The sequence below is a fragment of the Sarcophilus harrisii genome, chromosome 2 (assembly GCF_902635505.1).
Source record: "Sarcophilus harrisii chromosome 2, mSarHar1.11, whole genome shotgun sequence".
Lineage (NCBI taxonomy): Eukaryota > Metazoa > Chordata > Mammalia > Dasyuromorphia > Dasyuridae > Sarcophilus > Sarcophilus harrisii.
The window spans coordinates 549408261-549480349 of record NC_045427.1 but is presented as its reverse complement, the minus strand read 5'-3'; the positions used below and the strand labels follow the sequence as shown (position 1 = coordinate 549480349).

The 72089-nt window shown below is 34.8% G+C and overlaps 1 protein-coding gene across 3 annotated transcripts; it reads right to left on the bottom strand.

The window, feature by feature from the left end:
* Positions 1-13548: 13548 nt before the first annotated feature.
* Positions 13549-55023, bottom strand: MINAR1 (membrane integral NOTCH2 associated receptor 1). 3 transcript variants are annotated; one of them, XM_031955637.1, is made up of 7 exons: positions 54431-55023; positions 48545-48740; positions 48076-48156; positions 37151-37311; positions 26698-29046; positions 22924-23178; positions 13549-17816 (listed from the first exon to the last, which is right to left on the bottom strand). In XM_031955637.1, the coding sequence occupies exons 5-7, from the start codon at positions 28993-28995 to the stop codon at positions 17619-17621; spliced, it is 2751 nt and encodes a 916-aa protein (XP_031811497.1). In that variant the 5' UTR covers positions 28996-29046; positions 37151-37311; positions 48076-48156; positions 48545-48740; positions 54431-55023; the 3' UTR covers positions 13549-17618. The 3 variants fall into 3 exon arrangements, with proteins under 3 accessions (XP_031811497.1, XP_003755552.1, XP_031811498.1); XM_031955638.1 differs by lacking the exon at positions 13549-17816 and adding an exon at positions 22134-22306; XM_003755504.2 differs by lacking the exon at positions 37151-37311.
* Positions 55024-72089: the final 17066 nt, after the last annotated feature.

Here is a 72089-nt window from a genome sequence, read left to right as displayed (position 1 = left end):
ATTTTATGGGAGAACTTACATTAATTGGCTGCATTGGACTTGGACTCACATCTCAAAGAATCTAGCATTGAATGTGAACTTCCAGAGATTTTTATAGGGCTCCAGTGAGAAGGGAAACAAAGGCAAAAAAATATAGAGCACTGGTGAGTGGGAATTTTTAGAAACAGACCATAAATTTGGTTCTGACAGATTGGGGGTAAGGACCATAAATTCTGATAAGTTGAGAGTGAAGAAGGTAGTCAAGCTAGAGAAAGGAAGTGCCAGCTAGGTATCTGAGATAAGCCATCTGATCTATGGAATGCTAATGGTCAGGACTCCCAGCCCTAATTTATATCAGTCCTAATGGTCAGGACAAGGTAAGGGGAGCATAGCATACTAACTCAGGGAAATTGAAATATTAAAATTCAGAGAAACTAATTCAGGGAAGCTGAGGTATTATAAATAAGGGAAACTGAGGTACAGAAACTGAGGTATTATAATATAGAGAAATTGAGGCAGAACAATTCAGTGAAACTGAAGTAGAACAATTTAAGGAAACCATGGCATAATATTGTAAGAGGAAGCTACAGCTGCATCATTTTATATTATGTCTACATTCTATTTCATAGAGTCTTATTGAAGTAGGCAGGCTTCAGTTCTGCCACTATTTAATATTTGGCAAATTATGATGGTTGAACCAGATGATCTTTATAAAGTCCTTCCAACTCTGAAATTCTGTGGATAAAATTTGTTTTTGTTTCTTTTAAAGAGCTTCTAGAGAAGAAATTATTCAAAGATTTTTAAAAGCACTGCCTTTGGGGCTTATGAACCTTAAATGAATGCTCTCCAAAGTTATTAAAAAATGGAGAGTGATATGGGTTTTGCAACTGATGTTGCAACTATACAGTAGGGAGGTCTTGATATATGGTGAATGCAAGCTCAATTTAAGGAAATGAATATCCTAGAAATTAAAGAGGAATTATAATAATGATACAAGGACTGGGTTAGAAATTAGAAGATCTAGATTTTATTCCTAGTTTACTTCTTAGTAGCTATGCAAACTTAGCAATATTATTTAGCTACCCTTAGCCTGTTTGCTCATTTAAATTTTTTTTCCTGTTTCCTCATTTTTAAAAAGATGGTCTAACTTTTCTTTTTTTACTTGATAAGGTTTTCTGATGATCACTTGCCAAGTCCCTTTAAATATATATTTATACAATCATGCAAATATAAAATATTTCTTCTGAGACATAGAGTTAAAATGTAAGCTCCCTCCCTAACCCAAACTGGAAGTGCATGTGTCAAAAGGAGCTCCTAGGATCTTAGATTTAGAGCTGGGAGGTATGTCAGAGGTCATCTTGTCCATCACATTCACTTAATAATTGAGGAAACAAAGGTTAAGTGACTTGTTCAAGGTCACAAAGTTAGGAAGTGGCAGGACCAGTATTTGCTTCTCTGGGACTCAGTTTCTTTTCCATATAATTAGAAAGTTAAGGTATGTGATCTCCTAGATCCCTTCTACTCCTAAAAGAGATAATTCTGACTTTACTGAAATCTGCTGTAAAATAGATATATGCCCTTGAACTCAAACCCATAAATAGTTTGGTAGAACAGACTTTTTTTTTGAACTAGGATTTCACTGAAAAAATTTCCTAATATTAACTTGGCTATAACAAAACAAAGGCTGAATTAATTTGTGCACATGTGCATGCACCCACACATACACATACAAACCCACATACACATACACATTTCAATGTAACAGAAAATTCTATTATAACAATAAATTCAAGTAATGAAATTTTAGAAGCTTTTAAAAAGGGGACCATGTAAAAAGAATAGTTATAGAAGCAACTGATTAACTCCAACAGAAATAATTCACAAGAACAAGTAGGGAAAAATATGACTTGAATTGCCTGGTTTTCTTTTTTGTTCTTTTGTTAACTAAGAAATCATTAAAATAAAGATTTGTTTTACTTTAACAAATTTTTCAGTATAATACAAAGAAATGAAAAATAAATTAAAAAGTGTTTGATAAAAAAGGCTTATATTGCTTTTGTTCTATGTAATTATTTAAAATGGAAAAATGGGGTCTGTTTTTGAAGACAAAGGAAGAACAAGGTAGTGCCTTGAGCAGATGGGAACAACAGTTTCAATGGCCTTGTAAAATTTCTTTCTGACCCAGTATACTTCACCATTTCTTAAATAATAGAAAACTCTCTCCCCCGGAAATGTTTGCACTCCTCCTGTGATATAAAAAGAACTAGGTTCATCATCTAATTCACAAGAAAATTAGTTAAAATAGGCAACTACTTCTCTGGACATAGTCATACCTCAAGTGAGTTCATTTTAAAAATCTTTTCTCTTCTGTGATCCATGTTCCTTCCCCACCTTGAATTCTACTCCAGCAGTGTTTTCAAAATACCTCAAGGTTTCCCAGTGGTATCTTTATTTTTCCTCAGTAATACTGAGTCTGAGTCTTCTCACAAAATTTCTTGTAAATACTCTGTAAAATATGTTCAAACCTTAAAGTATTTTATAATCAGTTATTATTATTTACATCACACTATACAGAAAACATTTCAAAGATTTACTAACATGTCCACAACATTCAACATATTTAAAGTCATTTAATATCTTCTAATATCTGCTATGTTAAAAACAAAGAATTAGGTCTTGAAGAAATCCAAAGAGAAATGACAGAATGATAATTTATACTATTAAGTAATGTAGAGTTTAAAATTTGCTTTAAATACATTATTTCACTTGGGCCTCACAACAGCCATTTCTAGAAGTTACTACAGGGATTATTATCTACATTTATGTTAAGAAAACAGGTTCAAAAAATTTAAGTGACTTGCTTAGAGTCACACAGCTTAATAAGCATCAGATATAGAAATGCAATACAGGTTTTCACTCAACTTAAAGCTTAGTACTTTTTCTATTGCCTTACATTACCTCTAAGAGTTGAATCTGGCCCTCAAAAAGTTTCAAATCTATTTTATCAATATATAACTAAAATAGGATCAATGAGGATTACAAAAATGTGAGCAATATGCAAAAATTGCTTCCTAAAGGAGATGACTTTTGAACTACATAAGATTTCAACAAAGATTGGAGAGGATAATTCAGTTACATGAAATAGAGCAAGCAGAGATTTGGAAGAAAGCAAACAAGAACCATGTTTATAGAACATGAATAGCTCAGTCTGATACAAGGATTAACTTAGACAAAGGACCGTAGTGTTAGAAGAGGTAGCAAATGTAGGTCAGAATACATTCATATTTTAATCAAGTCTACAAAAGCACATCTAATTTATAAAGGTTTGTGCCTTTACTAACATAAAGAAAGGGAAAACATCTAGAAAATATGTTTAGGGTAGGAGAAATACCAATTAATGTAATGAAAAGTGAGGATGCCTTTTTAATTGAATTATAGAATTAGTCATTCAATCAAAGGCATTAAACTAGGTGAAAACATCTGTAACGTGTATGAAGGAATAGAGTACTTTGTTAGTTAAATGAAAAAAGAGCCTCATTGGAAATGTCTTGGGATTGGTTCAGGAGAATCAGTCATACCCTACATCAGGCCAGTTCCTAATTCCCTAGTCTAATAACAAAGGAACCCAATGTTGGAAAATTCCAAGGTGATGATTATTGAATAGGAAGAGATAGTCTCTATCTCAACCCTTCCCCCTTGACTAGCGAAAAACCTTGTGAACTTTAAAAGTTGGAAATATTTGGTTTTCACATTAGCCTCAGTAGCATTGTCCCCCAAACAACAGCAGCTGATGGTGGCATCTGTAGGGGGAACTGAGGATGAATGGATACACTGAGGACAAAAGGAAGTTTTAAGACTCTACAAGAGAACTGACCTCATATTCCAGCAGAGAAGTAAACAAAACCAATAGGAAATCCATGAGGACTCCACAGAAAGAGAAAAGGTCTTCCAGAAAGGCAGCTTTCTGTTGTTAGTAAGGTTGGATATTCTTGGTTCAAAACTGACCTATTGCATCCTTCCCAATAACTCACATATGGCCTATTACTAAGAATTCAAAATGTTTAACTGTAGCTCCAACCAAAAGGAGAAGCTGAAGAACCAGATATAGATACTCTAAAGAAGTGGAATAATCTCTTATAATCTGGATATTATAATAAAATGGAAAAAGCTCTGATGTAAAAGTCAGAAGATCTGTGTTCAAATTCTCACTATTTAACTGTGGTGAGGTTCAGTTTCCTTATTAGCAAGATAAGAAGCTTTTACTACATGGTTTTGGAAGCTCCTTTCAACACTAGATCTATGAATTAGAAATCCTGGGAAGGACGTCTGCACACAAGATTCCTGATGAATCCTTCATTTTTTCTCTCTTTGTGATGGTGGTCAAAGAAGCAAATAACAAGTAACTGTTTTTTTCTTTCCCTTTTGGAGAACAGTTCAAAAACATTGCGCCTGGGTCCATGCCAGGAGGTCAAAGCTTTCTCTTTTGGTTAGTACTGGCTTTCTTTGGCCCATATTATTGAAAAGTGCTCTTTTCTTCTACAGTAATCAGGGGAATACTCACGTGGTTTACTTTTTCTTTGTCTTTGTTTCTACTACTTCTTTTGAGATGATGACCTTATGTAATATTAACAATATGATGACTACTGTTATTACAACTGGCTGCTGCTGCTACTATTAGTACTCACTCCTCCTGTTACTATTAACTGGCATTTATTTTGCTCATATTTATCTCATTTGAGTCTTACAACAACCCTGGTTGGTCCTATGTTATTGCCATTTTACAGAGAAGAAACTAGGGCAGATTAAGGCTAAATGACGGCTCCAAGGTTATATAGTTGACAAAAGTAGGATTTATATATAAGTCTTCCTAACTTCAAGTCTAGTTCTCAGTCATTGCACTAAGTAGCTGAAGTTATTGATTTGAAAGCCAATGTCATTTTTGCAAAAAATATTTATCTTCATGGGGTAGGTGGGGAATCTATTGTTATGCTCTTAATCTGTGAAAGTCATTTTTGAAGTATTTGAATATTTTAGTGAACTAGAAAAATTTCCCAAAATTCATTAAGAACAAACTCTAACTCTCTCTCTCTCTCATTCTCTCTCTGTATGTTTGTGTGTGTGCATCTTTCTGTCTCCCTCTATTCCTATAAAAGTAGAATGACTTTTTCCATATGTAGATAAATACAGCTATACATGTGCATAAATGAGATATATTTACCTAGATGAATTTTGCCAGAGATATTACAGACCAATCTACAGTTATCTATGTATCTATAGATGGATCTCTTTATATCTATAGCAATATATCTGCATCTGTATCTATATCTAAAAACTCTGTCTCTTTATCTTTTTCTTTATCTTATTAATGGCAACAAAAGAGTATTTATTAAACAGTTATAGCTGGTACAGAAACTTTCTCCTAAACAGAAGCACAGAAGGTTCCTGGGAACAACAAACTCAAACATAGCTAGAACACTAGCCAAAGAATAAAGTCACAGCTCTTATGAGTACTAGACGTCCTTTTCTTTTTTTCCTGGAGTCGTCATGAAATTCCACTTAGCTTCATTTCTCTACCAAGAAAAAATACCTTTGTGAAGTCTTCAGACTTCTTTTCCTTAGTGCATTTAATTTGTCCTAATTATGGCTCTCAGCTGCTGATGCAGACACTCCCATAAACCTCTTTTCTTTTAGAACCACTATTATTGACTCTTAAGGGGACTCTAGAACATCTGACATTTGGAAGTTCACAAGACCTTTTCAGTCTTGAGGTGAGGAGGAAGGGTAGAAAAAAAGAGAAAAAAAAGTCTCACCTGCTCTAGTGTTCTCTGTCAGCATCTTTCACTGCTATATTTGACTATCACTCAATTGACCGACTTTGAACTAGTTTGATGTTTTTCATATAGCCCCAATGGGATATGATTGATTTTCTTCAATAGTTCACAAGATATTTCCTATGTGGTATCAGACCCTTTTATCTACTGATCCAAAATTCCAGTTATTCTTTCAAATTGTTTAAGGTTTTATTCAGTCCAGCTTATGTTTAATTGACTGATTTGAGACATTTGGGTTTTCTATGATTAATTGGGGTGGGAATGGATCCCTATCCTGTATTCTTACCCCAGTTAAATATATGTTGTACCCAGAAAATTAACATGTATACTTTGGGCAAAGTCCACAATCCCATATTCTTGTTAATTTTCAAGTGACTTAGGAAGGGTTGATATCATTCTTTTAGAATGTCTTTCTCTGTCTCATGCTAAAGAATTTCAAGGACAGCCTATGTATCACTACCTATAAGGAAATCCATGTTTGACCTTGGTGTGTCTGGCTGAATGCATTACCTACTATTGGTCCTGTCTCTTCAATATCATGGTTAACTTCAGAAATTAGAGAGGTGGAAGTATAATACTCCTTTCCCCCTCCCAATTCCTCACTATCCTCCGGCACAGGCACAGGTGTCTTTACATCCTCAAGGTGCTCCTGAGCCTGGAATCTTTTATTACTTGACTGCTTCACTGCTGGACTGACTTCTGCAGCAATTCTTCCAGCTATTTAAAATCTCCCAGAGACCTTGATACCTTATTTGTTTAGCAATCTACTACTTCCTTCTTGACCCCAATCAAGGAAGCTCAGACCTTGTAAAGAGATCACAAAACATTAGCCATAATTTTAATCATCATTTAAAATTTCATCATGGCATTACAATGATTATATTACATTAACTGAGGTGGGTAGAACACCTCTGTCATATGTGCTGCAATTGTCTGGATAATAGTGGATTAGTTTTAAAATATTTTCTTTAATATTTCCAGGATTTTTCATATTTTGGGAGTACAAACATACTCTGATGAAAATCATGATTACTCCATGCCTTAATACTATTTAATGAATTAAAGTTGCTCAAAACTTTGTCACTGAATGTCAGCCAAGTTAGTCCATTCTGACTACACATATGTAAGGCAGGGCATAACCAGACAGTACTTGAAGCCTTAACAATTTAATAGCACTTAACAAAGCACAATGATATCATAGTCTTTAAAAATCCAGAGGATTTCATACTATATTGAAGCACTGGAGGAGAATATTAGCAGCAGAGATAATAAAATATCCATTAATAATATGAATCAAGACTAGGAGGGGCAGCTAAGTGGCACAGTGAATAGTGTGCTGGAGTTGGAGTCAGGAAAACTCATCTTTGTGAGTTCAAATCTGGCTTCAGGTATTTACTAGCTATGTGACTGGGCAAGTCACTTAACCCTGTTCACCTCAGTTTTATTATCTGTAAACTGAGCTGGGGAAGAAATTGGTAGAGCCTGGCAGTATGTTTGTCAAGAAAACTTCAAATGGGATCATGACTAAACAACAGCAAAAAACATCAAAACTTCCCTGATGGGAAAACTATGAGCAGGTTAGTTAGATCCTTAACTACAAAATTCTTTTATCCCATGAAGACTTATGAATGTACATTGCTAATTAAGGAATTTAAAGAGAACCAATAAAAAATAAGGCAGTGCTGAATCATCCAAAGAACATGAGAGGAACAGTCCTAATTCTTTTTTTGAGTTGGAGTTTTAAAACTAGAATTAAATCTCAAAAGTAATTTTGTTTAATCTAATTTTACAGATAAGGAAATTGAGACCCTCAGAGTTGATGTAATTTGCCATCTGAATAGACTTGTGGCTCTGGGCAAGTCACTTCACAACTGTATATCTCCATTTCTGCTCAAAGAGGCAACTAGGAGATCAGTGTTTAGAGTGCTGGCCCTGGAGGCAATAAAACTTGAGCTGAAATTCAGCTTCAGATACTTACCAGGTGTGAAACTTTGGACAAGTCATTTAATCTCTGCCTCAGTTTTCTCATCTATAAAATGGGGACAATAATAACATCTACTTCCCAATTTTGCTGTGAATATCGAATGTTTGTAAAGTGCTTTGTAAACCTTAAAGCACTTTATGAATGCTAGTTATTATTATTTATAAAAGGAGAGAATTGAACTAGTTGATTCCTCAAATCCCTTATAGGTAAAGTGTTCTAGGATATGTGATAAAATGTGGAAAATTTGACCTACTAGAATCACAGTTAGAAGGGAGTGATCGGAAAGGTCAAGAGTAGAAGTCTCTGCAGAGAGGCTATTTAATACAAATCCTTGGAGAGAAAATGAAACTTTATGCAATTATTAGCTTTTACTGACCTATTAACAAAAGCTAGTCAAAATTAACAGTAGCCCTTTCACATTTCCTCATCTAAAAGCTTTAAACATTTAACCCTGCATCCTCTTATTTATAAGAGAACAGACAATCAGAGAATACTATTCTTTGCTCCTGAATCATATTATTCTCTTAATTTTCTAAGAAGATGCTCATTTTTAGATTCACGAGAAAAAAAACACAAAGTAAAAGCTAGATTCTATTTATTGCGTTCAAATTTGATGCTGAGAAATATGTGTGACATTCAACATGTGAATCTAGGATTAAAATTCAGTGTTATATGCAATTTGAGTAAACAATTTCAGCAAGTAAAATAAATTAAGGAAAGAAATGGTAAACTACTCCAGTATCTTTGCCAAGAAGACCCCCAAATATGGTCACAAAGAATCAGCCACTCTTAAGGACCATGCCTAAGTGAAGGGGCAGGTCAATTCTCTGAGAGCCTCCACAGCTGTAGATTATAACATCTGAAGGAGTTGAAAAGCAGCCTTTACTGACACAGGTGTTACTTGTGAACTGGGAATGAAATAAATTGGAGGCAGAGGGAAGAGAAGAGAGGTCAGCCAATGCAACTGCTTCTCATAGTGGAGAGGTCAGAGTACAGCAACTGCCTCTTATTCTTCTTGTATCATTGTCATCGTCGTCATTGTCATCCGCTCACATGAAGAGATACATTCTACAGGTCTGAGTTAGACCTCCAGCAGCCACTAGCAGGTGGCTCTGGTATCGCAATAAACCACTACTAAAAAAACAACTCAATAACAATAGTAACTCTTAAAATGAAAGCTTCCAAACATGTGTATTATTTCTATTCTTTGTTGTTACTTCATTTGGTGCCTGTAGCCAAGCTCTTTGAGGAATGGCTCCTAAAATTCTATTTGTTTCAATAAGTCCTCCCAAATCTTAAACTTCGTGCCTTCTCTCTGAGATTTCCAGAGCTTATCTCTTGTTTTCATGTTTTTCATCATATTTGTTTTCATGTTTTTCTCCCATTAGATGGTAAAAATTTTTGACAATATATCACTGATATAATCCATTCCTTCCTTTTCTCCTATTAACATTTGCATAAGAACACTATCCTTGGAAACAGGAAATCTTATTTTGAATTCACTAGATTTAGTTTCTTGAGAGCCAGATCTGTGTTTTGCCTTTCTTTGTAGGCAATTTAGGTGGCACAGTGGATCGAGTCCTGGATCTGCAATTAGGAAGATCTAAATTTAAATCCAGTCTCAAGCATTTGTGAGCTGTGTAACTCTGTGCAAGCCCTTTAACCTCTGATTATTAGAGTTTTCTCAGTTGTGAAAAGGGAATAATAACACCCACCTTCCAAAATTGTTGTGATAAAAAAAGATATTAATAAAGCACTTTGCAGACCTTCAAATAAATTATGGCTATTACTATTGTTATCCACAGGACTTGGTGCCATTTCTGGTATATGATAGGCACTTAATAAATGGTTGTTGTCATTATGGTTGATGGTGTCATTGTCATATACTCCTACTCTATCTCTCCCAATTAAACATTTTATTCTTGGAAAAGAAAGGACCTTTCTCATCAGTACTTTCTAAGATACCTAGAAAAGTGTTAGGCACTTTGTAAGAGTATTATATATTTGATTGATTGATTCTTCACAATGGCATTTTAAATGAGAAAGACAACCTTAATACAAAGAAAATTATGTTCTATTTGGAGTCAGAAGATGTGTTCCAACTCTGGCTCTGCCACTTATGGCCTTTGGGAGGGTATTTAACTTCTCTGGACTTCAGTTTCTTTATTTGCAAATTAAGAGAGTTGAACAAGATGACCCTTTCTAAAAACTCTAAAATGCCAGACATTATATGTGAACTCAAGGTTAGTGCTACTTTATCATATCTCAGTCTCATAAATGCTTAGAGAATTGATGGCTTGGGGAGGAGAGAAATAGAATAGGGATGACTCATCAGTACAATCAGTAGCTACTGGTTTGATGGAGACAAGGAGAGTCAGATGTATTCTGCTGCCAAGAGGGCAGAATGACTGAACTAGTAAGGAAGAGGCATTGTGGGAAATAAAAAATGTAGACTGAAGGAAAATGAATCAATTTTGGTTATGGGAAGTCAATAATGGGAGAGGCAAGCAGGCAGCAGCACAAGCTTGTACATCAGAATTCATGGGAGAAGGGAGATCAGAAAATCAGGAGGACATTATACTAGGAAAGAATATGTCAACAGGGCAATATAACATTAAAGGAAGAAAATTTAGAAGTAGGAAATAAATTCAAAAGGACCATATAATTTTCATTATAAAGGAACTTAATTCACTAATTGAATCCCCTAATTTTATAAATAGGGAAAGGGAAAACCAATTAATTTGGAATTTAAACCCAAGTCATCTGACTCCCAAATCCTTTGCTGATTTTCCTACATCATTTTGTTTTGTCCTTCATTTTTGAAGAGGACCAGTGACATCATAGAGTGAAGTCTTGACTTATGTGTGTATTGAATTTAAGTGAGGAAGAGTTGCACAAAGTTGTCAGCCTTACTCTGTCTTCCTAAATCATGGAAATCTAATGGCAAGACAAAGATGACCTTGACATCTTCAATTTATGAGCAAGTTCTTCACAGTGCCTGCTTCAGGCCATTGGAACAAATTCTTCTCACCTACCTCTTCCCATGCTTGGGTTACTCATCCCTACCTCACTCTTGTGTTTGAAGGCATTAGTTACCCTTAAAATGCTTTAGCCTGTTTGCCAACATAGTTTATCAGGATGTGGCTGCTGCACACACTACAACTTCTTGGAGTCACAGGTGAGAGTTGGGTGAAAAGTAGACACTAAAGATAGACGAGCAGCCATGAACAGCATCTTTACATCAGATCCCATACACCCTGTTACATGACTAGAAATAAAGCTACAAACAAGTAGGTAAGCAAGAACATAAACCCAGCATCAAGTTTTCTACTTTAACTTCTAGGCTTTTAAATGTTTTCAGTATGGTAGGAATCAATCCTAGCTTGTGAAATAAGGTCCTAACTGAATTAGGAATACAGTAAATTCTGTGGAGCAAATCCTGAAATCCTTTTCCTCTAGAAAAATACCATGCTCTGAAGTGCAAAACATCCCTTACTACCTGAGTAGTCTTGAGCAAGTCTTGAGCACATAAGCCTTCCTATCTCAAGCCCTTAGTTTCATCATATATCAAATGAAGGATTTGGTTTGGGTGACTTTTGATGTCTCTTCCAGCTTTATACCAAAAATGCTGACTCCCAGCTATTTTTAATGCCTCCATATAATGTATTGTAAGCCTGTTAATAAAAGTAGTATTGCATCAGTTTTAATCCCTTAGTGTGAGTGAATTTGTACAATGGGTGCAAAATAACCATTGGCAGTCAGTGCAATACCATTTATATTTTTGCTATTAATGGGTGACCCACTAAGCAATTTGTTAAATGCATTGCTTTGCAAACAGAAGGAAACTCTGATTTGCAATTAACTCTGACTGTACAGTTGATTCCTAACAATAAATTTATGCTACCCCTTTAATGAATCTTTTAGGAATTTTCTAAAGATGTGGTTGCTCTCAGTTGAAGCTAATTTGAAGACTTCAAAAGGCCCTACTTTAAAGAAATGGAATTCCAAAGATCTGAAATAGGGTCTTTTTATGGGATATCTTTGATGTTTTTCCCACCTTGCTGCTGATTGTATTTTATCACTGTCTTGTAGTATTGCTATCTTTTGGGCAAAATCATGAAATCACATTATTCAGACTACTGTTTTGTTCTTTGTTTTTAACTTATTTAAAAAATTAAATCAAAAGGTGGAATTATCTAAATGCAAATTAAATCACAAGCATGGTCAAATTTTAGATATTTTGAATTACTGTGAAAAAACTTCCCTGAATTTTGGGCTTGTTCAAATTATAGCACACTTTGAAAAGAAATGCAACTTTTTCCTTTTGAGTTCATTTAGTAATTTGAAATGGATTATCAAAATATTGTCAAGTGATGAGCCTCAGAGGGCATACATTAGATTAGGTAAAAAAATGTGTAGTGGTTATATTGCCTTTCTGAATCTCATTTTTTTGATCCATAAAATGAGGGGATTAGATTCAGTTATTTGTAAAAAGCTTTTCCACTCCTAGAACCTAAAAGATTAATGTTTAGTATATTTCAAAAATTTTTATTTTCTTAAATAAGAAGAGGCAGTATGGCAAAATTTATAGGAACTAGCCCTGGCATCAGAAGCCCATTCAATAAACATTTATTAAGCACCTTTTTGTGACAGGTACTGCCCTTGGCTCTAGGACTATATAGACAGAAACAAAGCACTTCATTTCTTCAATAACTTGACATTATCTCAGGAAACCACATGTAAATAAAGTGCAAAAATACAGACAAGATGATTTTTTTTGAGGGAGGAGGAATAAAACTTGCCAGGGAGTGGAGTGATAATAAAATTTCTGTACAGGTGGCACTTGATTTGAGCTTTGAATAAAATTAGAAATTCTATGAGGTAGAAATGAGGAAGGAGTGCATTCCAGGTATGAAGACAGGGGTGTGAACATGAATATGGAGAGTAACCTCTCATGCACAGGGAATAGACAGCAACACAGGTGAGTTGGAAAATAGACCATGTGAAGAGTAAAAGGCAATTGAACCTTAAGCTAGTCACATGTCTTCTCAATGCTGCCACGAAACTCTACTTAAAATTAAATTATAGATGAGCTTCTGCTTTTCATCTATAGTAGTGAAAACAGTTTTCACACCAGATATTACCTATATCAATGAAAACATTGATTGGAAAATTGTATGGCAATCACCTGACCTAAAAATCTTGTTTTGTGTATTTACTTCTTTTTTTTTCTACATATTTTCTTAGTAAAATTTTGCAAAAATTGCAAAGGCAAAATTCAGTAAGGCCAAAATTGTAATTCTGTATCAATGAGGTTTAAATTAATGAAAATTTCCTACAAAATCAAGATATACCTTTGTTTTGGGTCTCTGTAAACTATAGTGAGAACCTTTATGATTATTGCTCTCATTGTCCTGATGACAAAATGTTACCCATCTTTTATGCTGTGCAAAGGTTAATTTGCAAAGCAATAACTTCTCTTTAATGGTTAGAGCTGAGATTTTAATTCTGTTGAGTTGTTACTTGGGAAGTCAAGGCAAAGTTAATTCTATTTTTATCATATTCTGCCTTATTATTTCAAAAGCAAAGATTTTGGTCATATTCTTGACAAAACCATATGTGTTATTTATTTTTAACATAGAGAATATCTTTTTGTTTCTGGGAAAAATAAAGTTATAAAAGAATATAATTTATGTGTATTAATTTCTCACTAGAAAATGTTGGCAATTTTCAAGTTTATTTGCTATTTTATTTGGAGAGGCAAAATTTAGGCAATAACTTGAAACCAACCATTATATATTAGCAAATTTTTATGCTCACCATTTGGAAAGAAAAACAATCTAAAAACATACTCAGTTATTGGTATCATATAACATTTATTAAGCACTGAGAGTGTGCCTAGTGCTGTTTAGGACATATAAAAGACAGTCCTTGCTTCCCAAAGGATGTACAATTCCTTAATAGTCCTCATTCTTAAAAGTTCATTTTATTCTTTATATATCAGGTTGTTTATAAGGCATAAGAAAAAAAACAGTTCATTGCATTTTCATTATTACTTAAATATTAAATATTGTCTAATAACATCCCCCCCCCAAATCACATCAAAGATCACCAATATCTTTTCCATTTTATACAAGTTTCCATAGTACAATATACAGTATATATTGGTTTGGTAATTAGTTCACAAGATTGACCACAATATTCTTGTAGGTTGCTTTTGTTCACAATGAACCTACTGTGTGTCAAACATATTCATGAATTATTGCACCACTTAACAGAATTCATTGCTTGTTGGAGTCTGCTACAGGTAAGCCATGAGACATGTAGATTAAGAAGTGAAGCATGTCTATTAAACTAGCCTTGGAGAAAGTCATATAGCAGCATGCCTTGGAATTACTAATAATTTATGACCACCTAGTAGGGAAAGATGCCAATTTCATTTATTACACCCTATTATACAGACTGTATAGTCTTAATAAAGGAGAGTGTAGGTAAAAGTTTTGACAAAAAGAAATTTTTTAAAGTTGTGAGTTGGTAATATTTTTTACTTATCTGCAAGACTGTGTTCAAAATAAGCTGAAACCAAACAGATCTACAAAGAAAAATGAAATGATTATGAATTTAATCATTGGCTAAGAATAACTTATTTTAGCATATATTTCTCATAATTGTATCTGAATATTTATTTAAAACACAACACATACATCCAAAAAAGGTGATCCAATATTGAGAGAGGTTGGAATTACATGAATTTTTCTATGAGGATATCAATCTTCAGGCACAGTGTACTAACTGTATCACTTAGAAAAATGTCAGAGAGTACAGTGCCTGCTATACAAGGATAGCAAAGAAGACATGAAACACCACAGCAACTTGCTGAATAGCCACTTAGGGAAATACCCCAGTTCAGAGATGCTTGATGGGCTTCAGCAATGTTGTACAGGACTAAAAAGTCCTGGCCTCACTCCCCTGCCAATGAAGGAATGTAGGAGAACCTGGGAGAGCTCACAAGCCAAGAAATGTGGTGCTAGGAGAAAACTTTGTGTCTGAGGAAAGACCAGAGCATCTCCCCAGAACCCACTGCTTACATATACAGGGTTATCTTCATAATCACTAAGATTAGCATAGACTTCTGACCATAATGACTTCCTAACAAAAAAAACTTGCTATGGTGATTATTTGTCAGGTTGATCTAATATGATCCCAAAAGGCTCTGTGCTCTATGGAAGCCCTCCTTATCATTATGATTCTTCTATACTACTGACCCTTATGTGGTGAATCAGTGAAAAATGCGCTGAGTTTGGAGTCATAGAATCTGGATTCAAATCCCAGCTTTGAGATTTATTAAGTGGCCTTGAACAACTCAGGTCTTCTCCAAGCCTCATTTTTGTCACTGACAAAATGATGCTTTCTATGGTCCCCTTTTGCCCTAAATCTATTATAGAGGTACAAATATCTATGGAATCACCGATTATTTATCATCGAGGCTGGATTTTGTTTTGAGAAGTTGTATTGGAAGTAAAGAATCAGTCTAGTTTTCTCTGCTTCTCTCATGGCAAACACACATGAGAAGGCACATGTTCTTACAGGCTTTTATGCCTTTAAATATGAGACATAGAGCCACACTGCTGTGTGTGCATATGTTTCAGGCATCCCCAAAGAGGGGGGCAAAAAAGAGCTGAATTTCTAGAAAGAAGTAATAGCATCTTTCCTGTTGATCTTACTAAAGAGAGGATAAGGAGATTTTAAAATGGTCCTGGCATATAGAAATAATCTGTCCAACTCTTTTGGAAGCCATAGAACAAGAATATAAGTTGTTGTTATTCTTGACTCCATGTTGGCTTCACTTTGGAAGGAGAGACTTGTGGGACTGAGGCTAGAAGCTGAGTGAAGAGGGGTCTGGGAAATCACACCTGATTGTTTACTTCCATTTTTGCATCTCAATAGGAGCTAATACAATGATCTCCTTGGTTGGAAGACAAAAAGGTTCATTGTGTTCAGTTCAGACTAAAATACTCTCAGAAACTGATGAGATGCATTTTTTTTAAATAGTCAATTTTTATCTATAAGCAGAACTTTTAACCTTTTTAGTATCTATCCATAAATCCATATCTTCACATATGAAGATTTCAGTATCCTAAATGAAAGTCCATGAATATGACTTTGCAAACAGAGTTAACAAGGCTATTTCTTAAACTGAAGTTCAATCATGTATTAAATTAGCCAGCACTAATATGCTAATAGATTGATTTAATATTTACTGAGCACCTTCCTACCATATCTAAGGCATATCCAAGATATGCAATTAAGCACATGAAATTATATATAACTATTTTGGAGTTTTTATGAGTGTTTAGATTCCTATTCATACAAAAATAGGCAATCCTTGTCCAACATCAACAATAAAAAATTGTAATTATCCATTGTGATTGGAAAGGGTCACTTTAAAAAACTTGTCAGCCTTTGTTTCCTTTTAATCAATAACTTGAAATCAGATTTTTCAGTAAGATTGCTAAATTATTCACCAAATTATAAGAGAGAAAATACTGTTGGGAACTTTCTGTATACCAGAGTTATGATATTTTTCAAGTAAATTATCAGAAAATACAAAACATTTTAAGTATATCTCCAGAAATTAGAAGAAGAAGAAGAGGGGAAAGAAAATATCTCAGTAACCAGTTAGTTAGCAATTGAAAAAAAGTGATAGCAATTAGAAATTGCTGATTTTTATAATGTGGTCTATCAAAATATTATGCAATGAAAATATAAGAAGTAAACTGTTATCTCTATCCTGTGAGGCAGAAAGGCATATTTCAGTGTCTCTAGAAAAACAGGATGAGGAATCCAAGTAGGAGAAATATTACTGTGATTGATGCTCATTGCCCCTGCAAAGAAAGGAATTTCACCCTTTGGTATCCATGATTTTCAAATGTAACTTTTTAAATGAAAGTATTTGAGATATTATTAAACAGAACTTTTGAGTGTGTGTGTGTGTGTGTGTGTGTGTGTGTGTGTGTGGTGGGGGCTGTGTGTGTGTGTTGGGGGCTCATGTCAGTCTACAATACTCAATGCTTTACTCAAGTAAGTTTCCAGAGCAAATTTTCCTGCCAGATCCTAATAGAATTGACCTATTCTTCCTTTTCACAAATCAATAATGAGCAAGAGGGGTACACAGCGTAATAAAATGGAGAACTGCCAAGTGGGAAAGAACTTGCACATGGATACTAATGAAGGGAGAAGGGCAAGAATGAATAATCAAGAGCCCTTTAGGAATTTCAATAAGGAAATAAAGTCCTTTTATGGATATACAACCTGCTTCTATTGGACAATAAAGGTATATATGATAAGTAAAAATATAATACATTCATATTTCTTTACAATTTAATATCTCTTGGCTTGGCTGCTCCAAGGAGACAAGTATCAAATATCTTCATTATAACACAATTGCCACTGCCTAATTTCATAAAAAATGTCACAAGAGGCAAATGCATGCTTTCTTTTCTTTTTTCTTTCTTTCATTCCTTTTTTTTTTTTTTGCTTGGAATTCTATTAATTTCACTGCTAAAATGTATTGTTTTGGTAGGAAAAATATTACAATTCTAAAAATGCATAAAAATTTTGATTGAGTTGATTTGAATAGTGCATTTCTTTCTAAAAGTAGACTTTCTTGAAAATTATCTTCATCATTTACAGAATAACCACCATGATATTACATTCATTCCAATAAATTGTTATTATATTGCCACAAGATGTGAAAATACAAGAGAAGATATCTGGAATTATGTACAGTTAACAGTCCAGTGTTCTTGGTCCTCTTTATGGAGTCATGACTTCATTGTACAAATGGGCACAACAATGACCAAGATGACAGTGCAAGCAGCTGCTGTAATCAAGGCAGCAATCTTGCACACCTTTGCTCTTCGGAACTCAGCCTCTTTACGTTTTAACAATGAATCATAGCCTGGAGTATAAATATCTTCCATCCAGTATTCTAAATTATTTGGATTTAAAGATTCTTGAGTCTAAAAATGAAAGGGACAAAAAAACAAACAAAAAATATATAAATACTTAGAATTGCTTAAAAAACAAATTAAACAACACATGTTGGCATCTGTCAGTCCTAGTACTTTTAATGTTAGTTTTGTAACTAGCCACTACTAACATTAAGCAAGTCAACATTGCCCCCTCCCTCAGCCACTCAGTTACAAAATAACTGTTAGATCTCTTCACTACAACCTTGCAAAGTGTATATACCCCTCATCCCTCTACCACAAATGTCTTGAGTTTTCTGAAACAAGAAAACACATTGGCCATATATCTGTGAGCAAGTGAAATATTGTGAAGTATAAATCTACTACATATAATTGTAGATGGAGAAATCCATCTACAGCTGCTATTCCCACTGATATAATACATTGGGAAGATTTTTACACCAGGGACATGCCCATTGAAAGTACTGAGGAGAAACAAGAAAATAATCTTTAGACCAACAACCCTGTAATTATAATCACCACAAGGACAGTCCCATTCTAAACTATTAGGAAACCTTTCTCTTGAAGACTCAAAGGCCCCTCTTTTTAAAATGCTAAAAAAACCAACCAAAGGAAAAAAAATGCTAAAAAAAAAAAAACAACCAAACCAAAAAAAAAAAAAATCTACCTGAGCAATTCAAGTGAATCTTAGTATTTTAGTGCTGGAAGGTACCTCAGAGATCGTCATATAGCCTCAAATTCTCATTTTAGTAATGAGCCAACAGGCTCATAAAGTCAAAGTCCTACAGTAAGTTACTGGCAGAGCCAGCACTAGAGAACCTAGATCTCATGAAACCTAGATCTCCAGAACTCTTGACTACATTATACTTCTATATAGGCAGACCTATATACAACTACAAAGTCATGGTAATATCATTTGTTTGAATGATTATTTAGAAAACTCTGCACTCTCAGATTAACCTAGGAATTTTCCCTTCTACTTTACTTCCCTTCTAACTAATCTTAGTTATGATAAAAAAATTCCTTTTATTTTCCCCCAATAGGAAATATCAATTGCATCAGGCCTCTTGGTTTCATCGAGATTAATGAAACATCTTAAAGAGGTATCTCATTTTTTTATATTGCCTATGCATTCCACTTCACATGGACAATCTGAACCATGAAGAACTTTGACACACAGCAGGGCAGTTTCCTAATTGCGTGAAAACAGTTCTAAGATATATGAAAGTCAAATATAAGCAGCTCCTTTATACATTTTTAACTGATGTTCAACTAAAGCCCAGAAGCCAAAATTTCCATTTGTTGGAACTGGTAGGGGTTATTCATTACTGTATTTGAAAGAAAACACCATTATAGCTATTGCTTTATTTTTATTTAATTTTTTTAATGCTTAATAACAGAGGAACATTAGAGTTTCATGCATTCCTGAATGATCAAAGAATAATATTACTCTGTAACAGGATGCTTCTCAATGATCATCTTTCAATAGTCCTTGGAAGTCAGTTGTGTTATCCATAAAAAATGTTTTGCCCAAATGACTCCCCCTATTTCCCCATCCTCACCCATTGCTATATCTAATTGCTAGTAGCTTGACTAACACACAATTCAAAAGGTTTCATTTAGAGCTATGGAGCTGCTACTGTCCCATTACATACCCTCTTTCTTTCCATTTAAGACAAGTGAAGTTGATGTCTAACTTCATTACCTTAAAGCTATAAGAAACTGGCCCATCAATAGATCATATGTCAAGAAGATAGCAGATCTTCACTACTCAGAAAATCTGTAACTAGGACTGTGGTAAAGGAAGAAATCAACATTGTCCCATACCCACCTTTAATAACATCTCTGGTTTTAATGGAAGTCTTGGATAACTGAAATTTAGTGTCAATGCTGGCCAGGGGGTGACTCAAACATTAGAATCAAGTGCTTGAATAATGGAAAATGTGAAAGACCAAGTTGAGATTTTTGGGACTTTGGCTTTTTCCACTTTCCAAAGAAACCAACAGATGAAAAAATATCAGTAGTAGGTGTTAGTCCTGCTGGTAAGCATGCATCATTTATCTTTTATATGGACATAGGATTGTCCATGCTGAAACACACAGGACACCCTGAGGTTTTGTCTTAGTGAGAAATGGAAATTATGGGGAAAAATGAAAATGGAATGATTTATTATAAATGACATCATGGTCATCTTTAATGCTGGAAAAGATCATGATGCAGGAGAAAGAGTACATTGAATTTAGAGTCAGAGGAACTGAGGAACTGGGCTTGAATCCCAATTTAGTCCCTTAAGAGTTTGGTTAGATTTTTGAGAAAGTCATTTGCCTGCTCTGCATTTTTATTTTCTCATCCCTGAACCAGGGTTGCAGCTTATACTTGAGGGCTTCTAAGGTCTCTTCCATCTTTAAATCCTGCTGTCTTGTATCTTTAATCCTGGAAGTATTTTGTCATTGGTTAACCAGAGTTGAATTTCAAAGACACCTGACTATATTCTCATAGAATATATAAGAAGGGCTGCATTTGATTACTTAATTGTTGATTTTCCCTTCTAGATTTTAAAGCATAAATAGAAACTACCTCTCTGATATTCACTTTCTAGTACAACTGAAATTCCTTTCTAAGGAATAATTTCTTAGTGTTAAGACATAATCCTAGAAGACCCATGTCAAAACTTGCATATGATACCTCGGAAATGTAACATCTATGAAAGAATATTACTAAAATAACTACAGAATAGAATTATACACAATGTACATATCTAATGAAAAGTTTTTCAAGGGATGTAAGCAAAAATAACTCGACTGATGTCTATATATGCCAAATGAAAGGAGGGTCTACACCTTGGCACACACAAAGAAATAGGCACAATTTCATGGTAAGCTGACATGCTTCATTAGTATCACTACCAGCATCATCATCGCAGCATATTATTTATGTTAATGAAATAGACACAACTATATTTAGACTTTCTGCTGTTTCTTCATCTCTAAAATCAGAATAAATACTTGCTCTCTTTATCTCAGTGCTTATTTGAAGACCAAATAAAATAATGCATGTAAAGCATCTTGGAAACTGGTGGTTCACCCCCTTCTGTGCTATAGTTGGATATACTATTAATACTCATCCAATTTTTCATTCTTCTCTCTTCTTCCTAATGCTTAGGAGATGTAGGAAAATAGGATTCTAAAACTAGAAAGGACTTCAAAGGTCATCAGGTGCCCTTTTTCACATTATAGATAAGAAGCCCAAGGCCCACACACACCAAATGTTTTGCCCAAGGTCTCAGGTTTAGTGAGAGACATATCCAGGAATAGAATCCAGCTTTCTTGACTTAGGGGTAAAGTTCAGTGACTTGACTACAATTGTTCCAAAAGTCCTTCTAAAATAGTAAAGTATAATAAAGGTAGTATAGTATAGTATGGTAAGGTATGGTATGGTATGGTATGGTATGGTATGATATAGTAAAGATAGTATAAGAAACCTTCCAAAAAATGCAATTCTTACCTAGTCCAAAACCTTGGCATGCTCACATGAAGGGTCAACTAGAAAGATGATGGAATATGACATATACACATGGGACATGATATACAGAAAACTGACAAGAAATACAAAACTGCACAGTATTTAGACAGTAAAAAGAGGTTTTGAAATATATCTGATTTAATAGGGAAAGATCAATTTTAATATGTCATCTGAGCCTTACTTATTATCTAACTCAACTAATCAACAAACATTTATTAAGCACCATCTGCATACAAAACACTGAATGAGTCGTTGAGTGGGGAGGGAGGAGAAGAGAGGCAATATTAAAAATAAATGAGACATGATCCCTTACCTTACTTTTCTACTTCTGAATTTAATAAATACTTTTATCAGTTGTTTAAATAATTTAATATTTATAGTTAGCATTACTACACCCTCTACATTATGGGGAAAGTTTGGCTGAGCCATAAACTTGCAGTTGGCAGAAATTGTGGCCAATTGCTTTTTGTAAATTCCATATTACCTAAAATAATACCCAACATTTCATTTTTTTTGACAATGGACCTAAAATTTCATGAATCTTGAGATGTCCTGGTGTGGAAATGCTCATCACTGATGCAGACTGACAGCTCATCTGTAAAACCTAGCCTCAGAGAGTTGTCTGAGCTCAGAGGAGCTAAGTGATTTCACAGAGTCAGTGGATGGGAATTATATCTACAATTTTTACTCTAAAGCCAATCTTTCACTATAGGTGTTGCCTTCCACCTTACACAAAGGAGATGCTTAACAAATGTTTACAGAGTGAATGGATAAACCCTTTAAGTTTTACTTCACAACACATTTAAAGCTTTAAATTTTACGTGGGCCTTGTGAAACCAACCTTAAAGGCTGGGTCTCTAAAACCCAGTGCGAGCCTTTGTTGCTTCCATTCCAGTGTCTGCAACTAAACAGGGGCATTCATTCACTTCCCTGTGGATGAAGCCCCGTTGGCTCCACGGCCTATCGCGTACTTTGAGGGCATAGCTGCGCCTTTGCTCCTGCAGTGATGTGTTAGAGAAGACAATTGGGGAGTGAGTGAAACTAACTGGAGGTGCCAGAAATGGTGCCCACCAAAATGAAAACTGGCCCTGTAAGTACATGGAAAACATGCCTCTAAAGTTATGACTGAACACATAGAGTTCTGGTGGTGACTCTTACCTCAGAACTGCTCCATATGGAGACACAATCCATATGTTGGGTCCCAAAAATATGTTTATCCCACGTTCTACATATGGAAGGAGAAATCAGCTTGTATTTCATTAAACAGTTTTGTCTTGAGATTTGAGACCAAATAGTATAGACACTGTATTTGACATGGCTTATGCTGAAATTTTAAACAAATCTTTACCTAAGCAAATGTCAAACAATCACTTTCATGGTTGAATACACTCCACTTTTATATATAATTTTCCCCCTCTCTCTTTCTATGTCTTGGGCAAGTTTAGAAACATATGGTTGTGGGTCAAGGTATATCAAAGTTCTTAGGAGGAGATGAAAGGGTAGTGACTTACTACTCACTGCAGGAGCTCTTGATGGTATTCTGAACTACATAATCTGGCTAAGTATCTGTGGGTGTATGGAAGGGATGGTTCCTGAAAATAGGCCCAAAACTCACCTGGAGATCCAGAGCTGTCAGCTTCCCCTTTTCCCCAGAGTTCCTTGTGTATTCTTCTATGGTCCAAGAAGGCTGGACTCGCTTGACTTCAGCCATTTCAGTCAGTCTCATGTCAGTGTAGATTGGATTGCTTTTCATGTGTGATTTGAGTGATGAAGGGTAGGGGTGAGGACTGAAGACTTGTTCCACCAAGAAACCATCTTTCGGCTGCTTAGCTATTCGGTGGGGCTGAGGAATTTCATATTGTCTGTCTGCCTGGAATATGGCACAAAGGAATTCCCAGGGAAGGGGGAAACAGATGATTTAAAGAGATTTAAATGTATTACTTTTAGGGGATACAGTTTTGCTTTTCAAGATTGAAGCTGTGTTATCCAGGATGCCCTCCCCCACATCCCCAGAGGAAAAACAGTAATAGTAATCACCACCACAATAACAACAATGCTATTCTGGGGGGAAGAGGGACAGAAAATGTATGGATTTATTTCATGAAAGTGCCCAAGAAGTATTACTGAAGTCATACGTAAGACTGAGCTCCAAAGTTTGGAAACATATCATGCTTCTCCTACTTAATAGTTGTTCTCTTTTTGATGAAATTTATAATATACAGTGTTGTGGACAATCACCTATAAAGAATGGGGCTTTACTGCAATACCATCTTTGGGGTTCATGCCTACAAATAATGTCATTTCTGGGTGAGATCATTTTATAACAAAATTTTTCTAAGGTTTTCAATTTCTACCTCTTATGGGATGCTGATTTTTATGTTATACATAAAAGTTCTACATTAGAATAAGTGGTAATGTAACAAGGTTTCAGCAAAAAAAAATTTTAAACTAGATTTATATGTATATGTTTTACACATATAAATGATACTGTCTGTCTATATATACACATAGAGAAAGGGAAGAAAGAAAGGAAATAAGGGGGGGAAAAGTCAGAGACAGTAAAGTAGAAAGAATGAGAAAGGAGTATGGTTATGCTATTGTCATAGAAAGAATAGCATTGGCCTTGGATCACAACATTTGGTTCTGCCACTTAATAGCATTGTGTTAATTCTGAAACTCATAATCCTCAGATTCCAGAAATTCTGTGTTGTTCTGTCTTCCTATTTAGCTGCTGGAGTCCACACTCTTCTTCCTTTTCCTCTTCCTCTTTAGAAGTACCCTAATTCCCATCTGGACTATTAAGTCCTTGCTTGGTAAAGAGTTCACTATTTGTAGCCAGGTAGCTAGATACTTACCCCTTTCTATCCTGCCCGTACCCCTTACTTCCTATCTCTTGATCTGGAAACAGAAGTCAAATCCATATTATTACTCTTGACAAGGATATGCTCTTATACTATGGCTCTTCTCCTGTGACTTTCCTAACTAAAACATCTCTCTCGCCACCTCTTCTGGTATGTATTGTCTATCTCCATTAGAATGTAAACTACTCCTTTGCAGAGGTCAAGGACTACTGGTGTACAAGACTGCCAGATTTTTTTCAATGTGTTAATGGTTTTGCTGAATATTTTTCTTTCTATTTTTTTTAATCATCATTGAAAGTTTACAAGGTTAAAAGATGGTTCTTTGGGAGGAGGAAGAGAGGCTCAAGGAGGGGAGGGAAAAACCTACATGTTGTAAAAACAAAAGGTTCCAATAAAAACCTATTAAAATACAAAAAAATAATATAAGCTCCTTTAATACAGAGACTGTCTGGCTTTGTATATTTGCATCTCCAATATCGAACACAATGATCAATACCTAATAAGCCCTCAATAAATGCTTGTTGGTGACTACCTAAGATCACACATATAGTTAGGTGCAAGATCAAGATTTGATCTAATTCTAACTCCAGCACCCCTACAGTATTATGCTGTTTCAATCTTTTTAAAAAATTTTCCTTGTGATCTTGAAACTGATATGATCTCATATACACTCATCTACTTCACTGAAGTTTTCAGAAGTTCCACTGGAATTATATTATACTCTGATAACATGAATATTGTTTATGGTTTCCCTCTCCCTTCACAACACTGCCTAATCCAAATGTTCCTCTTCTTTTTTTTGGAAACATTTTACAAATCCCTAGCCTTCCTTATTCTGCCTTGCAAAATTCTATAGATCTTACTTCCAGTAAGTATCTTTCCCTCTTTTTTCAATTTAGTCATTTATCAGTGAGCAATAACTTGTAAATAGCATGTGAAGGTATGACTGTCTGGCCTTTCGAAAGAAAAGTACAACAGACTTGAATCTTCAACCAAAGGAATTCCTTCTGTTATATCTAAAATTAATGTTATTCGGGTCTCTATAAGAATTAATTTTGACTAAAAGGTTAGCATGGCTTTGTGAATAAATGTTTGCTGTCAAGAAAAATAGGAGAAAGAAGAGGAATTTGAATCCAGGTAAGGTGCTCACATATGGAGGCTTTAGAAGAGAAAATTTAAAAAGCTTTCTATACAGTACATGAATGGAACCTAATAATCAATCATTGATTGCATTCCCAAAGTGTTTACCCATTAATAGCTTTTCCCTTTATTTAATTTTCTTTTGGGAGTGGGGTGGGGTGGCAATAAAATGGGGCATTTGAAAGAAATCTTGCTTTTGCCAAAATGATTTTGTCTTTAGTGGCTCTGATGTCTTTTGATATACTGTCTTTTCTGTGACCACCTGCCATGACTTAGCCTATTTCCAATAATTATCAGAAAAATGCTCTGACTCCTTATCTGCATCTTCTGATACCCCTCAAGCCTCAATTGAAATCTCATTTTCTATAGAAGGCTTTCCCATCTCCCTTAGCCTCCTTCCACAGTTCTAGTGTTTTGGTTCTTCTTCTTTTTTTTTTTTTTAAGGTTATCAGCCAATTACACTGTATCTGGCATGTGCAATTTTTTTGGGGGGGTGGCATGTAATCTCCACCATTTGAATATAAGCTTGAGGGCAGCAACTATATGTGGGGTTTTTTTTATATCCTTAATAAGTTAATGACTATTTCCTGACTGACTAATTTCATAAGGGATTAAGTTATTAATTGGGACTTTGAGTATGCATAAGGACCCTGATTGCACCCCTTAGAAAAGTCATATAAATCAAGGGATCATAGACATAGAACTATAGATGACCTCAGAAGCTTTAGAAAATGAAGCAGAATAAGGCAAAATGTTTTGCCCAAGGTCACACAGCACCAGAGGCAATATCTGCACCCAGATTTTCTTCCTCTAGAGTTAGAGCTCTTCCCAATACCCTGCACCCAACCCCCACCCTGTTATTATGTCTCAGTGTGGGGATGATTCAGTTGGCTAAGACTATTGTGATCAGAGCCAACTCTTTGCACTGGGCATATAAAAGGGTTCAGGGAGATTTGCCAGAATCTGTTGGGGAGAGATCCAGAAAGGGAGCTGAAATTCCCAGGGGATACTCTAGATATGCACAAAATGAGCCAAAGAGATATGATTTGGATGGGAAACATCCCCATATTGAACCTGCTATTTATAAGCTCAGAGTTTGGGGTACCGGGCCATGTGTGACATTTGGATCAAATTACTTTCTGCCTGCAATAACCCAACATGTACAAGTTATGACTGACTGACCCTTCAAGAACAGCTCAATTCTGTTGAACTGTATAAGGAGCTTTCTTCAGCAAATAGAGATTGGCTAAATCCAGATAGAAAAGCAAAAAGGGAGGGGATGCTTTGTAATGTGTAATGGCTGGACTTTCAGACAAGCTGAGAATATTTTATAGCTTGTGTGCAAGCTCTTTTACAATATTGATTATATGAGCTTAAATTGAAATTACCTCTTTTGATTTTCTGTGCCAGTCCTTATTTTCTGCAGCCCCTCTGTCTTTTATCTCTTCTTCATTAAGTCCAACCTCATTGGTATAAGTAATTGCCCTCCAGTCTCTGGGAGAATTGGAAATGCTTGCTATTTTGGACTCAGTAGCACTATTCTCTTCAGTCAGTGACCTTGAGGACCTTCTGGTAAACAGACTCTTTTTTAAGGCCTTGACTCGAAGGCTTTCACTGTTACTTCCACTAGCATCAGAACAACACCAATCTGGACTGTTTTCCAACTTGCTTCCATGTGAGCCATTATGGGGATGGAATATTTGAGGGGAGGTACTGTCATCAGATGGAACCTCACTCGTTAAGGAATTCAGATCAATTTGTACACTGACTTTCTCAGGCTGTTGTATCTTTTGATCCAATCTGTTTAATTTGCCTAAAACTTGAGAGATTTCATCTCGGACCCCTGACAGAGATTCCAGTTTTCTTTCTATCTCACCAATCCTAAGCACTAGTTTGCAAACACTTGTCTTCAACTCATCTTCAGGAGTATCCTTTTCAGATCGGACTCCCTTGTCTATCTTATTGCCAGTATTTCCATTGGCAATTTTGGCCAGGTTGTGCTCAGGTGAGCTGTCACAGTCTGATTTATTCAGCTGAGATAAGGATCCAGTGCTGTTGTAACAAGAGGATTGTATAACTCCTGTAGAACCACAGATGCTCATGTCATCCAGAAACCTAAAAATGTCGCTGATATCATCACTAACAATTTCTGAATCCTCATCTGACTGCTTGATTGAATGCCTTTCACCATACTTGCTCTGATTGGAGGAACACAGGTCTTTACATTTCTTGAGCTCCAGAATGTGCTGGTCAGTTTGAGTCCCCACACTGCTCGTTTTGTCAATGCTCATCTGAACTGTGGTACAATTAATGCTTTTGTCTTTAAACTTTTTGATCGGCTCATGTTTCTCCATGTCAATGGGAGAAGGAATCTCTTTAGGCTTGTGAACATTTTGTTTCACTGCATAGCTTGTGGGGATAATTGCTTGTTGATCTTTTGGATTTAGGTATGTCTGGTGCCTGTCTGGGACTGAAAAATTAGAAGGTGGGTTGCTTGAACTCTGATATCGAGGTTTTTCATCAGTTGGGTTCCTATTGAAAAAAGACCTTTCAAAGTCAGGAACCTCCTCAGTGTTTAAACTCCAGCTCTTTGCTGGCCAGGCAGTCTGCTTACTTGGCCTCCCTGACCACCTCTTCCCTTCTTGGGCCCCTAGTACAGTAGTGGGTCCAAAATATGTAGAAGCTTGGAGATCATCCAAACTCTCATGCTTTGCCCTTCTTTTGTCAGGTATAGGAGAGTAAACAGGATTTAAATATTGGCTATTGTATGGCATTTCAAAGCTGTGATTAAAGAAAGCTGGCTTATGAGTTTCTTTTCTAGTCTGTGGCTCCCCCAGCACATCATCTGTTTTCTTGCCAGGGGGCACTAAGCTTGGTGACACTGTGATCAGATTATGAAAATCTTCTTTAAAAATGTTTCTCTTTTGCACACAGGACTGGACCACAAAGGGCTCCTCATTGGAAATGAAGGTTTCTTTGATCCCGGGGTTCATGGGCAAAGAGTCTTGATCTGATATAGACTCATTCTCAATGTTCATGGGAAAATAAGTGCTCTGCATTTCACATGGTTGAGAATTTGCAATAGAGTAGGATGCCAGGGCCTGCAGCCTGTCAAGTGAAGCTGCCCGGCTTTTTGTCTCCTTATTGACTCCCAGCAAAAAGTTGGGCTCTGAAGCAGGTACAAACTGTTGGCAGTCTTTGCAATCCATCTTCCTACACTTTGAGGATCGTCTTACTGAATAGCCTCGGCTAAATTCTCTCTCTCTTGGTTCACAATTAGGAGGCACACAGTCTATCACATTGCATATCTCAGTGTCAGACCTGCATGATTCAAATGATTCATTCTTTCTAACTTTCTGTCGTGCTGCAGGCAATTTTTCCTTTGCTGCACCCCCATTCATTTGGATCAGGTTGAATATTGTTACTATATCTGCAGCCACCATGATTTTCTTTGATTGCTGATTGTTCACAGTGCATCTCATTTTGTCTTTGAATAAAGTTGCTGGAAAATTTGGATCGAGACAAGCTGTATAAAACAGCACACTTCTCAACTTGGCTAGCTGAGATAAATCAAATCGAGCACACAAGGATTTGCAAAGATCCTGGTAAGAAACTGTGTTCTGTTTGGTGTCTAGCTCCTCCAAAATCTTCACCAAGAAGAGGGATGATTCCTGGTTAGTCTCCATGATTTGGATTGCCTAAGTTTCACTGTCTACACTGAAAATTGCAGGTCAGTTCTATATAGACAAACATCAAAGGGAAAAAAAAAGTCAAATAGTCACAAACAAACTATAGAGATATCAGTAAGAATTTATGAAGTACATAGCATTACAGAAATATATGTTTAAATGATTACTCTAACTCATCTGAGTTGGGAACACCATAGAAATCAAAGCACAAAATTGATGACATATAACCCTCATTGTCTGCTAAACATCTAGGTAGTCATAAAAAAGTATAGACTCCCATAGTTTGACAACACTTGATTTTCACTAGTTACACCTCATTTGGAACAGGCATTTTTCATGCTTGACTTGCCATTGATTTTAAAGATGACTTAGTTAATGAATATCTGCCACAGTGCAGCAGAGAGCCGAATATTTTAAAATAAACATTGATATTCAGTAGGTTTCTCTTTTTGGAATACTCTCTTCATTTATATCAGAATGCCTAGTTCCTTCCAAGGCTCAGCTCATTCTATTTTATCTTATTCATTTTCATTCTGCTCCATTCTATTTCAATTTCATTAGTTGTCAACCTATTCTCCTGACCTTTCCATATATTTTCAATTTACTTATGTAGGTAGTTATATATCCTGCCCATCACCCACTCTCCATAGGTTTCAAGCTCCCTGAGGGCAGGGATTGTTTCACTTTTATCACTGTATCCTCACTGCATAGCACAGTGCCCTACATCATGATATAGTAAGTGATTAATAAATGCTTTTTGATTTAAATGGAAATGAATATAGCTTCTCCTAAAGAATTTTATAGAATATGAACACATTTACTCTAATAAGATTCCTGAGGGACACAAATGGGCAAATGATTTGGACTCTATTTTGTGGAATAAGAAATAGAGTCCTATAGAAAAATAAGGGATATTTCATTCATTTGTTTATTTTGTATCACTAGAATCCAACTACCTTGCCTATAGTAAATACTTAATAACATTTTATTAAAATTGATTTGAATTGATAGCTCTAATAGGGGACAACAGATCATGTGAAAAAGAGTGGGTGGTAGGAGAGGTGATTGATCAGGGAAATACTGCAAATCTCAGAAAGGAGACGAATTCTAATTCAGCAGGTTCATCTCAACATCCACTTTCAGTGTTCTAAGTGCCATTTTAAATTGGTATTAAGTTTTATTTCATGTAAAAACCTGTCAGGAAATGTTTTTCATTGGAATGGACATACTCTGAAGATGAAGGCCGAAATAAATATGGAATTAAAATTTATCCAAATAAGAAATAACTGCAGAAGGTGGTCTTCTGATTCCCGAGTGGTTCTTCTTCTGCCTGCCACAGTCTTTCACTACAGGATTACTTGGCATTTATTTACCTATTTGTTTATGTTAAATTCTTTTCTACCCCTCCACCAAAAATAGAATGTAAGCCCTCAAAAGATAAGGACCATTTCATTTTTGTCAATGTATCCCCAGGAAGGGTGCTTAAGGGATGCTTGTCTTGTGCCACAGTTCCTTTCTATTGTCCTGCCTTAGTTTCCCTAATTTGTTCTGTCAGTTCCTTGAATCGTTCTGCCTCAATCTCCTGGTTGCAACCCCCACTTTTCTGCTCATTAGTACTGAGATAATTAGGGCTCTAGAGATCTGGCCACTCTGGCATTCCAAAAGATAAGATTCCAGATGTCCTATCTCAGATACCTAATTAATATCCTTTACCTCTATCTCTCCAGACTTCCTGGCTCTAGTTTGACTACAGCTGAAATATTTTTTTCCATTTAGATGACTGTGTAACTAAAATACTACAATTTGGATTGATTGGACTAGATTTTCTGATTCTAGACCTAATGCTCTGAAATCAGAAAGATCTGACTTCAAATGTAGCATCAGATATTTACTAGCTGTGTGAGATCCTATACAAATTCCTAAACCTCTGTTTGTCTAAACTTTCTATCTGTAAGATAAGGATAATAAAGGATCTACTTCCCAAGGTTATTAAGGAGATAGTATGAGAGAATGAAATGTAAATGTACTATATAAATATAAAAAATTAAATATTACTAATGCTATTTTAAAAGGGAACATAGACAAACTACAGTTTCCAGAGCAGATAACCAGAAGTATTAAAAGTCTGGAAACAATGTTACAAGAGGGATAGTCCCGGTTTGCTTAGACTGGAAAAAAAGAGAAGCCTTGGGTGAATTAAACAATACTCAGTTGTCTTAAACTATGGGACACTGATCTTATGAAAGAAGAGGCAGATTTGCTTAATATTGATCCAGGAAACAGAATTAAAAATAATGGGGCCAAGTTACAGAGAGACAAATCTCAGTTGTATGTAAGGAAGAACTTTGAGTGATTGTGATTAAGTCATTTAACCTTTCTGAACTTCCTTAGCCTCATTTGAAAAATGTAAAATTGGTAAAGAACAAAAACCAAACCAAAATAAACCAAAATATCTCAAAAGCTTGATGTGAACAGAGTCTTTTGTAAACTCTGAAGTTCTATAAAAATGTTAGTTATAATTAGTAATGGTAGTAATACTAATGAGTGTTATTCCAGGAGAATGCCCTTTGAAGAAGTGACTCTATTATCATTGGAATATGTGTAGACAAAGGCTCCATGAACAACTATCTAGAATGTTGTAGAGTGGTGTTCTTGATTAAGAAATAAAACTTTGAGGCCATTTAGTTTACCCCTAAAGAAAGGAATCCTTGCTATAATATACTATATGAATGACCATCTAGTCTTAGAATGAATAATTCCAAGGAGGGAGAAATCACCACTTATCAAAGTAAACCATTCCACTTTTTGAAAGCTCTAATTTCTGCAAAGTTTTCTCTGACATCAAGCCTATACCTCTTTCTTTGAAACTCCCAACTTTTGCCCTAGTTCTGCTCTTTTTGGATCAAACAGAATAGCCTCCTCCAAGCAACAGCTGTTTAAATAATTGAACACAGTTTTCATGCGCAACTGGAGCCTTTCCTCTAGGATAAACATTCCCATGTCCTTCAGCTGATCTTCAAATGTCATGAGCTTAAAGGCATTTACTACTCTGAGTTTCTTCCTTTGGACTTCTCCAGCTTATGAATGTCCTTTTTCAATTGTGGTGTGCAAGACTAAACACCATACACAAGCATTAAATACAGTAGGATTATCACTTCCCTATATCTGGAAGCTCCTCCAAATGCAGCTCAAAATAGTATTAGTCTTGTTGACTGCCATATCACTTTGCTAATTTATAAGCTTATAGTTTACTAAAACCCCATATCGGAATCAGAATAATAGCTGATTATTGCTTTAGAGCAGGTAAATTGTAAAGCGGATAAAGCGCTAGGTCTGAAATCAGAAAAATTCATCTTCCTAAATTCAAAATGAAACCTTAGATGTGTGACCGTGGACAAGTCACTTCACCTTATTTGCCTTATCTGTAAATCTCAGTGTCATCATCCGTAAAATGAACTGGAAAAAGAAATGACAAATCGCTCTAGTATCTTTGCCAAGAAAACCCCAAATGAGATCACAAAGAGTCAAATGCTACTAAAAAATGGCTGGAGAAGAATATAAGCTTGTTGTTTTGGTGGAATTGATTTTTTCTACCCACAAGCAAGATTTTATTTTTATCCCTATTGAATTTCATTTTCTTAGATTTAGACCCAATGCTTTAGCATATTTTGGAATACTGATTATTATCCAGTGTGTTCCCTATCCTTACTAGCTTTGTGTCATTTGCAAATTTGATGAGAATTTCATCTATGACTTTATCCAAATAATCGATAAAAATGTTAAATTGCACATGGCCAAACACAAACAACTAGACTACTCTATATGAAAATCTGCCATGCTGCATGAATCATTAATAATACTTTTTAAATTCAGCAAAAGTTATGAATCCACCTAGTTTATTTATTATATCTTTCCATCTTCTTGACAAGAAGAGTATGAGACACTTTGTCAAAAGCTTTGCTAAAACCTAGATCAATTTTATTCAAACAATCCTTGAATTACTATCTACTTGGTAAGTAATACTATTAAAAAATGAAAGGGAAATGAAGTTAATCTTATGTGACCTTGATCAAATAATGCTGGCTCTTTTAAGTCAATGATTCTCTCTCTAGAATTCTTCCAGGAATTGAAGTCAAGTTCACTGGTCCATACTTTGTAGTTCTAGTCTCTCCTTTTGTTGAAATTATGACATTTATCCTTTTCCATTCTTGTTGTAGATTTCCCATTTTCTATCAATTTTCAAATACCAGTGACAATGACTCAGGAATCACATCCACCATTTTTTTGTTGTTGTTGGTTTGTTTTGGTTTTTTCAAGACCCAAGCATGTAGTTCATCTTGGCTAGTTAACTTGGATGAATAATCAAAGCTTACTACATATTCTTTCATAATATTCTTCCTTCTATTCAATATCAGCTACCTATTACTCAGTTTTGTTATGCTGTTTCTAGTTTAAAGGTTGGTTTTCCTTGCAGAGAAAATATGAAATAAGAATTGAGCAGCAATGGTGTCTTTTTCTTGTCAGTTATCATTGTTTTATCCCCATCCCCATAGTCAGCAAAGGTCCTATCTCTTCCTCCTTCCCTCCTCCCTCATATACTAAAAACTTTCTTTGTTGACCTTTGCTTCCTTACCAGCTCATTCTGTCTTAGTATTTTTGACACTCTTTCAAGCCTTTATCAAAATTTCTTATTTAACTTCTATAATGCGATCTTGCTTCCATCTTCTGTATATTTGTGCTTTTTATTTATTTAAATGTAAATTGGTTGGTTGGATAAATTAAATTATCTCTACAGCCCTTTCTTATACTAATACTTCATTTTTTTTAAAAGACAGTAACTTGAGAGATCCTACTAGGCAAGTATTATATAGTAGGGTTTAATTCCAGTTAAAAAGGAATGCTAGGGTTTCAAAGACAAATGAAGCACAGTCGTGCCTGATATAATAGGAAAAGATAGAACATGTGTTTGACTCTAGTAAGTTTTATTTTAAGGGTGAAATATGTGGAAGTCAGTAGTGCAATCTCCAAAAAATGAGAAAAGAATATTTCTTCTTGTGTCATGGTATATAGCTAGGAACCACTGAGAATACACAAAGATTTTTTGTCTCTCATTTGTAGGATGGGGGAAAACAAATTCCCTCTCAATCAAAACAAATATGTCACTGAGTGAGAGATACAGCAAATAAACTCTAGAGAATCAAAGAATGTTATAACAAGAAATGAACTTAGAGACTATCAATTTAATTCTGTCATTTTACATGAAACAGAATCAAGGCCCAAGGAAGTAATGTGACTTGTTCTAAGATCACACAGGCAATAAGTGACATAGGTAAAATTTGTTCCCAAGTCCTCTTTATACCATGCCAACTTATCTATTTGAAAGGCAAGAACTTTGATTTTTTTCCTATGTAACGTATATAAAATAAAATTTATTTTTATCATATAAATGTATGTTAGCTGGAATGAAGTAGGGGAAAAAATCTAAAGTGAAGCCTGAGTCCATCCTTATAATTTTAAAATACATTTTTCTTGTTAGACATTTAGGATTTATTTTTAAAATTTTGTAGATTTTAAAATGTTTCTGAAAATTTCCAAATGCAAACAATTTCAGTTAGATGATCAAAAGTGAATATTGGGGAGTTACATAGAAAAAAAATCAAACTTCTTGACTTTCAAAAGAAATAGCTTAATATGATACAAAGAGGATTCTGGAGTGAATTCTGTCTATGCTGTTTACTACCTGTGTAATCTTAAAGCAAGCCATATTACTGCTCTGGGTCTCAATTCCTTCACCTGTAAAATGACAGAGTTGAATTGATGGTTTCTAAGTGGTAGCTTGGCTCTGTAGATAATTGGATTTGACCTTGGGCAAGCAAGGCATTTAACATTTTTGTGTCTCAGTTTCCAGCTAAGGGTTGGACTAGATAATCTTTATAGTTATTTAAGATCTAAAACAGATGAAAGAAGATGAAATGACTAAACTCCCTTAATAGAACAACTCTAATGACTTTCTATGGTATCTAGTGTCAGGTATAATCTATTTAACCTTTGAAATTCTAACCACAGCCTTTTAAGCCTCATTGAGCATTAAACCTTTTCTCTTATTTTGAGATATGGTCAAATTAGTTTTCCCTCTCTTCTTCACATACAATACTCCAAAACTCTATACTTTTCCCATTAGAATATGAGCTCTTTGTACTAGGTATTGTTTGATTTTTTTTTGTATCCCTAGCATTTAGTAGTGTTTTGTAGATAGTAGACTTATAAAGATGTGTTGGTTGGTTGATTGATTAATTGCAGTTGAAATGAAAAGGTATGAATATGAGAAATACTATTATGGTTAATTGAAAATATAATTGTAGGAAAAATAAGGAAGGAAGAAGATCAAATGACTCTAATCTGGGTAACTGTGAGTATAGGAATCCCATCACCAGAGACAGGGAAGGTGAAAGTTTTAAAAAAATGAGTTAACTTTTACTTTAGTGTAATGGACTCCTAAGAGGCAGCTATAATAGAATAGAGACCTAACCATGAAATCAGGTAGATGTGCATTCAAGTCTTGGCTCTGACATAAAATAATTGGGTGCTCTGGGTGACTCATTAAGCCTCTCAGCCTGCTCAAGCAACTCTATAAAACTAAATTGTAGATTGAATGTCATTTAAATTGGTAAAAGGAATTTTTTCCTCATTGGAGATGTCATGAAAACACAGATCCAGAGAAAAACAAGACAGGTAGCTGGATGGAAAGATAGACAGAAAGACAGACAGACAGACAGATAGGTAGATAGATAGATAGAAAGAAATAGAGAGAACTAGATGAGCAAGTAGGTAGGACAGTAGATAAAGCATTAATTAAATGCTTACTATTTTCATGCATTGTACTAAGTGCTGGAATTACCAATAAAATCAAATAAGATCACATTTAACTTTAATGAGCTTTCATTCTAATGAGGGAAGACTAAAGAACAACTGGTGTCAACACTAAGACAAATCACTTTCTCATATCAAAATAAATGGAAAAATGCATTAAATTAAAGTCTTATTTATGTTCTGCCGCAAAGGCTGTCTATTTTTAAAAGCATAATTCTTAATTAATAGTTATTCATGAATCAATTAAAGTTTATTTGAACATTTAGGCTTGCATTCTGCATCAAAAATCCAGGTAATGCCAATTTGATGCCCCAAATGGAAGCACAAGCTCTTATATTAATCAAAAACTGAGTCCCTTTTATGATATTATTGTAAAACAAAGTTTTAATCATCAGTCAATCAATAGACATATTAAAGGTTTGTTCCCCTTGTTCCAGTAACTGTTGGAATTACTGAGTTCATATACACACACAACACACAATACAAAAAGGATCTTTACCTTCAATGAAATTATATTCTAATTGGGGAGATGACATGTATATCAATGAAAATATACATAAAAAAATATATATAAATATACATAAATATACATAAATATACATAAAGAAAGGAGTCTTAAATTCACTAATAATCTTTCTATAGATAATAGTCGGTGTTTAATCTTTGACCATTATTGTTCATTCCAGAGAAGTCACTTAGCCATTCCCAACCTCAGTTTCCTTACCAATAAAATGAAGAGACTGAATGACAGCAGGGATTATTAATTTTTTTTATTATCTACCCTATGGCAATCTGGTGAAGCTTATGAACCCTTTCTCATATAACTGTTTATTGCCTCTGTTGATAACTGAAGAAAATGCTAAATTTCAGTTAGATTTTAGTGAAAACAAAGATGAAACTTTATTTTCATCCAAGGTCACAGATTCTCTGAAATCTATCTATGGATCCCAGGGTCCAAGTTAGGGACCTATGAATTAAAATATTTCCGAGTCTTTTCCAATTCTAATTTATTTTGATTCCATGATAGGTAGGTAGTGTAGCCTAGTAAAGGGAGTGTGAGATAAAGAGTCAGAAAGATCTGAATCTCAATTCTGTTCCTTGCTGCCTGGGTGATCACAAGTGATTTACTTCATTACTCAGGCCTTCAATAACAATCTGTAAAATGAAGATAGTGCAATTAAAAGTTAAGATCCTTTCCAACTCAACATTGTTTGAGTTGCATTCCACTTAAACTATATTTGCATCAATTAGTAGCTCTAGAACATTATAAAATCATCCTTACCTGAAAACCCTTGATGAGGAGGAAAAATCAAAACCCTCATAAGAACTGCAGCAGGGACTGTGGGGGTGGTATCATCCCTTCACTGCATCCCTTCACTGCAGCAATTCCAGGGGTACTGCCTGCTGGCCGAAAGTACCTGGGAGCTGGACAGCTGCTAACCTCTAAGGAGAGCAAATTGTTTGAAACGATCCTTACTGCAGAAAGTATCATTTGGTCCCTGCCTTATTAATGCTGTTACTCGTGGAAAGCAGACTCACTCTTAACTCTCTGAGAACTACCAAAGTTCAGCCCTTTTCCACACAGCACCAAATATGTCCATTCTGTTAATATTCATTTCAATTGCATGAATACTTTGCTTCAGGCTAGTGATTGTTTAGAGTCATTAGATGGTATAGTAAATAGAGTGCCAGTCCTGGAGTAAGGAAGACTCATATTACTGAATTCAAATGTGGCCTCACTTGTAAGCTGTATGACCGTAGGCAAGTCATTTAACTCTGCTTCACCTTCTACAACTGTAAATGAATTAGAAAAGAAAATGGCAAACGGCTCCATATCTTTGCCAAGCAAACAGTAAATGAAGTCATGAAGAGTTGGACACAAGGGAGCAACAAATAACTATTCAAAAGTGGACTGCCTAAAATGAGGCTATTCTTAATCTCTCCTTGTGTCACTCTTGGTTGATACCAAATTAAAAGTATGCTTGTAGTGCTATTTGAAGGGAAGACTGTAAAAATCTTTAAAAAAATCCTATCAGGTATTGATAAGAGAAATGCTGGTGTTTAGTGAGTATATCTTACATCAAGAAGTCTTAAACACTTTAAAAATAATTTTGATTAGTGTATTTCAGTATAACTGAGTTCTTTTGTTAGAATGTTATATGTGACTGTGTTTTGTCATGCATTTAAAACAGCATTTGGAGAAGTTCTCCATAAGCTTCACTAGAGGCCCAAAGGGGACCAGGACATACAAAATGATTGAGAAACATTGACTTAAGTGATAGAAAATATTTGAACAACAACAAAAAAAGCAAAATGAAACATCTGTCTTTTATAAGCATGGTGAAAAACAAGGTAATACAGGTGTGCCTTCTATTTGTTTTTGGTTTCTTAAAGGCAGTGACCCTGGGTAATATTTCTTTTTAAAAAATATATTACATACAGAAAGAATACTCAATTATCTTATCCCTCCCCTTCCCCATCTCAAGTCATTTGAGAGCCCTGGGACTCTGCCAATCTCATGGGAAGCCTCTTAATATCTTCCTTATTTTACCCTGGTCTAAACCTCAGAACGAACCTGATTTATACTTTCAGGGATAACCTAGCATTTTCAGTTTCATGTGATAAGCAATTGTGAAATGCCTAATATATTCCAGACATGTGCTAAGGTATTGGTCATATAAAGACAAAAATTAAAACAGTCCTTATCCATAAGAAATTTTCTTTTTTTAAAAAACCCATATTCATGTAAGTCTTACAAGGCTTTTCTGAAATCAACTTTACATGAAATGATTCTAAGTCAAGTGAGCAGAATTAGGTGAACACTATACACAGTTATAACAAGATTGTTTGATGATCAAGTATGATTGAATTAGTTCTTTTCAGCAATATAGTGGTAAAAGACAATTTCGATAGATTTGGGACGGAAAATGTCATTCATATCCAGAAAGAGAACACAATTATATATATATATATATATATATATATATATATATATATATATATTAGAGATAGGGCTTGAACCCAGATCTTCCTGACTTTGAGTCTAGCTTCTATCTTCTACTACTATTATCACTTCTTAGTTTATCAACCTAAAAAAGTCAGAAGAAATTTTAAAAATCATTGCTGACTCAAGCAAGATGAGTATTATTTAAATGATCATTTCTCTGTCCCCAGGGCTGAGACCAGAGTGTGTGTGCTTATACACCTACAAATGACTTATTCCTTTTATCTAAAAAATTCATAAGGAGCATTTATATCTGCCTCATGGGTTTTAAAACATTTTTTCTAAACCCCAAGTCAAGATTTATTGAATATTTCAGTCAAATCATAGGGGAGGAAAGAAATCAACATTTCTTGATACACAGAAAACCAGGAGTTTTTTCCCAAAGACTCAGTTCATCATGTGATGAACTGAGATTTCTATTTCTAACTTATCAAAATCAACACCAATAGCCATTATATATCAGCACCACATGGTGTAGCAGCATCTTCTCTGTGTGTGTGTGTATGTCTGTGTGTCTGTGTGTGTGTGTGTGTGTGTGTGTGTGTGTGTGTGTGTAAATTCCTATTATGGCTTTCAGAGAATGAATCAAAACAATGCTAAAAAACAAAACTTGGCTGGTTGATTAATGGCCATATCCCTTACTGACTGTGAAAAGATATTTGGAATAAATACCATTAGCAGGATGACAATAGATCTTGATAGCAACCATGCAGAATAGTGATCCTACTTAAGATTTTTGGGAAAGAGACCCAAGAATTCTCTATCAACAAAAAGGATATGTGTTTAATATCATTCTAGCTTAGGGAAGTATTGAAAGGATGTAGTTGTTTCTAGGGTAGACTAAAGCTAGAAGGGACTATGAAGAAGAGGCAGATGTGCAAAAGAATTTTATTTCTTTCTTTTTTCTTTCTTTCTCTTTTCCTTCATTCCTTCCTTCCTTTCTTTCTCTTTTCCTTCCTTTCTTTCTCTTTTCCTTCCTTCCTTTCTTTCTCTTTTCCTTCCTTCTTTCCTTCCTTCCTTCCTTTTTAGTGACTTGCCCAGGATCACACAGCTGGGAAGTGTTATATGTCTGAGACCAGATTTGAACTCAAGTCTTCCTGACTTCAGAGCTGGTGCTCTATCCACTGCGCCACCTAGCTGCCCCAGAATTTTATTTCTTAGTAGAGCCATAGAATTATAAGCACAAAAATTTTAATGGTTTTCCTTTGAAATATTTTTTTCATACTCTCTCTTTTCTTTGCAATGTAGAAAATAAAACGTATTACAACAATTAACAAAGCTAGTGCTTTGAGGTCCACTTAAATTCTGGTCTTTGGTAGTGTTAAGTGGGTGGTAGCCTTCCTAGGTTAATAGGATTAGCACTATGGATAGGGAATTAGACCTGAGTTCAAAAATGGCTTGCTGTAGCATTCTAGACAAACCACTTGACCTTTCTCAGACTCAGTTTTCTTATCCATAAAACACAATAAAAGTACCTGCTTTCGAAGATGGGTATGTGGTTAAAATTAGATCTTATTTGTAATGTACTTTGCAAACTTAAAGTATTATAAGAATGTTATTTAAGAGGTGGAATAGTAGATAAAGTATAGGACTCTGATTCAAACAGATTTGAGTTTGAATTGTGACTCAGATACAGTTGTATGATCCTGAGCAAATAAATTAATCTCTGTTTGCCTCAGTTTCCTCATCTGGAAAATGGGGATAATAGCACCTATGTCACAAGATTTTTTTGAAGATCCATCGAGTTAACATCTATAAAGCACTTTGCAAATCTTAAAGTGCTATATAAATGCTTATTTTATCATCATTGTTGTAATTTAGCTTTAGAGATCATCTAATTCAAACTCTTTATTTTACAGTAAAGGAAACTGAGACCCTGTGAAGCCAAGGTTCTTAGCTTTTTTTGTATCATGAATCTCTTTGGTAGTCAAGAGAGGTAAAGTTCAGAACTTGTAGAAACTAGCAGAGAAAGCTAAAAATAATACACATTAGGAAAAAAGGAGGAAAAAGTAAAATGTTATACTCAGTCTATCAAGGATGATGATAAAACACGAGGGAATGAAGGTAAAACTGCTCATTTTATTTTGGTTTCATCTTCTCTGCCAGGGAAAGTGATCTTTGGACTGGAAGGACAGAATAAAATGGTTAATAAGGAATTGATATCCAAGATAAATAGAAAGCGTGAGAAAGCAGTTGCATCTGAGGAACTCAAATCTCAAGTTCCAAGTGAACTACATTTTCAGATACTAAAAAGGATGGTAAATTGAATTGCAGTCACTATCAGTGACTTTTACATGATTATGAAAACAGAGTAGATACTGCAGAATTGAAGGAAAATGTCTTTTTTCTAAAAAATAAAAAAGGGGGCAGCTAGGTGGCACAGTGGATAGAGCACCAGCCCTGAAGTCAGAGGGCTTAAGTTCAAATTTGGTCTTAGGCACTTAAAACTTCCTAACTGTGACCTTGGGCAAGCCACTTAACCCCAATTGCCTTAGCAAAAAAATAAAATAAAAATAAAAAAGAAGAAAGAGAAGAAGAATTTGGCAAATTCTTGGCAATTGTTGAAAAAATCATAGAACATATCTTGAAATGAACAAGAGGTAGCATGGAGTAGGAAGGCAGAAAGAACTAAATTCAAATACTACTTCTGGTAAAGTGAGTACCTTGTAATTAATGCTCTAGGCAACTGTCTAAGATTCTAAGTTATGCAAGTATCAACTTGCATTGGTAGAGGGATTTTCCGTGTTGGGGAGCTCCTTATACTAATAAAATGACAGGGGCAGCTAGGTGTTACAGTGGATAGAGCATTAGCCCCAAAGTTAGGGCTAATCTCAAATCTAACCTTAGACACAACACTTCCTAGCTACATGACCCTGGGCAAATCACAACCCCAATTGCCTCAGCAAAAAATAAATAAATAAATAATGAAATTAAAAAATTTAATTTTTTTTAATGACAAGTTAGGTTCCTATGCATAATATTAAAATGATGGTTAGTAAGAATCTAGAAAAGAAAGAGCCACCATGGTTTGAAGGGCATACCATTCCAGATTAATCTTATTTCTTTGGAGGAGTTAGGGTATTAGATTGGTAGAGCAAAGAAATGTTTTATGTATTTTTTCAAAGATCTCATGTTATTCTCTTGGATAAGATGAAGAAATATTGATTTGATAGAATCATTGCATAGTTTTGGCACTGGTTGGACATCCAGATCCCAAAAATAATAATAATGGTTCTGTGACAACTTCAAAGGAAATCTCTAGTGGACTGCGATAAGAATGTATGTTAATTTACATTTCCATAAATGATTTGATAAAGGCAGACAAGATGGCATATTTAGCAAAATTGCAGATGCAAAGTTGTGAGGAATTGGTGATGCATTGAATGACATATTCAGGACTTGAAAAGACCTTGACAGGCTTGAATTTAATCTTGATTAGGTCAAATCTAATAAGATAAAATTCAACAGGGAGAAATGTCAAATCTTACACTTAGGTTAAAAAAAAATAAACTTCACAAGTACAAGATATATGATAGGCATTGATTATAGGTGATCCATCGGAAAAAATATGAGAAATTAATAGAAGTTTAATGCATTAATAGTGTGACATGACAGTCTGAAAAGCTATGTTAATCAAGTTGTAGAAGCACAATATCAGAGAGGTCAGTCTTGTACTATTCCATGATGAGAACGCATGTGAAGTACTGTGTTTAATTATGTTCTTCACATTGGAAGAAAGACACTCACTTATTAACTGGGAAGCATCCAGAACAGAGCATGACGGATAGTGAAAGACCTAAAGTTCATGATGTATAAGTAATCCTTGCAGCAACTAAGGATGTTTGGACTAAATAAGAGAAGATTTGGATGGGGTGGGGTTCATCTCTATCTTTAAATATCCAAAGTTCTTAATGGAGTAAGAAATAGACTTGCTCTATTTAGCCTTGATGGGAAGACCTAGGAACGATGGGGATAAATTGTAAAGAGAAATTTTAAGCTTGACACAAAGGGGAAATTTTTTTTTCTAAAAATTTTAGCTATCCAAAAAGCTATATTTAGTAACTAAAAAAGTCATCAATAATATTAAAAAGTAAATTAGAGAATTTTCACTTGTGTATAGTACCAACTCTTAAAATCTAACATGAAACAAAACAAAACAAGCCTCTTATCTTTGTTTACAAACCAACACCTCTTCATTCCTCAAGAGGTAGTAGATTTCTTTTCATTGGACTTCTGAAGAAAAACCTGGATGACATTTCTTAGATACAAGAAGTATTACAGAATGTTTCAGTGATGACAGTGTTATGACCACATACATTATAATCTTATGTCATGAATTCAAGGATCCTGTCAAATTCTATAGTTGGTATTAGAGGAATGCTTGTTGAACTTCTAGAAAGAAAAAAATATGATTACAAAGAACCTGATAGCATGATTTGTTATTCAGGTATAGATCAGAGGTTTTTCAGTTTCTGAGATCATTTCCAAATCCATGATGCTTTGATAACAGGATAGTCACACTGGTGAATTTCTTAATATGAATTGTATATCCAGTGCATACAAATCAAAGAGGAACTGGAATGGTTAACATCTCCCTTCCATTAGAAAACATAGTCAATGAAATGTTTGCCTACAATTCAGATTAGTAAAGTTAGCTAAAATGTAATGTTTTGAGTGAGGGTCTCTTGAGGAAAAAGAAAGTAGAATTACAACTAGTCCTACTTAAAAGCACAATAACAGAAAGTCATTTCTGTAGAGGAAAGTTAAAGATTTTTTCATAACTGCTAAGATACTCAGGATGGCATTCAGTGGAAATAAGCATTTCCGAAATGGTGAAACCATTTTGCCAGCTGGATGCCACTCACTTCTTTTGGATCCACAAAAAGGATCTTTTTAAAAATCAAAATAATTTTATTATCTGCCTAGCATGAATGGGTATGAGTGGTTGTATATGTACACCTAATTGCAGGATTTGTTGGTTTTTTCTCATATTCACTATTGGAGTCTTACACCAAGAATTTTAGAAAAGAAATTTCATTATTAGTCTCCTCTGTTGATCTCTGGGCTTCCTAATTGATTTGTGAAAAACAATGTTTTCTGGCTTGTATTTTTACAATAAGCAAAAAAGTAATCAGTCTATATAAAATATTTTTTTCTTATCTTAAAGAAAGTTTTCTACATGGGGGGTGGTGTGGGAATGAGGCTTTTGTAGGAAAAAATATTGGAAATAAAATGACAGCCCATTAATTGTAGAATGGCTAGGAAAATATCTGGAATATGAATCTACTGGGATATTATTATGTTATAAGAAATAAATTGCAACATTTAGGGAAATATGGAGAAACTTATATGAAGTGATGCAAACTGAATAAAGTTAATATGGTAAATAACCATCATATCAATGTAGATGAAAACTACACTAAGAGGCAGCTGGACACAGATGAAATGCAATGAATTGTCTTCCTTTTGGTAGAAATATGGTAGACTAGCTAGGCAGAATGTCACATACATTCTCAAAATTGGTCACCATGCCATGAGGTTTTGCTTAATTATTCTTCTTGTACAAAGAAGAGTCATTTATTTATTATGGCAGGAGAGAACAAATAAGGAAATAACTTAAAGGATAAAAAAAAAACCATTGAAAAATTTAAAAATAAGGAGAAGATAAAGGTTGCTTAAATCATAGCACATTTATACAGATTACTCTCCAATCTTTATTTCTCTCTATATTTTCTCAACCTCTATCTAGTTCTATATTTCTACCCATCCTATATGAAATCTCTTGGATATAGTGCCAATCCTAAAATTTAACATGAAACAAAACAGAACAAGCATCATATCTTTGCCCACAAACTGATACCTCACTTCTGACTGCCATTAATAGAGTAGGCCTATTTGTCTTATGCATTATTGGACCATTCTTCTTTTAGTGCTAGACCACTGTTAGTCATCCTCCCTCCTCTAGCCTACAGTTTTTTGGTCTTTTTGGCCAAACTTGGAAAAAGCCTTACCTTTTCTAAGAAGCTTTATTGTCTGGTCCTTCAGGAAATAAATAGACCATACTCTAAAACTATATGCTAGCTAATATATTCCCTTTGAATTATTTCTTAGTTGTTTCATACAGTCTTGTTCGATATTCTTAATTAAATTACAATTCCATAGGACTAGAACATAGATGGGAGCTCCTGGGCAACAGATAGATCCTATATTCTTTTTGTTGTTTAGTCATTTCTGTTATGTTTAACTCTCCATGATTCCATTTGGTTTTTTTTGAAAAAGATATTGGAGTAGTTTGCCATTTTCTTCACTAGATCATTTCATAGATATGGAAATTGAGGAAAACAGAGTGCAGTGACATGCCAAGGGTCATACAGCCATATTTGAATTCAAGTAGATAAGACTCTCTGATTTCCGATCTAGCATTCCATCCACTGAGCCATCTAACTGCCTTACCATAATCTTTGATTTCTCTTATATAGCAGAATTTATGTCATATCTTAAAATCATATTAGTCAGATCTAGAAGACTCTTTCAAGATTAACTACCAGTTTTATAGATGAGGAAACTAAGTGACTTGTCCACAGTCTTACAACTAGTAAATATCAGAGTTTGAATTTGAACCTACATATTGATTCCACATTTAACTATCCATTAAGAAAGGTTTCCTATCAAAGTAGAAAAAAGTGAAATTTTAGAATACAGAATACCAATCTGCCATTGAGAACTTATGCAAAAATATCCTCTGAATATCATTTCTACTACTTCCTTCTCTCACCTCCACCCTAACTATCTACAACACAAAATTCAAGTGAACAAATTCATAATAGACCTTTATGTCAAAGAATTAACAAAATTCACATTGTAAATTGTTTTCTGATATTTTCTATACATCACATTGTGTTATTATGCATAAAAGTTACTCAGTATAAATATATGCCAGTATATATATATATATATATATATATGTATGTATATTTCATTTTCATTCTTCATCCTTCCTTCCTTCCTTCCTTCCTTCCTTCCTTCCTTCCTTCTTCCTGCCTTCCTTCCATCCTTCCTGCCTTCCTTCCTTTCTGCCTTCCCCCCCTTCTTTTCTTTCTTGGAATGTACCACTGAGGAATTTTGCTGCAGAATTATTGTTATTTCAGTTTTGTTCATAACAGTGCTTGCTACAATAAAAATGACTTGGGTTACAGATCAATCATCACTCTGAAGCACTTAATTCCAATACTGAGCTTAAAAAATGTGGATCTAATAATTCAGAAATTTCTCTGTACAATCTCTAATTGAACTTCAAAATAGGTGGATTCTGCTTCTCCATGTAATACAACTATCTCAAAAGATGCCTCAAATCCTATCTCCTACAGAAGACTTTTCCTTATTTTTCTAATTAAATATGCCATTTCCAACCTATTTTCTTCATATATATTATGAAATTGGTTAGCTACATACGTACTGTTTTCTTTCAAAGAAAATATAAGTTCCTTGAGAGCAGGGATTATTTCATTTTTATCTTTTATCTTCTTGTTACCTTGTATATGGTAGACAATTATTAATACTTACTAAATTGCAATGAGTTGAAATGATATCTCATGACTGAGATATGATAACAATTCTGTTAGAGGGTATATAAGAAGCATCTATTTGACCAACATTTCTACATCTTTTGAATATAGCTAATCAATAGAAAAGTCAGGAATTAAATCTTAGTCTTCTGATTCCAAGGCCAATTTTCCTTCCCCTACAATGCATTAAATGTTATGCTTTCAATCTCATCCTACAAAAAGATTCATGGCACTCATGACACATTTGACACATTTCTCCTTGAATTTAGAATTAGGAAAAAAATATCTCATGAAGAACTTGCATTATTTTCTCAGGAAAGGAGTACTAAGTATTTAATAACTAAGTATTTCCCATTATGTCATAATTACCATGAAACTAATGAAAATTCCATTATATCTTTGGATATAAAAGTTAATCTAATGTGCCAGATATCATCAATTTCTTTTCTCCAGTTAACTTTGTATATATAATTTTTTTAAAAAATTATACTATTATATAGTGTATTCAGTTTTATAAACTCCTTTAAATGCCTTTTTAAAGTAAGTAGGATATAAATCCTAAATAAACAAATTGATTATTTTAATCAGAAATGTGTCCATCCAAAGGGGCTTAAAAGACAAATTCCAAATATACCTCAGAGCTAAAGACTATCTTAAAAAAGGAACTAGAGTTTGAGAATTAGGCACTCTGAGAAAATCAACATATGGCTAATTGCCTTTATTTTTCAATTAAAAACAAAAAAATAATTTTAATTTATGTCTTTTTCTATTAAAATTATTTTCCAATGTGTTTTGCATTTAATTCCTCTTTGTAACAAAGAAAGTTTTGAGGAAGATCCAGTAGTGAAAAATTGCACTTGACAATACTGGCAAAATCACTCACCTCTAGTTCTCTAATTCATTATCAAAAAGATAAAGTCATGTTTCTTTTTTTCTGATATGAAAGGGGTCATTGTAATTGTAATTACTCTTAGTTTGGCAGAATTTTGGTCTTTTTACTACATTAGTGTAAGAATGTCTCTTGTACTCTTGGATCTATTATTCTCTTTGTACTGTAAATCTTACCTTTTCTAGAATTTTATATAAATTTTCCTAGGTTTCTCAAAATTTCTGATATTCATTTCGCACGATACTTTCTTTTAGTTATACTTCAATCACCCAGCTGAAAGTTAGGCCTCAAGTTTGTTTCTTTGTTTTTTGGAGAGAAATAGACATATCTCATTAGAGTAGTTCCAGTGAGGGAAACTTCCTCTATGAACATAGATTAGCAACTGCTCTGTAGCTTACAGTTTCAGAAAGATAACTAGGACATTGAGAGGTTAAATGGCGTGTCCAGGATCACACAACTAGTAAGTGCAAAGGTAGGACTTGAACTCAGATCTTCCTGCCTCTCTATTCATTATTTCACATTACCTTTCAACAGGCTTTGATTTACTCATCATTTAAATGAAGGGATTGGACAAGGCAATCTCTACTGTTCCTTTCAGCTCTCAAACCCAGTGATTCTATTCTTCAAATGTCACTGAAAATACTCACTAATGCATAGTCATTGTTCAAATTCTATTTTAAAATTTAAATGAGTGAAGACTTTTGCCTGCCAAAAAGAAAAAAAAAACTTATTAATATTATCACCCTTACCAGGTTGATTGTGCATCAGCAGTCAGCCAATAGGAAAAATGCAGCCCAGATTTTGCCATCTTGACCTGGTCATTACTGTCACTACCATAGTAGATAATAAAAACAGGAAAAGACTGCTGAGCATAAGTCATACATTCTTTTGTTCTTCACAGATTCAGGAATATTACCAAGTCCATGTGACCTGCTTCAGATAAGAGCAAATCAAAGGATAGCTTGCTTCAAACTCCCTGCTATAGTGCAGATATATTCTGCAGTGCCCAAATCAGTCTTAATATTCAGATAGACAAGAAAATGTTGATAACAACAGTTAAATAAATGCGCACATTAACTCAGGTTCAAGACAAAATGCATATGACACTTGGCTTACTAGCAGGATTATTTGGATTTCACAATGAATTTGAGATGATTTATTAAATTGGAAAATGAATTAATACAGTATAAATGAAGAATTTATATATAGTTCTCTTACCCAACAGCAAGAGAGGGAGATGATCACAAGCCCATAGAATGTTAGTGCTAGAAGGGACCTCAGAGAACATACAGTCCAACCCTGAAAATATGGGAGAGGAGAGAGAAGTGAAGGAACTTGCCCACAGTCACCCAGATGAATTGTGGCAGACCAGGAATAGAAATCCACTCTCCTGACTCTCAGTCCAGTGGAGTATCTGAAAGATAATATGATTGACAATATAGTTGGGGCTTTCAGTTTAGTCTAATGGTCTCAATTTAGTCATCAAGTAACTTCTAACTTCAGGTTTCATTCTTTTTCTCTTAATTAATTATCATTGGATACACTTGTCTTATATTGGAAACTTTTTTATGATGTCAAGAACAAAACTACTATTTGTAAAACTTCCAAAAAATGTGATGTTTTATATGTATATGATAAAAAATTGTTTATAATGGAAGAAATACAGAACAGAATCAAGAGAATTTGGAATCAAGAGTTAGGGGCTAGAATCTTAGTCTTAACAAAGAAAGATAGAGATAGAAACAGAAAGACAGAAAGAAAGGTAGAGGTAGAGAGAAAAAAAGGGATGGAAGGAGAGAAAGGAGAGAAGAAAGAAGAAGGAGAAGAAAGAGGAGGAGGAGGAGGAGGAGGAAGACAGAAAAAAAGAAACAGAGAGAAAGATAGAGAAACACAGAGACAGAGGGAGGGAGGAAGAGAGACTGACAGAAAGACATAGACCAAGAGGCAGAGAGATAAAAAGAGAGAGAAAGAGAGAGAGAAAGAGAGAGAGAGAGAGAGAGAGAGAGAGAGAGAGAGAGAGCTAATACAAAAAGTGGTACATTTCTTAAGTTTTTACAAATAATGTCCACTTGTTTTATGCACAAGTGATCTATCTTGCCTAAATGTGTTAAATAACATTAACAAGTTTATGTATCCTTTATTAGGTTCTAGTTATTATATCAGAGAAGTGCTTTCTTTCCAATCTAAGATCATACTGGTTCATCTCATTTTTTCACATGGACATTGGTCAGACAGACTTTCTCAAAGAATAAATTACTCCTTGGAATAAATTAAACATTTTAGTTCTTCTAGGCCAAGGGGTTCCATTCAATTCAGTGCACTAGAAACATTGCTTATCAAATGGCATATTCCTTAATTTTAAAAATTAATGTAATTATTCTTCAAACAAATAAACTTCAAATTCAAGAGAATTTTTTTACACATTGAAAAAATATAAAGGATAATGAAAATAATTTTTAAAAATTCTCTCTTTTCTATTTCTTTCAGACTAACTTTCAAAGAGACAACTTTTATTCTTTCTCACAGGCACACTTGTCCAAGAAGGTGAGAATGTTTCTACAAGAAATTCTTATCATTCCAGTATTTGACCAGAAATTTCTATTTACTGATAAAGTGATCTAATAACTTCATAGAATGACTATCAGGGACTTTAAAAGGCTGATGTGCTTTGTGAATCAACAAAAAACAAAAAAGTAAAACTATATTATAATTGATAGAGAGTTCTTGTAACACATTATCCTAAAATATATAATTTGAAAATAGGCACTCATTATGTGGCTTGCATATAATATATGTAAATATTGCTCTATAAACTATAATGTTTCACTAAACCTTAAGAATTGAAAAGAACTTCCAAGATTATCTGATCTAATACAGAAATCCCTTCTACAACATCTATGATAGAGAGCCTCTTGAATACCTTCAGTAATAGCAAGTGCATTATTTTGTGAATCATTTTTAACTGCTCTAAATTGCTAGTGCTCTTTTGCCTATGTAGCTGAAATTTTGTTCTTTATAATTCTAGCAATTGGTCCCAGTTCTGTCTGCTGTAGTAATAATGCAAAGGCACTATTCCCTGTACCAAATGACAGCTGGTAATGTATTTGAATATGACTATCATGAATTAACTAAAATGTTTCTTTTCTAATTTAAACAACTCCATTTTTCTCATTTAACATGATTCTTGTTTCTCTTGTCTATGTATCAATTTGTCAATGCTTCTCTTAAAATGTGCTCACCAGTTAGTAACCTTTCACCTTTGATTCTGAAATTGGGAATTTATAACCAAAAGAGTTTAAAGATAGAAAGAAAACCATCAAGTATACTTAAAATACACATAGAAGCATTTTTTAAAATAATAATAACAAACTGGAAACAATTTTCAATAATTATTTTAAGAGTGAATGAACTTTAATATATAATGTTATAATGCTGTAAGAAATGACAAACGAAGAATTGAGAGAAATATTGGAAGATTTGAATGATATGACAAGTAAGCAAAAAGGAAAAAAAACTATACATGCACATATACATGCACACACATACATAATGATGATAATTCTATTGTGCCGTTCTTAGCTTGTTTTTATATCATGGAACTCCTTGCAGATTTGTGAAACTTTAGTATTTTTATTTAATATTGCCTTCATTCATATTTGAAGGTAATGCTAAATTTCATTAGAGATGAGTGGAAACAAAGATGCAAGTTTTCCCCATCCATATACACAGACAACCTGAAAATTTATCCATTAGGTTCCAAGTTACAAACCCCTGATGCTAAAACAATTTAAAAGACAAATTTACTTAGATTAGTTATAATGACAGATCTTGGGACTGGAGAACAAAGGATGAAACATATTTCTTTACTCTTCAGAAAGTTGACTGTGTTAAGGGGTAATATAATTAATATTATCTTCATTTTATGTAACTCTTATAAAGCATTTTATATGAATTATCTCATTTGATTTTCACAATTGACTATTTTTATTAACCATATTTCTAGAGGAAGAGACTGAAGGTCAGAGGGGAAGTTGCTGGTCAAGAGAATTGTAGTACAACTTCAGGTCTTTCTAATTCTATGATTCTAACATTACATTCCCTAGCAGTTTTGTTTAACTGATTCTGTGTGTGTTTGTGCATATGAGTGTGTGTAGGGGGGTACTATTGGAAAAATAGCCATGATATCAACAATAACAACAACAATGACATGAATAAAACATAAAAGTAAAAATAAGGATTCTAGTGAGATTCCTGTTTCTCTCTAACTGGACTCTGAAATTGTATACCATGATTGAAAGATTGCTTTAGTTTCTAAGCAGCTCCATTCTACTAGTGAATTCTTTTTGATTACTGTTTAACTTTAAGCTGACTGGAAGAGGGGAAGTAATACTAAAGATATATGATTGATTAACCAGAACACTTCATCCCTGACCAGGCACTTCAACCACTTAATTCTTTACTTTCTTCTTCCCATATTGATCTGTCTTAGGGTTTAAATTGTGCTGAAGGTTAAGGAGGAAGTTTTTGTAGAATTTGAGACCTAGGACCTTTTTTAATGTATATTAAGCTGGGTAATGGGTAGGCCTGTGACTTTTCCTTCATTTTGATCATGAAATGAAATCATTATTCTCAGATTCATTTCTGCCTCATGTTTGTCAAGATCTGGAAATGATGGACATATTCCATCAGCTTATTTGCCACATCATGAATAGTAGGAGAAAGAATAACAATCTCTCAAATTTGCACAGTCCATGTTCTATGAAGCACAGTCCTAGAAGTAACCTTTTTTGGTTAACTTCTATTCTGGTATATTGCTGATAAGGAGAAGCTACCAAACTCTTCACATAGCCAGACAAAAATGTACAACAGGTGGAGAGAGATGATATCACAGATAGCCGATTACTTAAATGCTCTCAGAAACTTGAAGACCATAAACTTCTTTCCCATATAGTTACCACTGGAGAGAAGTGGAAAAGGGGATATAGGAACATAGTACTAACACAATAAGTTAAAAGCCTTTACTATCCAGCAGTATTTAATGGCTCATTAGTATTGTTATGCACTAACATTGTCTCCTTGGGCTTATTGTACTCATAAATAAATTCATTTCCTTTTGAACTGTCAACACTAAGTTAATTTTCACCCATTTCAAGCTCCATATAAATATCTCAGGCAAGGATCAAGTAAGGCTGTTAATATGGCACTTACTCTAAACTGTTTCTTCAGGCTATAAAAACAACAAAAAATCAAAACAAAAATGAAAAACAAAACCTTAAAATTGTTACTTCTGTGCTCATCTGCCTCCATCTCACCACCCCCAACTCTGATCTTTAAAAACAAGAAAGCTCTTTAGTAGATTATGTGAAACCCCTTATATCTGTCAGAGGTGTTTCATGAAGCCCATACTACCAATCTACCCTAACTTCAACATTAACCAAAACAAAGCAGCCAGGCTCACACCGTGTTGGTAACAACAGATCCTTGATTCACAATGGCACTTAATGGACGAATTAGCTCCGTCTGGCTTCTGTCTTCAGGGAAGTCTGAAATATTCCAACAGTTAAAGAAAGGAGGGGGAAGAGTGGGGTTAGGGGACTGTTATTTATATTCACTCTTCACCACTGAGAGTGGTAGCAGTTTATAAGCTTCTGGGTGGGGTTTATAATTGACCACATTAAGACTGGCAAACAGCCTTTGGCAACTCTTATGATACATAAAAATAAAACCTGTATTAAACACAGAGGGACATAACACCTCATCGTTACAAACAAATTAGGTTGGCTTGGCCAAGGATTTGCTGTCTCTAGGTTTCCACTCTCAATCATTTCCTCAACCAAATTAAATAGATCTCCAAAAATCCTCTACATAAAGGATTGATGCATACAAGATGCCATCAGTAGCTCTGGATGTTTTCATTGTTCTTATAAAATATAACTTACTCCAACCTAAAGGGGTTAATAAACAAAAAAATTTGTTGCCATTGTGTGTACAACACCTTAACCACAGGCTACAATTTGTGAGGCATCTCATTGCCAACAATGTTCAGCTACACGCTTGTATTATTCTGTTATATAACTGAAATGCTGGTTCAGATTATCCACTCTGTGCCAAGGAAGTGTACAAATCATGATTACAGTTTGATCTATGACCTGCAGGAATTTCACATTATGATTTATGAATCACTGACTGTCATTAACTATTCATTACATAGGTATGGCAACTTTGGCATATAGAAATACACATTCCACACACAGCTTTCCCATCTTCCGGGTATATTTAGCTGAAAATCTTCATTTCACCAGCCAGATACAAGTATAGGTCTCACATGTCAATATACCGGGAGATCTAAATTATTTTAAATGTATGCACAAGGCTTTCTCTTTTCAATGAAAATCCCAGGCACCGAAAACTTGTCAAAAAACCAGCTTTCTTCTTATGAATTTTATGCTAGCCGAGACATTTATATTTCCTGAGCCTGGAAACCAGCTCTTCGTTTCCGTCATTCTAAGCTCTCCATTCTAACACACTTCCATCACCTTATCCCCCTGATAATAAACTGAACATGAATTGCTTTACTCAAGAGACAGAGAGGATTTAAAGGACAGCGTTAAGTGCAGACTTTCACACACGTATACACGTGTTCTATGCGTCCTGCATCTAGATGTCCACCTGTATTTTGTGTAAAGAAGTAGTGTGTGCATGTTTATGTGTTTGTGTGTTTGGGGAGTAGAAAAGTGGTAAATTTGAAGCTAACCACTCAAGTTACTGAAGAAAGCTTGATTCACTGCTACCTTTACGTTTGCGCTGTCCAAGGTTTGGTACTTACCCCTCTCCTGGATTCTTTACATGCTCCCAGAACCCTAATGGATGCGGAGCAGCTGCGGGTCCCAGGCATCACAAAATCTCTTTGCCTGACTCCTGCCTACCAAGCCGGCCTCCGAGAAGGATGTTGGGATAGCCCCTAGTCCCTCACCTCCTACCTCTTTCAGAGCCCGAACTAGCCCGGGTCCTTTCCTCTCCCTCCCGCACGCCTAGTCCGTAGCAGATGCTGCTATTGCTGCCAGATTCCAGGCGCTCGCCCTTCTCACCTGCGCGGTTCCCCACCTGGCTTTGTCTGGAGCTGGGCTGGCCCAGGTCAGGCTCATCTGCAGCAGGAGCGGCATCCCGGGGAAAGGGCGGGCCGGGATCGGATTCGGGGGGGAGGGCGGGCTGTAAGGGCTCCCATGGTGCTCGGACTCGCTAGGCTGGCTATAGGCAGCCCTGGGAAGGCAAGGGACCCGGCGGGCGGCCGCTCCCGCTGCTCCACTCGGGACTGCCTTCTGCAGCCCGGCGCGCTGCCGCCACCAACGCCACTGCCTCCACTAGTCGCCTTTGTGTCTCTGGCTGCGCCGCAACGTCACCCGCCGGCTCAGGACCAGTTAGCAGGGCTAGCTAGGGAGTCTCGATACTAGAGTTGAAAGCTGGCGGGCGACTGGGGCTCAGCCCCATCTGCACCTTCCGCTGCCTCTCGTCCTCCATCTCCCTCTGTGAGCCCTCCCCGAGCACTCAGGAGAGTGACTCTGGGCGAGGGGCAGAGCTCAGTTGCGGGAGGGGGTGGGTCCGGGAGGAGGGGGTAGAAACCATCTGCAAACCGGGGTAGCAGACTGGGCTCCTACTACTTGAGTGGAACAGGACGGGCTGGGGAGCAGCAGGGAAGGAGGGAGGGAATTGTAGTGGACCTCGAGGGAGGAAAGACCAACAACTGCCCTGAACTGGGTTTGTTTGGGTCCTTTCCATCTGCAGCCCGCGAGAAGAAACCCTGTATTTGAGATCCAGTTTTCAGGAGCAATTTTTCTTCTCCCAGACTTCCCCTCTGAAGGTGACTGCAGCCTTAGGCTGAGCGGCAAATAGCGTGTGTGTATGTGTCTGTGTGTGTCTGTATGTGTATCTCTTGTGTGTGTACGTGAGCGTGTGCGTGCGCGTATGCATATTTATCTATATAAAATATCATTCCCTTTGGTGCACCCTCAGTTTTGTGTCCTTTTACGGGCTAATGTTCCGGATTTCAGGAACCCCGCAGCCATTTGGAAAACCCTGGGCAAAGTGACCGGCTTTGTTATTGATTTTCCCTCCCGGGTCCTATCTTGGTCTAATTGGTACCTAGATTGTAAGGCTGGCTGGTCATGTGATCTCATACTTTCTCTTCGAACACACATAGCTAGCATGTGTTTTAAAATATCCATCTGACCAGGGAAACCCTTTGTAAATCCCACAGATCAATGCAGTGAGACTGAAACCTAGTTGCAGTAACTATCATTTCAAGACCTTTCCCAATGGGCTGGAAAAGTACACAACGCTGAAGTGTCTTTCAGCTCACACAGAACAATGTAAAAGCCAGAACACCTGGAGGTGAGATGATCCCATAGAAAAGAAAACTCTCCAAGTTATTATAATAGAAATATAATATTCTGATATTTCCCACATCCCGGATATCATTAGCCTTTTGGATTAGCAAAGAAAGCAGATTTACTACCAGAGAGTACTAGGAAACATGTATTATCTTAAAGTTCAAGGGTGCCAGCTCAGAATACAACTAAATTTCATTGGCTGAGATACGCAGATACATATATATGTGCATGTATGTGTATAGAACTAGAAAGGAAGAAAGTATATAGATATAGATATAACAAAACGTTCCAGATCAAAAGGCATGGATTATTATTTTTTTTCTCTGGATAGTATCCTTAATTACCCCAGAGTCCAAACCTTAGACTTTTTACTGGTCTTTTTCCCATGCTCATAAGTTGCCCCAAAAGACATGGAACGTGGTGGGTTATTAACACCTTTGTTCTTAAAAGAGTGCATGGTGTTTATTCTTTCATTAGCCTCTCATCATTATATAATAAAGTCAGAATCCCATTTTATGTAGGAGGAAACTGAGACTTGGAGAATTTAAATGGCAAAGCCATTATCAGTTTCTTCTTTCTAGCCTTTTGTTTTGAAATTTTAAATGTTTCCCAAATGATTTGATTTTTGGCTGAATTACTACTTTAGCCTATTCAAAGGCGGCAGTAATAGAAGAAGGTTGCCAAAATAGATATTTTTAATTCCTGCCTTTTACTATTTGGGGAAACTGAGCCTGTTGGTCTCTGTAAATTTTTTAGGGAAGATCATTTTAAGAAAGTTTTGGATGAGCGAAATGAGGATAAAAGTCTCAAAAATGCATCCACATCATCTAATGTCTGTGTAAAACATATATATTTATGCATGTATAAATACACATAAACACGTTCAGAGACAAACCCCCTAATTAATTCAATGTGAGTTTACTTGTGGAAAAATCCTCCAGAGATCAATTTGATCTGAGTTTGGAGTCAGGGAAAGAGACAAGTTTTTGGTTAGCAAGAAAATACATTTAGCAAAATTTGCTATATGATCTTTACTAAGTTATTTTGAAGTCTTGTAGAGTCAAATATAACGAAACTACTGAAAACAACTGAACGATGAAAACAATAGAAAGTTATTTGATTTCTCTGAACTTCAATTTCTTCATCTTTAGAATCAGATGTAAGGACCAAATGAAATAATCTCTATGTTATTATCAAGGTCAGAGTCAATAATGGGTTTGAGAAGGTCTTTACATGATATTCCTTTATCAACAACAACAAAAAACTATTTTGGAAAGAACTCCATTCTGTAGCATTCAAATGCAGTGTCTCAAATGGAATGAAACAACAAAAATTATCATAAGGAATAAAACCAATATCATTTCCTCACAATACTTCCTAGCATATATCCATAATGTTATCAGCACAATCATTCAACAAAAAAAATCATTCAACTTTTGGTTAGATTGTGCTGCCTAGGTGTAAATGTCAGTTCTACAGAATCAGAAGAATAGTCCATTTCAGTAATTTCATATGCTAAATAAAAATATTCATTTCCTTTGCTTTATAGTTCTTCTGGAGATTCAAGAGATTATAAGTAAAATATGAGAAACTATTTGTAGTATTAAGTACTTCTAATGGTTCTGATGTGTTCAGTTCACCCTAGGAGTAACACAAGCATAATTGGTCAACAAATGCTAGAACATTTCTCCCTGCACTCTGGTCCTTGTATTATGTAATCTCTATGATCTCACTCACAGAACAGAAATCCATCTTGATCTAGCTCCATTGTCCCTAGTAAAGATTGACTTGTTAAAAATGAGTAGAGAGTAATTGTAGACAGAACAAAATCTATTTCATCTTGTAAATCTTTAGCTAAGTCTTAATGGAGACAATAAGGCAAGTGTTGAGAAATTGTTTTCTTGGTAATTCAAAAGAATTGACTTTTTCCCCAATCTCTCAGGTTTACAACCTCAGCATTATTCTTACCTTTTTTACTTTCTCTAATCCCACACAGAGAACAGTATATAAATATTGCCATTTCTACATCTACAGCAAGTTCTCACATCAGATTCCTTTTTTCTACTTATACAGCCATCACCTTACTTCAAACCTTTATCACCTCTCAGCTCCTGAGATTAGTTCAATGGCTTGCTAATTACTCTCCTTTCCTTAAGTCTCTTCTCAAATCAGTACAATCTTAGAGTAACACAGATATTTTCCAGCCAAAGAGATTTTCCTTAAGAACAAATCTGATCATGTCTTCCCTTACTTAATCAATGCTGGTGATTCTTTGTTGCCTTAAAGATAAAATATATACTCCTTCCGTTTTAAAAGTCCTTTGCAACCTGACTCCAATGTATCTTTCCACTCTCAATAAATATTATATCTACTCTTGCAATTCAGGATCCAGATGAAATAGCTTTTTCTCTGTTCCTCTCACTCAATGCTCCCAATTTCTTATCTTTTTTTTTTTTTCTGTCCCTCATGCCTGGAATGAACTCCCTCTCACCTTTGTCTCAAAAAATATCTTTTTTTCCCCTTTAAGAGTTATATCAAGTAATATGTCTTTCATGTAGCTTTTCCCAATCCTTTTCAACTACTAGTGTGTTCCCTCCCAAACTACTATATATTTAATTTTTTAGTATTTCTTTATTTTTTTTTACATTTATACTGTATAAACTTATGCAGAGTATCCCAAGTATCAGAATAGTTTTAAGCTTCCATAACTTTAATCTTGACTTTTGGCTTTTAACTTCAATGATTTTAAACTGCATTAAAAGCTTTAGGATACTCAATGTATATTTGTCTCCTTCATTAGAACATAGGTTCTTTGAGAGTAGTTGTTTGGACTGGGCTTTTGTTGTTGTTTGTTTTGTTTTGTTTTGTTTGTACCACCAGTATTTAGTATAATACCCTAGGCCATAGTAAAAACAAAATAAATTCTTATTAGTTAGTTGTTGGTTGATTGAAGAAAGAAGAGAAGCTGGAAAAATGAAAAGCTTGTCAAGTTTTATTATTTGGTCTCTTCCAGCAATTCATTTGAGAGCATTCTTCAGAAGTCTGCATCAGTGTTTCAGGCTGATTACACACTTGAAGATGATGAGATGCCATATTGATAACTCAGATATGTTTTGCCCGCATTTTTTTTTTAATTCAAAAGAGGCAAGTGAAATTGCATTTTTTGGAATATGCCTGCCAATCCCTGTGCTACAAAGAACTCGAAAAGAGGTGTGGTTATTTCAATAGAAATTTGATTTGAAAATGAAGTGAATTTTATTTTTGATAAGCATTATGACAAATCAAGAAGTTTTCATAGGAATTAACTATTTTAATAAAGAAGAGAATGCAAATTATTGACCAAGCTTATTTGGTTATTTCCCCTACTCTTATTTGAACTATGTATGCTCTGTAGTCTGGCATGTAATATGTTACTTGCCAACCTTTCAATATCAGAATCAATTCTAGACTGGGAGATGTAGCTTGTAGCTATTGTTTACATGTAAAGAGTTTCATGATATTTTGCAAAAAGTGTGGCCCAGATAGAGTGGCAGCTGTCTTTTGGAATAATGGCAGGATTTGAAAGGCATCTTTTGTAGACAGATGATTAATGTTGATTGTTTCAGTTTCAGTAGTTTCTTTTCTGGCCATACCAGCTCAAAACTTAAATTAATCTGAGGTTTGGGGCAATGAATCGAGTGATTTCATTAACTTTAAAGGGGTCAGGAATATCTTTTAACATAAACTTAATCAGTAAAAATAAGCCTGACACAATCTGTATCTGTTATGGCAGACGTCTCAGAATATACTAGTATTTTACACTTATGATCATTACATTGTTATCACTAGTATGGAAAAATCTTGGATGTTTCAGATGAAGAAAGGCAGTAATTAAAGGTAGACACTTTTATTTAGAAAGAATCACAGCAAAATATAAAGGTATTAATGAGCTGCTAGAAATGGACTTCTTCACTTTGGTCATATTTGATAGCAAAAATGGGTTGATCAATTTGTATGTAGTTTAATTCTCTGGGGAGGCAGTAGTGGATAGAGAGCTGGCTTTAAAGCTGGAAAGATTTGTCTTCAAGTCTCTACATACATGGCTGTGATACTATGGGTAAGTCACCTAAATTAACAAGTACACTGATTAAGAACAGGGTTCAAATCCTGCCTTAGATACTTATGCATGAACTTGGTGGTCTTAGCCAAGCAAGTCAATTAACTTCTCTGTGCAATAGTTTTCTCCTTTATAAACTGAGTAGATTTGTCTGGTCCCCAAGGTCCATTCTACATCTAAACACATAAAATCACCTTTTTATGCTCTCCTGCTTCATTTTTATCACATGGAGGAGTTCCCATGTTATACTCTCTGGGTAAAATGGACTACCTCTTCACAATAACTGCATAGAAAAGTTACTTTTTTTTTTAAAGGTCCAATTAAGGGGCTGCCACCTTTAAGACTCACCTAGGTACAAGAGCTCTCTCTAGGGGTATACTGAAGTAGAATCACAAATCTATAATTATAAATCTATCAAAAAATTTAAGACTAATCTAACATACTTTTAAATCCAATATATATTATTAACTTTTTATATTTCACTTTCTTAAGACTAGACAATCAACAAGACAATAAAACAAGTTCTCACATAGCATTTGCTGATTTCAGAGTAATACTCTAGAATCATCTCTTACACTGATAAAAATTGGTTACAATACTTCATTGGATCTTCCTTACTTTAAACTTTATATGGTACTTTACATAGTTCTTTTCCTTGGACCAATCCTTTGGGCCTATCACAGAGTCTCATAGATTTATTATCTCTCTGCCCCATTAGATTAGGAAACAGAACAAAGATGTTATCAACTTTTATATCCCCAGATTCCAGCATAGTTCATTATATGTAGTGTTTATTAAATCTAAATGTTTGATAAATATATAATTATTAATAACATATTTATTGTTACACATATAAGAGGGACCCATAAGGAATGATCCAGTAACAGAAACTAAAAAGGGAAATACACATTTACATAAGAACAACATTGTTACATATCCTGTCATGTAAAAAGAATAATAATGCATGTGAAATAAAGTGCTTTAAATGGCCTTCTCTATGTACTTCTTACTGTTAATTTATCCTTCTATCTTTTTTTTTTCTTTACTAAGAATAAATATCATAGAGACTAGAGTGCTGCATCAAGATTGAGAAGGATTTGGATTTATATTTTGTAGCTTATATTTGTTTGCTGTGAGACTTAAATGAGAAGATATATATGAAGTAATTTTCAAACTTTTAAGTGCTATATAAATAAAAATCATTAGCATAAAATTATATTATATATATTCTATATTGTAGGGTTACCAATTCTTCTTTATTTTTCTTCTTTGTTTTTCATGTTTTCTTTCTATTTCTCATTTCTTCCATCTTTCCTTGCCCTTCTCATTATTTTTTATTCTTTTCATTTTTAACAGTTTATTAATTTTTAATACATGTTGCTTTAGGAAGCTTGTTGGGAGAGAAAAATCAGAGCAAAAGGTAAAACCATGGGAGAGAGAAAAAAACAAAAATGAACTGAGCATAGCATATATTGATTTACATTCAGTTTCCTTAGATCGTTTTCTGGAAGCAGATGGCATTTTCTATTGGCAATTGCTTTGGATCACTGAACCACTGAGAAGAAGCAAGTCTTTCATAGCTGATCATTGCACATTCTTGCTGCTATTCTATACAATGTATTCCTGGTTCTGCTTGTTTCGCTCAGCATCAGTTCATGTAAATCTTTCGAGGCATTTCTATCATCAGTTTGTTCATCATTTTTTAAAGAACTATAATACTCCATTACTTTCATGTACCACAGTTTGTTCAGACATTCCCCATTTGATGGGCACCCACTCCTTTTTCAATTCCTTCCTACCACAAAAAGAGCTGCTAAAAATGTTTTTGTACATATGGGTCCTTTTCCTTCTTTATGTTTTCCTTGGGCTATAGTGTCAGTAATGGCACTGCTGAGTAAAAGAGTATGCACAGTTTTATAGCCCTCTAGGAATAGTTCCAGATTGTTCTCCAGAATAGTTGGAACATTTCACAACTCCACCAACAATGCATTAGTATCCCAGTTTTTCCACATCCCCTCCAACTTTATCATTATATTTTCTAGTCATATTAGCCAATCTGAGAGGTGTGAGGTGCTACCTCAGAATTGTTTTAACTTGCATTTCTCTAATCAATAGTGATTTGGAGCATTTTTTCATATTATTATAAATGGCTTTAATTTCATCATCTGAAAATTATCTGTTCATGTCCTTTGACAATTTATCAATTGGGAAATGACTTGTATTCTTATAAATTTGACACAGTTTATATATATATATATATTGGAAATGAGACCTTTATCAGAAATACTCACTGCAAAGATTTTTTTTCCCAGCTTTGCACTTTCCTTTTAATCTTGTTTCTGTTGCTTTTGTTTATGCAAAACATTTTTAATTTAATGTAACCAAAGTTGTCCATTTTGCCTCTCATAATGTTCTTTAGTTCTTTGTTCATAAATTCCTACCTTCTTGAAATTTCTAAGATGTAAATTTTCCCTTGTTCTCCTAATTTGTTTATGGTATCCTCCTTTATGTCCAAATCATGTATCCATTTGGATCTTATTTTGGTATGGGATATGAGATATATCCCATATGACCTGTGAGATATTGGTCTATGCCAAGTTTCTGATATATTATTTTCCAGTTTCTCCAGCTAATATCAAATAGTGAATTCTTATTCCAGAAGCTGGAGATTGGGGTTTATCAAACACTAGATTGCTATTGGCCTTGCTTATTGTGTCATGTGTATCTAATCTGTTTCACTGATCCACCACTCTTTTTCTTAGCCAGTACCAAATGGTTTTGATGACTAGTGCTTTATAATATAGTTTTAAATTTGGTACTGCTAAGGCACCATCCTTTGTATTTAATTCCTTGATATCCTTGACCTTTTGTTCTTCCAGAAGAATTTTATTATTTTTTTCTAATTCTATACAATAATATTTTGATAATTTGATTGGTATGTCACTGAACAAGTAAACCAATTTAGGCAGAATTGTCATTTTAATTATATTAGCTCAACCCAGTCAAGTACAATTGATGTTTTCCCAATTGTTTCAATCTGATTTCATTTGTGTAAAAAGTGTTTTGTAATTGTGTTCATATAGATCTTGGGTTTTTCTTGGCAGGTAGACTCCCAGGCATTTTATTTTGTCTTCAGTAATTTTAAATAGAATTTCTCTTTCTATTTCTTACTGATAGGCTTTGTCAGTAATATATAGAAATGCTGATGATTTGTGGATATTTATTTTATATCCTGCAACTTTGCTAAAGGTGTAAATTATTTCCAATAGGTTTTTGGTTGATTTTCTAGGAATCTCCAAGTATGTCATCATATCATCTCCAAAAAATGATAGTTTTATTTCCTCATTGCCTATTCTAATTCCTATAATTTCTTTTTCTTTTCTTATTGCTGAAGTCAACATTTCTAGAACAATGTTGAATAAAGTGGTGATAATGGTCATCCTTATTTCACCCCAGATCTTATTGAGAATATGTCCAGCTTCTCTCCATTACAAATAATGTTTGCTGTAGGTTTTAGAAAGATACTACTTATTATTTTAGGGAAAGCTCCCTTTATTCTTATGCTCTCTAGTGTTTTTAATAGGACTGGGTGTTGTATTTTTTCAAAAGGTTTTTCTGTATCTATTGAGATTATCATATGATTTCTTTTGGTTTTGTTATTGCTATGGTCAATTATGGCAATAGTTCCCACTTGGTCAGAGAGTATTATCCTGCTGATAAATTGCTAATCTCTGCTAATAATTCATTTAATTTTTTCCATCAATATTCATTAGGGAGAGTAATTTCCTTTTTCTGTTTTGGCCTTTCCTAGTTTAGGTATCAGTGCCATATTTATGTCATAGAAGGAATTTGGCAGTACTCCTTTACCTATTTTTCTAAATAGTTTACCAAGTATTGGAATTAATTGTTCTTTAAATGTTTGGTAGAATTCACTTGTGAATCCATCTGACCCTGGAGATTTTGTCTTAGGGAGTTCATTAGTTACTTGTTCAATTTCTTTTTTCTAAAATAGTACTATTTAAATATTTTATTTCCTGTTCTGTTAACCTGGGCAATTTATGTTTTTTTTAAAATATTCCTCGTTTTCAAATAAAGATTGAAATTATATTGTCAGACTTGTTGGCATAGAGTTGGGCAAAGTAGCTCCTAATTATTGCACTAATTTCTTTTTCATAGGTAAATTCACTTCTTTTATTTTTGATACTGGTGATTTAGGTTTTTTCTTTCCTTTTTCTGATCAAATTAACCAAAGGTTTATCTATTTTGTTAGTTTTTTCAAAAAACCAACTCTTAGTTTTGTTTATTAGTTCAATAGTTTTCTTAATCTCTATTATATTAATCTCTCCTTTGAGTTTTAAAATTTCTAATTTGTTATTTAATTGAGGGTTTTTTATTTGTTCTTTTTCTAGCTTTTTTGACTGCATGCCTAATTCAGTAAACTCCTCTTTCTCTATTTTATTTATGTAACTATTTAGAGATTTAAAAAATTTCCCCTAAGAACTGCTTTGGCTGAATCCCATAGATTTTGATACGTTGCCTCATTATTGTCATTTTTTTGGATGAAATTATGGATTATTTCTCTGATTTGTGATTTGACCCACTTATTTTTTAGAGTTAGATTATTTATTTCTAATTGGTTTTTAGTCTATATTTCCCTGGTTGTTTATTGAATGTAAATTTTATTGCATTATGATCTGAAAAGGAAGAATTTACTATTTCTGCCTTTTTGCATTTCATTGAGAGAATTTTGTGCCCTAGATCTATTTTTGTGTAGGTGTCATGTATTGATGAGAAAAAAAGGTATATTTCTTTCTATCCCTATTCAATTTTCTCCAGAGGTCTATCATATCTAAATTTTCTATGATCCTATTAACTTCCTTAGTTTCTTTCTTATTTATTTTGTGTTTAGATTTGTCTGATTCTGAGAAGGGAAGGTTGAAGCTTCACGCTAGAGTAGTTTTACTATTTATTCCTATAACTGGCTTAAAATTTTTTCTAGAAATTTGCCTGTTCTGCCACTTGGTACATACACATTTAGTATCATTAATACTTCATTGGTTACAGTATCCTTTATCAAAATGTATTTTCCATCCTTATCTCCTTTAATAAAATCTATTTTTATTTTTGCTTTATCTGAGATCAGAATTGCTATTCCTACTTTTTTTTTAACTTCAGCTGAAGGATAAAAAAATTCTGTTCCAGCCTTTTATCTTAGCTCTGTATATGTCTTTCTGTGGCAAATGTGTTCCTTGTAAACAACATATTATAGGATTCTGCTTTTTAATCCATTCTGCTATTTGCTTCCATTTTATGGTACAACTTATTCCATTCACATTAACAGTTATGATTACCAACTCTGTATTTCCCTCCATCCTATTTTCTCCCCTCTTTGTATTTTTGTTCTCTCTTTCTATCCTTGTCCTTAGTTATGTGTTTTTTTTTCACCCAGCCCACCCACCACCTTATCTCCTATTATTTCTCTTAGTAGTGTTTTTAACCCACTCCATCCACTACTTTATCTTCTCTTCTCTTAAACTTTCCACCCTTCTCTTATCTTTCTCCCTAGTATTTCTATCCTCTTTTCTATCCTGTTCCTCTCTTTTCCTTTTTCTCCTCCTACTTCTTTATAGGGTTAAATACATTTCTATACCCAACTGAATGATTAATTTTTTTCCCCCTTAAAGCCAAAAGTGATGAGATCAAGCTTCAGACAATGCTCATCCCTCCCCCTCTTTCCCTAGATTTTAATAGGTCTTTTGCACCTCTTCATGTGAACTAATTGTCCCATTATACTTCCCTTTTCCTCTTTTTTCCAGGACAGATCTTTTCGCACCCATTATTGTCTTTTTCTTTGATGCCATCCCATCAGGGACCATTCATAACCACACCCTCAGTCCATGGGATTTCCCCCTCTGCCTGCTCCTGTGATAGATATAGCTCAAAAGAATTACTGATACTGTTTTCCTATCTAGGGATGTAAACAGCTTAACCTTTAAATTTATATTTTTCTCCTGTTTACCTTGTTATGGTTCTCTTTTGTCATGTGTTTGTAGATTAAATTTTCTGTTTAGTTCTGTTTTTTTTTTCAGTAGAAATGATTGTAACTTTCTTACTTCATTTAAGTTCCTTCTCCCCTGAAAGATGATGGGAGAGCTCCAGCAACTTCCTGACTTAACTCTGCCACCTTCCCCCTTCTCATTACTAATGTGATTTTTTTTTAATACTAAAGCCCTAACCTGATGCCACTTCATAGTGTGAAAATGGCCTTGGGCTCTCAAACATGATGCTAGTACCTTCATAAACTTTGGCAGCTTTTAACAAATTAGAAAGATGCTGTGTACAAGCCTGGTAATGGCCTGAATACCTGTTGTCTGGTGACCAGCCTCGCTAAGTTTGAAGACACTTATTATGAGAGGTTTGGCCACTTAGTAATAAAATATTTTTCAAAGGATGATAGTGAATACTAAAGAAGACTGGTCAGCATAACACCAAAAGGTCATTCACTTGCAACCAGAAGGTGGCAAAGGAGCTATAATTTGCCCTCATCGAGGGAATTTATCAAACTGATGAAATTGCAGGTCTTTGAGGGGTTAAAGAATTATGATATTCACTGTTATGATTAGAATAATATAAATCAAATTTACTGTCATACTGCAAAATTTTTTACACACTTCTCTGTCTATAAAGACATAAATATATGAAATGGAGAACAATGAGTATTATCTAGACTTTGTTTTTGTTTTTGAATGAGTGCTTTCGTGGTTTCATTAATATTTTTATCTTACAGAAAAAATACCTACCTGCTTATTGCTTTGTAATATTATATATATATATAGTACTAGCTCTGTGGTTTTCTTCAGTTTCTTTCCTTGACTTTTTAGGGAAGAGAAAAATATATATATATATACAAAAGGCCAAAATGTTTTACTATATAGCTCCTCCATCCATATGGGGCAGGGGTGCAATTGCTTACCAAACACAAAACAGAGCTAGGCAGAGCTAGTGAAAAAGTCCTAGCATGAACAACTTGGATGGGCAATGTAGCTCAGGAAAAATCAATGAATTAAAAGCTTAAAGGACCCTCAAAGATGATCTAAAATGATTTCATTTTGTAGATGTAATCAAAGGCCCCCCAAATAGAAAGTAATTTATTCAATTCACACAGATTGTAAAAGATATAGTATGACTTAGAAGATAGAAAGCCTGGGTCCCAATACCACTGTCTCCACTTTTCTCTTTGTGACCCTATTTAATAACAATGGCTAATATTTATATTTCATTTTGATATTTGCAAGGCATTTAATTTCATTTGATCCCTATAACAACAAATACAGTTATTATTCCCATTTTATAGATGAGCAAATTAAGGCTCAAAATAATGAAGTAATTGGCCAAGTATCATATAACTATCTAGTATGTGAGAATTTGAACTCAGAGCTTCCTGACTCCAGTAAAGCACTGTAGCTATTGAATGGGACTGACTGGATGAAGTTTTCTCATTTTGAGACTAAGTCACCTGATCCCTATTCTCAAAGTCAGCACAGGTTTTGAACCCTGGGCTGCAGGAAGTCACAGGAAGTTACAGGAAGTGACCCGACTCATAGGAAGCAGACAACATTGGTGAGCATTGATCAGAGATGATTAAGTCATTTTAGTCTACCCAATGAAAAGGCTTGGGTCTTTTCCTATTTAACCAAGTGTTCTACTTCTTGCTGGTCAGGTCAAGCACATGGTAGGTAGGAGCAGGGATGCCTTCCAGGTGTGCTGGGCCTCTTCTTGCAGGGACTAAATAAATGCTTTGTCTTTGTACCTGAAGATGTCTCTGATTAGTTAATTTGGGAAAGTAGATCTTGCCCCCGCCCCACATACTACTATGGGGCCTAATCACAGTTTCAGTCTACTTCAATTTCCTCATGTATAATAAAATGATTGGACTTAAATGACCTCTAAGTAATAGGTATAGGAACAAATATTTATTAAAAACCTACTACATACTAGGTGCTGTACTAACCACTTTCCAAATATTATCAATTTGATTCTCAAAACAACTCTGGAAGATAGGTGCTTTTGTTATCCCATTTTATTATAGTTGTCATTATTATCTCCATTTTATTACTATTGAGGAAATTGAGGCTGATCAGGGTTAAGTGAATTCACTAGGGTCACAAAGCTAATAAATTTCTAAGGTCAGATTTGAACTCAGATTTTCCGGACTCCAGGTCCATTCCAGCTTGAAATCTATGGTTTTAAGTAATAGAACTGGGACCCAATTCAAGGCATGTTGATGCTTAAGGCACCATTACTCTGACCACTTTACTATGGACTCAGATAATTTACTTAAGTACAAGAGCTAGACTTCCCTTTTCATTGTCACCATTGTATGAATCTAGCTCTATGGGCTGTGGTGGGAGCAATATCCTAAGATTTCCTCTTACTCCATTCAACTTAGGTTGATTTTTCCTTTAAAGGAGCTGAAACTATTCTCTAGATTTAATTTATTTAGGGCAGTAAGATACAAGATATTGGTGTAGTTTATTAAAAAAAAAAAAAACTGGAAATAAAATAGCCAAGACAGTAAGGGCAAGATCTTCTACTGTAATGCTGGAGAAACTGAGGCAACATAGATATTAGAGAGTATTTAATATTTTATTTGAAAGGGAGAGATTTACTGGAACCAAATGGATCCATGGTTTGGTCCCAGGGCTGAATAAAACTATTGTCTCCAAGAATCCAGCCAACAATGTGAGTTCTCAATGACATATATACATGTGGTTCAGACCCAGGGGGTAGACTGAGGCAGGGGCGGAGTCAGGGTGCTGAGAGCAGGAATGGGACTCTGACAGGGTGGAGTGAGCCACTGAAAATGGGGATGACATAATGGGAGGAGGCATTCCGGAGATGGGGAGAGGCATCTTGATAAGACAGTATCTGACATTATGATAGCTTGGCATGGGGAGAGACATTCTGATATTCTAAAACATAAGATCTTTTATCCTCATCAAGTATTCTGATGATTAAGAGGGAGGGGTGGTTTTGCAGGATTGAGCAGAACAATTAGAAACTGAGACACGACAATTTAGGGAGACTGAATCAGGATAATTAGGGAAATTGAGTCAAGACAATAACACTACCTCAGGTTCAATGACCACAGACCAGCAGAATGAAAAGGAGTTGGGAATGAAAAGGAAAACTGGGCTCACCTAGCAATACTTTATCTTGGACGAACAAATCTTGCCTCTTCTGAATATCTTTTCCCTCATGAGGCGTTTTTTAATAGGTATATACATGTCTGTGAAGTGTTATTTTGTTGTTTTCAATTTTGTCTGACTCTTCTTGACTCCTTTTGGGTTTTTCTTGGCAAAGACACTAGAGTGATTTGCCACTTCTTTCTCTAGCTTATTTTTTTTAACAGACAAGGAAACTGAGGCAGATTTAAGTTATTTTCCCAGGATCACACAGCTATTAAGTGTCTGAAGTCAGATTTGAACTCACAAAGATGAGTCTTTTTGCCTCCGGGCCTGGCACTCTATTCACTGTGTCACCTAATTGCCCTATCTGTCTGGGAGGTACCTAATTTGTATCCTCCTGAGCTCCAGTAAGAGAACTGACCCCTCTATGTTATATTTAAATTCAATGCTGACAATGCAGGCAAAATTGTGAAGTAGGCGAAGTTCATCTCTATTGCTCCCTAGGCCTTTATTGGTACATTAATGTGTGACAATATATCACTACGAATGAGTAGATTTCTCCCTTACTTCTCAAGTTTCATATCTACTTTAATAGTAACCTTCTTTTACATGGATTCAGTGGAATGATTGCAATACTAGAAATGTCAGATGCTGTGGCATCTTTTTCAGAAGATACAGCATATAGAATTCCAGCATTTAAGAGCCAAAAGAGTTCTTACATATCGAATTTCTCATTTTACAGATGTGACTAAAGCATAAGAGTTAAGTGACTTGTTCAAGATCACACAGCTGTAAATGCAAGGCAAATTTGGGGCTAGAACCCAGGTCTCCTAACTTCAATCTATAGCAACTCATTTGTGGTACCATGAGGTCAGCTATAATGTATAATTGTCCTTATTAATATGAATCATGATAGAGAAATGCAAATAACCTTTAATCTGATCCAACCTGGGAGAAGATTGGGTTTCTATTAATTAATTAATTAATTAGATTTATTAACACATGACCTTTACTAAAAGGGCTCAGGGACCTTGAATAAGAATAAATATTCAGACCAAGGAACAAATTCCTCCATAATATGCATGGAGGACTGAGACAAACCTGAAATACATGGTTTGTATTAGCACCTGAATATCAACTAGATTTAGGTCATCTGGATCAGAAGAGACCAAAGAATTCTGCCGACATGGAAATGAAGAGGCTCCAGGAAATGTTCACTCTTTATTTAAAAAAAAAAAAAAAAAAAAAAAGAAAGAAAAAAAAAAGAATCAATTCTGGGACGTACAGAAGGAATATTCTCAAGTAAGCTATTTGAGGAAGGAAATTATCTTGAAAGTGATAATAATAGATAGTATTTATGTAGAATATTAAAATTTACAAAGTGCTTTGAAAGTATAACATCATTTTATCTTCACAACAGACTTTGAAATAGGTGCTATTATTATCATCCCTATTTTCTGGCTGAAGAAACTGAAACAGTATCAGGTTAAATGACTTGCCCAGGATCATATGCCTAGTGAGTATCTGCAGTTGTGTTTTATTTTAAGTCCTCTTGACTCCATTTCAGTATTCTACTACTGAGTCAAATGGCTGCCTCTAAATTATTAACAACACTGAATGATAATAGCAATCTACATTTATGTATGCTTTGTGATGTTATTTTATGGTATTATCTCATTTGGTTCTCACCTCCACAGAGAAGTAGATAGGTTTTATTTTACTTACTTTGAGGAAGAAAGTTGTAGTATAGTTGAAGTAGTAGTATATCTGGAAATAGATAACCTAAATTAGAATCTGCCAGGTTCACCACACGACCTTGGATTGGGCTCTTCACTTGAAGGGCTTCAGAGCCTCTGCCGTAAAGGATGGCTTTGATGATCAAGTTCTGATATTCTATGAGCCAGTCAGATGAAAGGATTGAAGTCCATAGAGATTGTGGCTTTCCAAGGTCACACAAATAGTGATGATCAAAGCCAGGAATTAAACTTAGGTGTTCTGGCTTTGCTGGTAAAGATTCAGAGCTTTTGCAATTATTCTCCACTAGATAATATCTAGGCAACTAGCACCTCATCCCAAGAATATAACTAGACAGGGAACTCTTGGGGCAAGTACTTCAAAGCACAAGACAGATAACTAGTATATTGAATCAAGTCCATCTTATTAAACTGTGATTTTCAATCTTACATGGGTTCTCCTAACTGAATGTAGGGGTTCACAAAATTATGATTTATTATCAATAAATTTTAGATTTATATATATATGTATGTATGTATATATATATACATACACACACACACACACACACACACATATATATATATATATATGTATGTATATACACACACATACATAAAGTCATCAAGGAATCTTAAGTTCAAATCCAGCTACAATCACTAACTATTTGACCCTGAGCAATTAATTTAATCTCTGTCTTCCTTAATTTCCTCATCTGTAAAATGGGGGTAATAATATGGGGGGAGTATAAAAATCCCAGGATTGATGTGACAATCAAATAAGATTCTATTTGTGAAGTATTTCACAAATCTTAAATTACTATATTATTACCACCACCACCACTACTACTAGTTTACTACTATTACTACCATCACCACCAGTACCACCACCACTATCATCACTACTACTATGACAAGGATTACTTCCACTACTTCTTTTTTTTTTTTTCCACTACTTCTTTTAAGAGACTGTTTGAAAGGAGTTTGTAGGAGAATAAATTTTAAAAGATTCAGCAATAGTATAGACAAAAGTTCAAGATCCAGGATTCTGAAAGGAAAGTCTGTCTTTCAAGAATGAAATTCTGGAGAAAGTAAAAATTGATTCTAATGAGAAATAAAGAGGTATTGGAGTGATAATGAACTTCAAGTGGCTGGACAAGGGGTTTCTTAATAAACTAAGATTTTTTTTTTATTATAACTTTTTTATTAACAGAGCATATGCCTGGGTAATTTTTTACAACATTATCCCTTGCACTCACTTCTGTTCTGACTTTTCCCTTCCCTCTCTCTGCCCCCTCCTCCAGATGGCAAACAGTCTTACACATGTTAAATATGTTATAATATATCCTAGATACAATA

Excerpts from the sequence above, each read along its gene's own strand:
- MINAR1 (XM_031955637.1), bottom strand. The coding sequence starts at position 28,995 with ATGGAGACTAACCAGGAATCATCCCTCTTCTTGGTGAAGATTTTGGAG. Across the intron at positions 23,179-26,697 it reads GGCACAGAAAATCAAAAGAG|GCAGACAGACAATATGAAAT; the intron begins GTAATTTCAATT and ends GCCATATTCCAG. Across the intron at positions 17,817-22,923 it reads TGACAGCTCTGGATCTCCAG|ACTCAAGAATCTTTAAATCC; the intron begins GTGAGTTTTGGG and ends TTTCATTTTTAG.